This window comes from Populus alba, chromosome 19, assembly GCF_005239225.2.
Source record: "Populus alba chromosome 19, ASM523922v2, whole genome shotgun sequence".
NCBI classification, from domain to species: Eukaryota; Viridiplantae; Streptophyta; class Magnoliopsida; order Malpighiales; family Salicaceae; genus Populus; species Populus alba.
In genome coordinates, this window is record NC_133302.1 from 20210174 (window position 1) to 20279535 (window position 69362).

Sequence of the window (69362 nt, forward strand, 5' to 3'; positions counted from 1 at the left end):
TTGAAGATCAAATAGTTCAATGAATGACATAGTGGCTTCCCAAAAATAAAACTTGTAGAATCTTAAAAAAAAAAAAAAAAATCAATCTCGACCAACCATTAAATCTCTTGTTATTTCCGTTTAAAGCCACTACGTACTCTAGTAAAACATGGCTATGCATCTTCTTAAACCTAGTGCTATCTCAATACTAGTTTATAAAAGTATATGTTAAGTTATCCAAATAGTTTATACATGATCAAAACTTTAAGTTTTCACAAACCTTATTGTATCAATTAGGTAATGATTATCTGAATCGATAACTAAAACCTGAATGAATTAGATTTTGGTATTCAAAATTTACACCCGTCAAGTTTTGACTTGATAATATTTTGGGTTTGAATTCAAATATAGATGATACCAAAACTTAGCCCGTAAATACCTATCACCATCCCTTTACAAAGATTAAATGACAAATGAAATAAGTTTTTTCCACAATATTAAGGAAATAAAAAATTGAAAACTATAAGTCACAAAAATTATTAGAATATTTAGGAAATTAAAAAAAAAATAGTTGGGTATGAATTGGACGGACATACACTCATTTGTATACTACAAAATAAAAGCGAGTTAAGTTATATCCACACTAGGCTGGATCCTAGTTAAAACCCATCTCAATCAGATGAGAGGATTCTTGATATCGTATCTGTTAAGTGGTGATGTTTTCATCCCTAATTTTTATGGGGTTCCTGGGTAACATAATATTAGTCCTTTATCTCTAATTGTTTTCCAAATTTGATCCCCAACCTAGCTATAACTTTCAACGAACTGGCCCAAGAATTATCAATTGGATTTGTCAATAAAAAATTTGCTTAAGAATTTAATTTCTCATCTGAGTCCACACCTAAAGATGACAACAAAGTATATTGGAGGATGAAAGGATCAGATTGATAATTCCTAGATACATTCTGGACTCAATTGCTTAATTATAAAGTTTAGGGACACAACTCAGAAAGGGTAATAACGAATAAGTTAGGGCGCATATGAGAATATTATCCCCTTTCTAAAACATTCCAAGGCATCTCTTCTTTGGAAAAGATTTATTAGAGTTTGTGGAGGAGTACATCCTAATCCTATCCTAATGATATTAATGTTGATCAAAATTTTAATTGCAATCGGTGGCGATTTAGTTTAGTAAAAAGAAAAGATCAATGGAGCTCGGTTTCTCAGCAGACAATACCATGCCTAGGGCACAAATTAGAATAAAACAATTAATAAGTTGCAAAATGATAGGGAAAAAAAGTCATTTCTTGTCTATATTTTATAGCTTCACGAGAGCAAGGTTTAACAAAACATAAAGTGAAAAGAAAATTAGTACATGAAAAACAAAGCAGTATAAGTACATAAATAGTAAGCATAATATATACTACGTTGTTCACATTATAGAACAACCATGAGGGTTTTCATCACTGAAAACTGCTTCTGTCTGGTGGTTAAAGATGGAGGAATGCACAGGATGATGATAATAACCATGATCGTTGCTATCATATCCATGCTTGTAGTAATTGTAAGAAGAGGAAGGCTGAGGAGCATGGTAAGTAAGGGGACCGTTAACTTGGTGTTGGTTGTAGTAATGGTCAGAATAGCTATGATGTTGTGGATTGTAAGGTAATTGCCAGAGCTCAGCCCTTCTTCCTGTCTTACGTACTGTCTTTAGAACCTTTTTTTGGTCAGCCAATCCTGTGACTGTCACCTTTTGCAACCCCATATCTATATCTATGTCATCTACGCCTGTGCGTATGCACATATAATAAATATAAAAGGTTAAGATATAGTCCAAGAAAATATGTCCAAAGAAAACCTTAAAAAGAGAGGAACATAGAAAATAATTCATGACAAAATAAGGAATGATTAAGATGAAAATTTTCGCTTGCATAAAGTTTTTAGTGGAGGTGATTTCTTACCTTTGACTTTTTCCAGAGCATTTTTCACCTTGCTCTCGCATCCAGCACAATCCATATGCACTCTCATTTCTATGATCGACTGAGTAAAATACAACGAAAATTTTCAATACAACTGTGCCATTCTTTCCTTTCAGTTGTAATATGATACGAGAAAATATTAATTAATAGAAGACTCTTACTAATTAACCTACGGCTATATAATTTCATCCACAACTTCTATACACGCTTACCGCCATTGTAACTTTTGCTGCTGAAGCCTGAATTTGATTGTAGAGAAGAATGATTGAGTTGAAGTGTATGATAGTATGAATATGTCTAACAAGGTGCTATATGCTCTCTATAAATAGAACATGTAATTTGATAAAATAATTGGAATGATTGGACTTGTAACTTATTATATAATTTAATATTGGACCGACTTTCTTTTCATATAATTATTTTGCAAATGGGATGATGGATCTTCAAGGAAAGACCAAAGAGAATTGATTAATTTATTAATTTATTATCTAAGAAAATTAAACTCTACCATGTTAAAGAGGACGTCGTCATAGAGAAATTCATGATGCAAGGGCGTGCACATAGTTAATCATTCTCCTCTATGAGCATTGACTTTGCAGCCTGGTATTAATAAATATTGACAAAAATAAATAATTACATAATATAGAAGTGTAAAGCAAGTTTACAATTAATATGCTTAAAAGAGTATGATTAACTCATGTCACTTGACCGTTGGAACCGGTGGTGGAAATTGTAAACTTCACATGATATATAGCGATTCCATCGGATCCTGTTCTTTTCATTCTCTCGTGAAGAAGTAATGTCACTGATTTTATTTTATTTTATTTTAATTCGAATTAGTGTTTGATTGTTATACCAGTTATTACTTAAAAAAATAAAATAAATTATATCCTAATTGAATTTATTTAATTTTGCGAGTACTATATGTAGTGAAAATTTACGAGATTTTTATTTTAATTTTCACTGTTTTTTCTTAAAAAACCATAAGCGCATCCAAGTTGTAGAAAAACATTTTATGAATCGGAAAAAACAAAACCTAATTACAAAAAATATAGAAATTAGTATCACAAGATAATTAGCGAAAAGATCTTCTTATATGTGTCTAAATATACGAAAACCTTACATACAATCTTTGATGTATTTTAGTTTTCACCCAAAAGAAAAAAACATTAATCAAAACTAATTCATAAAAGGAAACGATTTTGGCATCAAGGATCAGAATTATGTGCGGCAGAAGGGCACTTGAACATGTTTTCGACTCTCTTTTTGTCCTGTTCAAGATTGTCTCTACTGTTGATGTACATGATTATTTCCTCCAAGAAATAGGTATATTCTTCGTCAAGAACTTCATCAGCCCCATTTCCGTTTCAAACTTCTCAGGAAGCCAGTCTTTGGCCATCTCTACATAGTTCGGTTCCAAAATCCAATATTACAACCAACAAAACTCATCTCTGGTCTGATTGTCTTTAAGAAGCTGTACTTCGTATGTATGTATTAGGGAGAATCTGCACTTGGGATCACCTTTGTCTTCACATGAGATGCGCATAAGGATTTATACACGTTGATGGATGCTTTCTTTAAATCATATATAAATCCAGGCTATATATTGAAATATAAATTCATCATTTATATAATCATATCAAAATTTGCTATAAAACTCCTTACTCACATATGAAATTCAACTGTTATGAGTCTCTTGTTAACATTTAACAACTTCCATTCAGTATGAGATTTAATTGCATGATCTTATCTTAACAATAACTTGGACAACCCAACACATAACATTGGATCAAATTAGTTTTTTCTTTTTTGGATTCTCAATATACTTAATGAGGAAATGAGATTCGTAAGAAACTAATTTGGTCCAACAGTACGCGTTCAGCTATTCAAGTCATTGTTATCGTGTTACCATACAAGTATACCTCAAGTCGTGGCTTTAAGCCTAACTCTTACACTTTACCATAGAAAGTGGAGAATTCATGGGAGAACACAATCTTCATAACCATTAGGAGCAACAATGGGAGCTCAACGACCAAAATAGTTTTTTATTTTTTTATTTTTTTGTGTATTTAAGGAAATGAGATTTATAAGAAACTGATTTGGTTCAAGGACATGCATTAAGCTATTCACATCATTGTTATTGGGATACATTGCATATACTTAAATTGTCTCGCCATCATGGAGGGTGCATAAGTACTAATTAATATACCAGCGATACCTATTAGAGGACCCATGGACGGTTTAATTCCCATCAAAATTGTTGTCCAACTACTGTTGGTAACTTATAAAACAACTCAATCATAAATTTTTCCTCATTATAGGTTGCTATTTTTTTCCACAAACTCCTTTAATGGCTTTTGATCAACCCACCAAACTTACCATAAAACTGTTTTGCCAGTTATCATATGGTTGACTATCTACATGTATAGCAAGTGAACACAACATTTCACCTTTATTCGTTCTTCGACTATTGAATTGACCTAATTTCTTTCCATTTCTAGAAGCACATTTGCCGCCTCTAAACTAATCAGACCACCAACAAAGAGAAATAATATTAGCCCAAAGATACCATAGCCAATATCCTGAATCTGTTAAAACAACTACTTGGGTCTTTTATTTTCTGGTTAAGCATACTTTCCCAGGTTTTTCAAGGCCAGCCCTTAACACCTGCAGTATCTCCCACTTTGCTTCTCATGTTTCTAGCATTTATAAGCTTTTACAAGATGTCATGCAATATTCCCATCTCACCAATTGTGAAAATAAATTATATATATATATATATATATATATATATATATATGCGCGCGCGCGCGTGTAGATTTGGGCATTTGCCATATTCTTCAATAGTTGGTATGATGTCCATTTCTCCACAAAACAAAAAAAAAACAAAAAAAATCTATAAAAAGGGTCCTAAAAATGTACGAGCACCTTTTATAGCTATTTTTTGCAAAAAATATATTCAATATTGCAATCAAATTCTCATGCCTCTTATTTAAAATATGTAGTTCTTAATTACTCAACTTCTTCCAATATTTGAGTCTGTGAGTTCTATTGGCAAGACAAGTTATATTTTTCAAGTCCGGGAGCTCGGTATCAAGTTTGTTTTTAGTAAAAAAGTACCCCTTAATTTGCTGCAAGGTTTCAAAATCATGTTAGAATTTTTGTGTGGTATATTTGTGAATTGTTACTATCTTGTCATCCATTTTCTCATGAAAGTTTATCTTTATAAGACTTCTCATTGTGATAATACAAGAAGACAATCTATGAAAACGTTCTAGTCATTGCATGAATATAAGTTTAATATCTAATTGGTTTCAGAAGGATCCCTCACTGTTTAATTAACGGGCTTTAATAGGCTGAACCAAGGCCTACATTGTAGAAAATAATGGATCAAGGCTAAGCTCTATTGGCTCATTTGTCTCGACAACGTAGACTTTTCATGAGAATTTAGTGGTTTTACAAGTGTTGTTCAAGTCAATAACCATTGAGACATTGCTAATTCCTCAATCCTAGCGTTAAGCAATGTGTGTGCAAATAAAAGTGTTTATGTAGTGTGTGTACATATATAAGTCCATATCTAATTAAAAAAAAAAAACATGCATAAAAGAATAAGGAAATATAAAAGAATAAAAAAAACAAAACTAGGCAAAAATAAAGTAAACAAAATTAATTAGGAAAGATACATTCATCATAAAATTAAATACATGAAGCTTAGCGGTAATGGTCAAAATCATCCCCAATGAAGTCATTGTTTTTTTGCACCTAACATCGTGATAAAAATTAGAATTGTAAAAATAAATAAGAGGTTACCATCTAATTTAGATAAGATGTTGATTATATTAAAAGAAAGACGCATCACCTAAAGCATTCTATCTAAGATAAGTCATTTTTATAATCTAAATTTCATGACAATATACCTATTAGGACTTTCTAATTATTTTTCTAAACTCATCATTGGTTTTCTTAAGAAGCGAGATCAGGGACTAATCTTAAAGCCTAATATCACTTCTTGAAAACACAAGCATTGAACCTGGGAAGATGGTAAATATTAAACTGGTTTTCTAAGCCCATTTTTTCATTATATCAATGGATATATACTCCAAAGTAGTACACTAAACCAAAACATACTATAGTAATTGACAAAATAAAATGCCAACCAGAACAAAATTAACAGTTGAAATTGTCCCGAGAAAGTTAAATTATTTTACCTTGATCCATAATAAAACCTTATGTTGTTTTCTTTTAGTTTAGAGGATAGTTATGAGGATAAAAATAATGGTATTAATAGTGCAATTAGTTATGCAATAGAAAATAAGGTTAAGGAGTTAAAGCTTGATATTGTTGGAAAAGAAAAATCTGAATTTTATGCAATACAGAATAAGGTGGAGGGATTAGAGCTTAATATTTAAGGCACATTATAATTTGCCAAAGAAAGTATTATCGGGCCAAAGTATTACAGTTTTGAAATTGAAAGGGTTCATGTTAGAGCCTCCCCATTTGACATTGAATTACCCTTCAATTAAAGAATTGAATCTAGAAAACTGTAAGGGGATGCAAAACACTCAAGGTTTATTTTAGTTAATATTAGGTCTTTTAGAGATATTAGATCTTTTTATTTAAATTTAGATTCATTGAATTATTATTAATATTTATTAGGTTTATTCATATTCATTAGGGATATCCTATTAAACTTATGATTCTTTCTAGTATAGAAACTCTTTTATAGAGACTTTTTTTGGAGGGGAGAAAGAATATTTTTAATATAAAAAAATCAACATTCTTGCTATCTTTTGTGTGGTTGAGTGATTCTCATACTAAGTTCTTGATGGCACGTATAAATTCTTCGAAGGATTAATCAACTTCATTGTGATTTTATACTACTCGTTCGTATCTCTTTAGAGACATAAACTGTGAATAATCATTGTATATAACTTTGGTTCTTCAAGATAGGTTCTTATTAGGTTAATTTGCAAACCATTCAAATATGATTTTTGTCAATAATACAACAATATAAGACAAAGTTGGCATTCTAGACTAACTTAATTTATGATTAGCAACAAAATACATATGATGAATTATTATTTTTTTGTTAATAGTCGAAGTTTTATTAAGAAAAAGGCTACAAAGATAATAACCTAACTTATATTAGATGAACAAGCAAAGGAAAGGAAAGCACAAAAATTGTTGCATGAAACAAGGGAGAGCAACAAATGGAGGGAACAAACAAATCATAAGAAACCAACTCCTTCTTACTGAAAATTCTTTATATTAAGCTCTAAAGAGCTAGAATCAAGCCTCAGCCTTAAAGCAATACTTTGGCGCACCATGGAGAAACAGATTTGAAGGTTAGGGCGGCGTCATTAAAAATAACGTCATTTCGGTGAAGCCAAAGATTTCAAATAACGCATGAGAAAAGAAGCTGCCATAAGAGATTCTGTTGCTTGCCTTTAACCATGGAAGACCATTGGTAGCACATATCATCAACAGATTTTGGAAAAACACTGCAAATGCCCCGATTAGAAAGCACTTTCATCCATATATTCCAAGTGAAGTGGCAGTGAATGAAGAGGTGACTTCAAGATTCCAAGCTTTTATTGCAGAAAGCACATCTTGACTCTTAAAGGGTGAGGTAGTCATGCTGAAATAGAAAATCTCTTGTGATTACTTTGTCTTGGACAAGGAGCCAGAGGAAAAGTTGCACTTTTGGTGAGGTTAGTTTTATCCAAATAGAAGATTGGAATGGTTTGATAGCACCGTAGAGCAGCTGGTCCATCATTTTGGAGCAAGATTTTACACTGAAAAAGCCATCGTTGTTGAGAGTCCAGATTTTCTTATCCATCTTGTGGCAGAACATAGGCTTGGATTCCAGTAAGGATGATAAAAGTGATAGTTCTTGTTCAAAATGAAATAGAGGTTTACGCAATTGTAGGGACTAGAGCCAAATTTCATTGCTCCATCTACCCATGTCAGCCGCCAAAGTAGATTTAGAGGAAGACAAAAGATTTAGCCTAGGAAAGGCTGTTTTGAAAGGGTAGTCACCAATCCAATTGTCTAGCCAAAAGGATGTTAAACTGCTATTCCCCACCATGAATTTACAATGATTCATGAAGACATGGTGAATGTCGGTTTAAACAATAGATATATTATGAAATTAAGTCCAAAAAAGAATAACTTTTAAAGTTAGATCATGCACCCTAGAGTGCTGATGATATAAAGGAGGTAAACCAAACAAGGTGGCATCCAAAAGACTTTACTTGGAATGACAATCAAGCTGGACAAATATTATGTAATAACCCTTTATTCAATTATTTATTTATTGTTTTATTTACTTTACATTCATAAATGAACATTTAGTTTGAGAAGTCATTTAATTTTTTTCTTTTTTTTGAAGAATTTTTTATTTCATTAATTTATTTGGACAAATTGTTGTAAGCACCTAGATGAATGCATCTTTTCATTTATTTTCTTTTGTAATTGAATTGGATTTGAAAGTATTTTAAAACCAAGGATATAAAATAAAACAATAAAAATGAGATTTTTTTTATTTAGTCGTTTATAATTTATACTATTGCAGACAAGAGTAGAATAATGGAATACAATTTATTCTTAATTTGAAATTTTTTTTTTACTAAACTTAGGATAATTTATACTATTGCGGACAAGAGTAGAACAATGAAATACAATTTATTCTTAATTTGAATTTTTTTTTTACTAAACTTAGGATGAATCCTAAGATGCCTATGTACTTTTATAAATGATGGATCAAGTCATAATGTAGTTAAAAGTTGTCGACCTGGCAGGTTTAAAAGCAACTAAGATAACTAGTAAAAATGTGGCTTGACTTTTAAAAAAAATTCAAAATGATTTTTAAAAAAAATATTAAGATGATGACATATTGAACCGACCTGAGCTTCTTGGTTTAACCCTTAAGACTCACTATCCAAGTTATGGACTCCTCATGGTATAATGTAATATCCCACATCGGCGGGTGAGAACTTGAGAGAAGGTATTATATGAGCATGCTCACCTTAATTAGTAAGACGCGTTTTGGTGACATGCGTGGCTGCTAAGAACAAATTCGTGAGGCCCGTGAGCCAAAGCAGATAATATCTTGCTAGTGAGGTGTTACATATAATAACTTTGTTATTTATACTATTTTTCACCTCAATGTGACCTAATCTACTTGATGAATCCAAAGACTACAAAATAACTAGTAAAAATATGGATTGACTTTTAAAAAATTTCAATATAATATTATTTTTTTAATATTGAGACGACAACGTTTTGAGCGTTGCAGCTTAACCCACTAAACCAACAACCCGAGTTATGAACTCCACTAAATTTAATAACTTTTTTTAAAACTATTTTTTACTTAATTTTATGATAATAAAATTAAACGCTTATAAAATTGAGCATCAGTTAAATAACGACTCATTTGTTTGAGGATATAATAACCTTATAAAAATCAAACTTAAACAAATTATAAAAAATAATTCAAATGGCATTATTGTTTACATTAAAAAGAAAAAAAAAAAAAAAAAAAAAAAGAAAAAAGAAAAAAGAAAAAAAGAAAAAAAGGACCTGCTTGTATTGTTTACATGAACACTGCAAGCAGGTGATTTCCCCCTTAATTCTTAATGATGTTGTTAGTAACTGTAGCCGGAATAACAATAGTAAAATAAGAAAAGAAAGGTGTCCACAATAATAAAAACAAATTATTTAAAGAAACAGAGGCAATAAACTATATAAAAAAATTAAAAATATCAATGATTCTTTATATTATTTTTTTTACGGTATACATCAATTTCAATATAAATGATTTATTTAAAATCTAATTGAAAATAAATTTAGTTATAATATATAAAATATAGTCCAAAAATTATTTTACCTTTAATACCCAAGAGAAATCTTAACAATAACCACCAAAACCAAAATAATTATATCAAAAAATTTAAAAAAAAAAAGAGGTAAAATATTTTTTCAATATAGATAAAATATATAATGATTTATTTTTATTTTCATGATATTTTGGGTTTCGAAATGGATGACCCCAAATCCAGCCCTAAACCCTATATTTTTTATGATAAAAATAATGAACCTATTTTTGGAAGAATGAAAAAGATGGATTATTTTGTTATTGATTTTTTAGACTAAAAAATTAAAATTTATGCTCGTGAAAATTATCCAGTAATTAAAGATGAAAAAATAAAAAAAATAAGCCCCAAATATCAATACCCCAAATTCCTAAAACCAATTAGAATGTTTGTTTTTTTAGATAGTTTTTGTGGTTGTAATTTAAAAAAATAAGTTTTAAAAAAATACGGTTGGTTGTGGTTAGTTGGATTTAGATACATATTTGGTAAAAATTGTAGTTGAAGTTTATGTGTAGCAAAAAACATATATAAAATGCTTGGTGGAAGTGTGGTTGTCGTGGTTTTTTTTAAAATATTTTTTTTACTTGAAATACATCAAAATAATAATTTTTTTATTTTTAAAAATTATTTTTGATAACACGTATCAAAATAATTTGAAAACACCAAAAATATATTAATTTGAAGCAAAGAAAAAAATAAATAAAAATTAATTTTTTTTCAAAAGCGTTCTTAAAATATAAAAATAAACAAAATTTTATGAAATTTAATTAAAAAAATATATAAAAATTACTATACAAAAATTATATTTCAAACTTAATTTTTATCAAATATCGTACCATGTTTATTTCATCGTAAATGCAAAAACAAGTAAAAAACAAGCGCAGCCTAGTAACCCAAAACACTTCCTTAAAAAAGAAAACAGAAAAAAGGGTTTTATAGCTCTTTACCGCCTCTAGCAGGCTCCACGCCTCCGAAACACAAAACACCACCTCAAATAACAAAACTAGGGTTTTATAGCTCTTTACCGCCTCTATATAATTAACACCTCTGTTTCTCCTTCATTAGCAGGCTCCACGCCTCCAAAAATCCTGTTTTCATCACAAATCCTTTCAAAAACTTTTCTTTTAACAAAATTCTCTATGAATGATTCCTCCTAGGCTTCACTTGTTTCCATTCACTGAAGTAGGAAGCCCCAATGCTCGTGCTAAAAAATCCTGTCATTCAGTGTTGCAGTTTAGCCTCTTGTACCTTTTTCCATGGCTTATCTGTGTCAAATCAACGACTACATCTCTTATTTTTTAAAATCTCTCATGTTTTTCATCTGGTTATGTGTTTTTTTGTTACCTCTCTATACCCCAGCTTGTTTTTTTTTTTTTTTTTTTTAGAACTATGGTGGAAATTAAGCTAGTCAATGAGGCAAGGATTGAGTCTTTTTTGGTGGTGTTCACATGGGGGCTTATGCCCTTTTTGTCAATGGTTTTGCCTCTAAAAAATCCCTCCAAATTCATCAAGTTTTGATCGGTTTATGTTATTGAATTTGTTGGCGATTATTAGATTGGATTTATCTCTCTTCTGAGAGAAATCAATGAAGCAAAGAGATAAATCAAGTTTTGATTGAATTCATCAAGTTTCCTTTTATTGATCAATCTTGGGTTCTGTTTGCTTTGTGATTAAAGTTATGTTTTTTTCCAAAAAAATTTGGCAGTGATGATTAATATACAGCTTTAATGCCAGTTTTGCTACTGAAAATTCTTGATTGATAGAGCTGTGTTATAACTCTGAGCCATTTAATTTATAGATACAAAATAGTTTGAATAGCTTATTGCATTGCATCCATTCATGAATTCCTTGTATATCTATTTTTAATGTTAAGAAATATGTAGGAGGTTTAAGGTTTTTGAGACTTGGCTATGGTAATTTTTGGTTTGAGCAAAATTGTAATGTAAGATTGCCTATGATGATATAATCCAATTTGTTTTAGGTGTAGTGGAGCCATGTCCTTGTTTATCAAGGAGAACCTACTTGGTGGAAGCTACATTACGATGATATTAATGGATATAACTGAGGTAATTTGATTTTGAAATTTATTTAGTGTTATTTGCTGTTAAAAAATGGATTGGACGATGAATAATGTTTGGGGTATCTTTGTATATTATAAAAATCATTTCTCCACTTTTCTAGTGGATATATTTTTGTTTATTTAAGGGAGTAGAATAAGCTTGTTCAGTGTTGGTTTTTATTAATATAAAAATAAAATTGATTATTATTATAATTTTAAAAATTTGAATAGTAGTCTTAGTGTAAGATTGGATCATGGATCGGATTAATTATTAAATCAAGTTGATTTAAATAAAAAAAATCAAAATAATCTTGTTTTGACCTCAAAAAATTGTAAAAGGTTTTTTATTTGTATTTTATCTTAAATCAACTTAGATTTTTTAAGTAGGATTAATTCTTTTATTTTTTTGAATATGGATTGATCTAGCCTTGAGTTAGTTAGTTAGTCTTGTTTGGTGTTAAATCAATCAAAACTATCCAGTACACCGAAACCAGCTTAGCGTTTTTCTATAGCTCATTAATCATGGAATAAATAAATAAATAAATTGAATTTCTTTTATCTCTGTTTGCTCAAATTGAGTCTTAACTACACTCTTTACACCTTGTCAGTGGGATTCGGGTCTGAAAAACTCCGTTGTCATCAGCTTCATCTCCTTCATAACCCACCGGATCGGAGTTAAATTATAGCACTACATTAATTTCTCAAAATGTTTATGTTCTGCTGCTTTATATACCCATTTTCCTCTTCTTTTTTTTATTATGGTTTTTCTTGTGCCTGTCGTAAAATTTTCCTTTGTTACTTTTTTTATTTATTTTTGTTCTCGTAAAAAAATGTTTTGCAGTTCATGAGAATGATTTCGGTGAAACAAAAAGTTGGGAAGGTGAATGAAGTTGCAATGATTTCAGAAATAGAGATTCTCTCTAGAGATTATTAGTTCGAGTTTCATAAATCTTAAAATTACTAGAGATTTATATTGTTGTTAACTTCAGGATTAATAAAATTAATCGAGGTATATATAAGTTGCCCGGCCCGGCCATCCATGTTAATAAAAAAAAAATTCAATTCCTTGAAAAATTATGGCTAATTCCATTCATCTTGAATCAATGGTGAACTTGTTAGCTGTCATTCTATGTTCTCTATATTGAAGGTGTTAGCATTTCCCAAGTGCCAAAATTGAATTTTTCGATACTCGTGAAAACAAGGTGAATATCTGGATAAATAAAACCAACGCTACAGCTGATGCCATCAAGAAGATGACGAGAACATATATAGTTTATAACACGAGCTAAATGAGAATCAATCTTCTTCAATATCAGAGTCTTTTAAAGTCAGCTGTGAAGTGTTTATTTTCAATATTTTAAAACGATGCTTCTAATAACTGTGCGTGCCTGGTACGCAATGAAGAAGAAGAGGGCTACACCAATGAAACAAGTCGTGATTGCAAGCCATAATGATGGAGTTAGCACTGCATAACTTCCAGAAAAGAATGCGATGACCATTGCTGGGATGGCAGATATGGTTAAAGTAGATGTGCCATAAGAGAAGTATAATTTTATATCCTCTTCCATTTGACCTCTTGTTCCAAACCGTCCACAAAGAAAGTGCATGAAGAGAGCAGAAGTTGAGAGAACCATTGCTATTGCATCTGATATAACGAAGACTGCAAAAGCAGCATTTTTAAGAAGAACTGCAGTGCCTTGTTCGTTCTTGTAACCGCCAGGCATGGCGAAAGCAGCTGCAAATGTTACTGTTGCTACGAGTGCCGCTACAAGTACACGAGCCTCCATTCCTCTCTCAGAAATAGATATGTACTCTGTATTCATCATAGCTATGGGCCGTTGAAGCGGTCCACTCTGTGCATCTTTCAATGATTCCAAAATCTCTTTCTGCAACAAATTTCGGCTATGAAATTAAACGAATCTTTCTTAATTTTCCTTTATCATCTGTAGACTCTCAACCTTTGTTTGCTATCATAACCAGCGAGTTTGAAATCAAGTAATTTTGTTTCTTTTAGCTAGCAACAATATATATTGCTTTTGTTGCTACGAGGGCTGTTTGTTTTTTTAGTTTTATATTGTTTTTTAGGTGCAATTTAAATTTAAAAGTGTGTTGCTTGGAAAAAAATCAAATTATTTTTTTTTTAATAATTTTGATGAGCTAATATTAAAAATATATATATATTTTTTAATAAAAAGTATTAAAAAAAACATTTTATATCACAATACTAAAACAACTGACATAAACCAACATCAGTTTAGAGGACAAAGCAAATAGTGTTAATCAATTAAAAATAATTGTTGGAGTTAAAGTTATAATTTTGTTATATTGCCAGAAGGATTCTATTCTATTTTTATTTTATTTTTTTAAAAAAGGGAGACAAACCAAGTGAATTTATGTTTGATTGATGTGAATTACCTTTTTTTCAGGAAAATTTCCTGTCAAGATGTCATCAACGCTGAGGTTTTGCTTGTTAAGGCCACACATCTTGTTGCACGCATTTCTCCAATCTCTCCTCAAATACCTCTGGGCAAAACTGCCGAAAGCAGCTAATAGATGCAATGGTGTGTTTCCATCGTTATCCTTCTCGTATATAAGTTTCTCAAATTTAGGAATCGATCGAGGGAAAGACATATGTCCTCTTAGAGTTATGGCAGCATAGTGAAGGGCATTCCGACCTCTGCTATCCACTAGTTCACAACAAGCTGGACAAGTGTTCATAATCTCTTCCATTGCTGCCATATTGCCTCGAACGACGGCCAAGTGAAGGGTTGTTCTCTTCTCTGAATCAACAATGTAGGCTGCGGACACATCATAGTCTAGTAGTACTTTTACTGTTAGAGAACCTGACAATAAATTAGGGAAAAAGGCAGCGTAGTGAAGTGGTGACCACCCGCCGTCGTCGGTTCTTCTCGTCAAACTCGGGTCTCTTTCCAATATCTTTCTTGCTGTCTCTGCAATTAACCATAAAAAAAATATATGGTACATAGTAGGTAATATATGAATAATATTATGGTTAATGCGTAATCTACGCTACTAATTTAGTGATAAGTTAATATTTAATTTGGCCTTTTTCTCTCTTTAACTGTATTATAAATTCCCTTTCTTGCTTTCTACGTTCTTTGGTTCTTATAGTCGCTATTCAATATTGTTTATGCATCATTTTTTTTTTGTTTCTTATTATTTGGTCATATTTAAAATAATAATATGGAAATGTCAACAACTCCAACTTCATTTAAACTAGATGACCAAAGTTTTTAAGAAAAACTATAAACAACAAGAATAAAGCTCAATATTATGAGCCTTTAAATTATCATTTTAACGTAGAATCCAATAGTATTACTAAATCTAATAATTCATTTGTGTTTTTTTTTTTAATTTTTATTTAAGTAAGGGAAATGATACTCCCACACATACTTGTCATATAGATTCCTTACATGCAAACATGTATAAGAACATTTTGGTCCTAAAATCTTATATATAATCATGCAAATAAGTCCTTAATTAAATAGACTAGGAAATTCATTGTCTTCTTAATATGTATTTTCTTTACCTTGTATCTTCCAATGAATTATATAAGTAATAAATACAATTTAACCTTTAATTTAACAAACATAAAATGCATATTTTTGTTTTTTTCCCCTTTATTAATTAACTTCTATATATATCAAATAAATGTGATAGAATAAACGAAGAATTTGACAAATGAACAATAAATGAAAAGAACAATATCCTAAAGGTTAAAATAAGATTTTTTTAAGAAACATAAAATAAATGAGTACAATAAAATGGCAAACAGATAAGAAATAATTTAAGATAAGAACACACTTCTCACAATTATGGTTTCCGATAATAATTTATGAATTCAAAGATTTACAGTTCAGAATAAAATCTTACCATGATCACCATGCATGGCTGCCGCGTGGAGTGCGGTTCTGCCATGAGAACCACAATATTCCACTGACTTGCAATTACTCAAGATTTCGTCGATCACTTTTTTTCTATTTCCTTCATGTCTTTTAAACCTCCAATTATTAAACCTTACATTGGCAGCAATATAATCATAATTAGATATATGTGATTTTTATTAACAATTTTAAGTCCAATAAAAGAGAATTAAAAACCATTAATTTTTGCTATTTTTTTATTGTTCTTGAAAAAACAATTAGGGAGATAAGTGAACTTATTCATATTGAATTAATATGTCTCGAGTTCAAAGAACATACATAGCATAAAAAAATAACCAGGTAAAATCCTATTATTATAGAAGCATTGCTTTTCTATTATCTTTTATGATGATAATTTAAAAGACAGATTTACGTACTTAAACATTATAAAGCTGAACAAATTAAAATTAATCAACAATTACATTTATATAATCTTAAAACGATAGTATTCTAGATTGATAAATAGAATAGTAAAAAATTGATTAATCTAGTATATATTAAAAGAAAAAAAAAAGATCTTGGTCACATATAGTATCGAATCGGTATCAAACTCTGTTTGAGACTAAAAAAAATGTTCACAAACCTCATATTGGCAGCAATATAAAGTGGAGATTCTCCATGAACATTGGCGGAATATGAAAACTCACGGTCCTCTTCAGTCAATATTTCCACCACTTGGGCTTGGATATTCCGAGCTGCCTCGTGCAACGCTGTATCTTGCTCTTCAGTGGTCATCCTCAACATCTTCTTTGCTTCTGATACGCCGCTCTCTGGATCAGTAGGTCGAGCTTTTGGCACGGTCAATGAGGGCCTTTTACCACATTTGGAATGACCATATCTTGCTGCCAAATGGAGTGGGATTTCACCTTTCTTATTGGCCTGCAATAATAGTGGTGGACACATTTCAAGAATTTTATCAACAAAATCAGTGGATTCCGGCTCCCTACTTTGGTTTCCTAAGTAAACATGAAGAATTGTGTTTTTTTGTGGAGTCAATAGCTCAATGAGAGAAGTTGGAAGACGATCCTTAAATGGGTTGATGTTGCCTGCTTCTGCAGCTTCATACAATTTTGGTTCCATGTAAGTGATGCTATTCATTTGTTGATCAAAGAATTCATCTTTGTATGACTGTTTTGTTTGTTTGAAAAATGGTTGTTGATAGAACTATTTTGGGCTAGTTCCATTTACTAGCTAGGCTTGTAAGCCTATTTAAACTAATTCATCAATATGAATAAATAAATAAATAAAGCAGAGGAAGCTGTCTGAGTTCTGTGAGAGATTAGAATAAAAATGATTCTAGAAGTTTCACAAACAATTTAAATTTCTCTGCTCCACTTGCATCTTTTCTGTCTTCACTCGTTTTTTTCTTATGGTTAGAGCTGGACCATAATCTTCTTTTCTTCTTAGATGTGTGAAGCATGTTTTTTTAAATTTCAAATTTTTTTTAAAGTTTGAAATTAAATTATCTTTAATATTTTTAAAATCATTTTAACATGCTGATATATTATTTTAATTATTTTAAAAAAAAATTATTTTTCAAACTTTCTTGTATTTGTTTGCTATTTAAAAAGTTATTCAATGAAAAATACTTTTCCGGTCAAAGAAAAAAATTAACTTAATTTCAAGAAAGGTTTCCTTTTAAAAACCATTCGTACTGCAATACCAAACATAAAAATGAATTCATCTAAATAACTTAATAATCTTTTTTTATTTTAAAATCAAGTTATTTTATTGATTTTGTTAAGTTTTTTTCATCTACGATAACAAATTATGCATATCAATCGCATGTAACTGCTTTATAAAAACATATTATTTATATATATATAAAAAAAAAAAGCAGTACAATTGAATGAAAAAAATACAATTAATTTAAAATTTTAAATAATCTGAGAATTAAATAGCAAAAAGATAATGGATATCTACGATATTTTACCCTAAATATTTTGCAGAAAACGATCCTAGAATCCTTTAATGATGTTGGCAGGGGACCATTTGGCCGGGCGCTTTGTTTTGAGAAGAGAGGAGGAAAAACAAAGAGGAAGAGGATGCTTTAAGTAAAGCAAGAGAGTCTCATCTAGTAGTTGCGGCATTGATAGCAACAGTAACATTTGCAGCACTATTCACCCTACCTGACAGTTACAAGAGTGACGGAGGCATTGCAATTCTAGCTAAAAAAAGTTGTTTTTATAGTATTTGTCATATTAGATGCAATGTCAATGATGCTCTCTATTTCTGTTGTCTCTAATTATCCATTTTTTGACGGCGTTGATTCAAGATTTGGAAATGAATAAGGGTGAAGAAATGAATTTGAAAACCACTCTAAGATTATTTGTGGTTGCAACGTTGTTGACCATGATTGGTGTTGCTACCCAATTTTTGACCTTTGTTTTGATAATTTTTTCAAAAAATAAATAAATAATAAGGGTTTACATGTGGCGATAAGATAGAGCATCAGGGCTAATATTAAGGGAGCAATATGTCAATGAGATAATTACCGAATCATATATAATTACTGCAATATAAAATACCATAAATATATGATTTGATTCGTGCTGGTTATGCAAAAAAAATAACTGCAATATAAAATACCATATATATGGGATTTGTTGGTGCTAGTTATAGAAGACAATCTCTGCAATAAGTATTGCAATATTTCCTTAAATAACACGTGTATAGATTTTCTATATAAATAAATATCCAGTCATAATAAAAAGGGGCGAGAAAAATAGACAAGGGAGCAATTTTACACAATTAAACCACAAGAAAAAAACCTAAAGCCACACAAAAAAAACCTAGAAACCTAAACCCTCACCCGGGCCGCCGCCCTCGTCTTTGAAAATGAAAACAAAGGAACCAGAGAGCTCTAGAAGCGGCGACTTTGGCTCCTGCCATCTTCCCCTGTTTGAAAGCCGCCGACCCCCCCTCCCCTTTGGCTTGGAGTTTTTTTTTTCTTCTTGGTCCCAGAACCAGTAAAAAGCTTGGCTCTCCATCTCCCTCACGACTCTCCCTCACGACTCTCCCTCCTTACCTAGCCGCTCACCCTCATTCCCTACAAAAGAAAGCACCCGCCGCCCTTCCCCTCTCCTGGGACCAAAACCATAGAGAACCTCAAGGCTCTCTTCCCCATCGTCGTTTCTCTTTCCACAGTCGTCCCCATTTTTCTTCCCCGCAGACCCGCTCACCTCTCCTCCCCTCATTTCCTCTCATCTTCAAGTCCAAGACAATAAACCGGCCCCGATTTCCCTTTTCTTCTTCCTCCACAGACCAGCCAAGACAGACCCACGGCGTCCCTCCCTGAGCCGGGTCATTTCCCTCCAACCGAAAAAGAGCAGCCCGCAGGCCCTCATCTTCGCCACGACACGAACCGGCCACCGACAGCTGCACAGACCAGACGGAAACCCAAAGCCTAGCAGCCGGCGGTTCCATTGGTCTTGCCGCCAGTGACGGTGGCGCGTGGTGAGGACGCGCCGCCAGTTTTTCTGTGACCCAGAAGCCTTCAGGCGCTGTCCCTGATTTTATTTTATTTTTTGTAATTTTCAGATATCTATGTGTATATTTAGATACTGTTGTGTTTTGATGTTTTTTTTTTTTTATCCTTTTAGTTATTTTTGTAAACTTGGTAATTATGGGTGAGCAAAACATACCACGTAGGATGTATTGAATTATAAAATTAAAAAGATAAAAAAAAAAAATGAATTTAATGTTTTAATTTGGATATGATCAAATATCTTAAGGACAAATAAAATCATGTTGTATTTCTCATGAAAATATAAGAACATGTTTCTACATGTTTTTTTATTTATTTAATAATTGATTTATTAAAGCCTTAAGAATTGAGCTAATATGTGGTTTTTTTTACTTTAATTGTAATTAAATATAATGTTTGTGTTTTTGACAAAGAAAAATATAAAAAATGTTTTTGTGTGTTGCATACGATCAATACCCTAACATATTCTGAATTATTTTTTTTTATATAAAAAAAAAACAAATATTTGAAGTTTCGAAAAATGTGTTTTCGCATGGATTTCTTAAACACAAACAAAAATTATTTTCTTGTATTTCTGGATTTTACAACATGTTTGTAAAACTCCAAAGAGTATTGGCTAATATTCCAAAAAATAAAAAATCTTATTTTGGGGGGAATTTATTTATTATTCACCGTTAATGTTTGTATAAAGAAATCTCAAAGGGATGAATATCCAAAATATTATTGGGAATAACTTGTTATTATTCACTGTTAATATTTGGATAAAGAAACCCTAATTAGTAAATATCTAAAATAATTTTCTAGGAATAATAAGTCATCAAACATCCCAAAGAGATGAATATCCAAAATATTATTGGGAATAACCAGTTAGGGTTTCTAGTGACCAAAATACTAGGTGGCGACTCCAAAGAAACAAATTAAGCAAAAACAATTGAAAAATCGCCATTGGACTTGACGTGCGACAATTGGCATGGAGACAATGATTATCGCATTCATCACATGCACATATGCAGTTCTAGTACCTTCATTGGGGCTTGTTATCAACACTAGTTGTCTCATTGGTTTGATCTTCTTCTTCCTTGTGTATTTAGTCTTAGGCTCATTTACAAGGATATAGACACAACTACTAGTTGGGATAGATAAATTTATTTTCCAAGTACAATTTGCTTGGATGGTTTGTTTATTAATCAAGTTTGTACTTGTAAAGTATTTGTTTTTGTGTTTAAAAAGTATTATTGAATTTTTTTTTAAAAAAATTAATTTAATTTTTTATAATTTTAATTTGTTTTAATATATTAATATTAAAAATAAATTCTTAAAAATAATAAAAAAATTATCATAATACATTTTTAAATAAAAAAAATATTTTAAAAAACACTTTACCACAATCTCAAAATATTGTAAGAAAACTACTATGAAAAGTGGGATATGCCAAGTTTCATTCTTATAGTGTGATTGAGATTATGATAGCGGTCAAAGTTTCAAGTGATTTATTTAAAAATATATCAAAATAATTTTTTTTTATTTTTTAAAATTATTTTTAACATGAACACATCAAAACGATCTAAAAATATTAAAAAAATTAATTTAAATAATTTGTTTTTTTTAAAAAAAACACGATTCAGACCACGTCTCCAACAACATCCTTCATTGGCTGTTTTGTGCCCGCTAGTTAGCTTGTTTCATGCAAGTTGACAAATTATATTTTTCATCAAAATAAATCTTTGATATTTTAATTTTATATTTTAAATCCTATAAAATTAAATTAAAAAGTCAATTGATCTAAATTGGGTTACAACAACGGGTAAGAATTTCACCTTAGCCTTTGATATATATTATACAGTAGTGGTGAAATTATATAATATTAAAATCAGTTTCTATCAAATGTGTTAATATAGGGTGTTGACAAAGCATTTTTATTTAAAACAGAAGCTATCAAGATTTGATTTTTAGTTTAAATATTTTTTAAAAAAGTTAAACGATCATCTCCTTAACTAATTTAATTTCGAATTAAAATCCGATTAAACTCTAAATCAATCTGCTTTACTCAATCAAGTGTGGAAACCATGATTTATACTACCACTTAAAAGTATAGACCTCCCTCAAACAAACTGAGACAGGATTGCATCAGAATTAAACTTGGGCTCAATGGACAATACTGCATAGGGACGGGACGGGACAGAAAGTATTTCGTGAGCATTTAAATATATTTTTTTAAATACATTAATATAATGTTTTTTATAAAAATATAAAAAATATTTAAAAAAAAAAAACTCAAATTCTACCCGAAAGTCTTCGTTTCTGCGGATGACACGTTAAACTTGAGCTCTGTGGACAAAAATGCAGAGGGAACGGGACAGCAGTGAAAGGAAAAAGAAAAGGACCAGACCTGTGTTCTTTGTCTTTGCTGTCATTTTCGTCCAAGTGCATTCATACTTTCCACCGTGTGAACATGTGACAAAGGCTACGAGACAAGATAAAATTGAATGATCTATAAATTCAGAGGCAATTCAGCCAACTATATTCTTAAATTCAAAGTGGCAGAAAAATGTGCACCAAAAATTGATACTCATTATTTATGACAACGATGCATACCAACCGTTCCTTTAATTTTTGTTTTCCGCACAAAACAGTCCCTTTAGTTCTTGCATTGGATCCAAGTCGTCTAAAATTTAAATTTGGCTGGCAACCTTCGAGTATTGCATATGCTCGAGGTCAAGTCTAAAAAAGATGTTTTTATAATATTTGTCATTCAGATGCCACGTTATTTACCATGATTGGCATGGAGACAATGATTATCGCGTTCATCACGGGCATATACGCAGTTTCTAGAATCTTTCTTGGGGCTTGCTATCAGCATTTATCTTATTGGTTTGAGCTTCTTTTTAGTATTTATGATCATTTACAAGGATTTACATATTAGATTTACTAGTGAAACAATCAATTTTAAATTTTCTATCAAATAAAACTCCAATGTACTTTTTTTAAAATTCTTATTGTTTTTGAAAAACAATTGTGATGTCATATGTTAGAAATCATGTTTTTTGGTTCCCAAATCAGTTTGTCAATTTTTTATATTTTATTTTGTAATTGATGCGCATCACAAGTAAAGTAGTAAAAAACTCTGACATTATTTTTATTTATTTATTTTAAATAAAAATAAATAAATTATTTTAATATATTTTTAAATAAAAATATATTTTTTTAAAAACATTATTACTACAATCTCAAAAAATTGTAAGATAACTACTATGAAAAGGAGGATATGCCAAGTTTCATTTTTCTTTGGCGCATGAGCCAAAAAAGGCTAAAACAATTGGGTTTTTTGTCATACGTTTCTGAGGGTTTTATGATGTTTTTACTGTTAAACGCAGGAATAAAGTCGATTGCATGTGGTCCTTGTACCAAAGTTTTATATTTGTTTCTTATGAACACATTACCTAATTCATTTCTTATGTTTGAGTTACAATGGTTCTCAGAGTTGAACCGGGAATATATGTATTTGCCACATATCCGCCTCAACCTAGCCCAAGGCTCACAGTCTAACGAGTTACAAGCCAGTTGCGATAGACATAATTCCCATGTAATTGTGTCTTTGGGCTGTTTTTTTTTTTTTTTTTTTCTGTATCATAATTCCCATGTTATGTTCTGGACTCTCGTGTCCGTGATGGACTTTATCGCAATCGTACTGCATATTAAACATGGATATTCTAATTAAAAATTTTATTTTTATTTATCACGTTCGTATAAAAAATGCGTCTGTTGAGACTTCAGTACTATACTGTAGTTCAGGACCTCTTCTGTCATCTAAAAACTCTCTGTGCCTACGACCATTTACTGCAACCGCCAATTGGACTCAATAATGGTGACGCAAATTGGATAGAGGAAAGAAGAAACAACACAGGTGGGTAAACAAGAAATTGATTCCAAAGTTCAAATCAATTTGGAATTGTTTTGAAAACATTTAATATTACATATAGGTCACATATTGGTCGAGAAAAAAAAGAGAAAATTATTATTTAGTATGTAATAATCAATTTTATACAGTAACAAAAAGTATTTGATTGCAAACAAACTATTTGTGGAAACAAAAACAAAGGCCCAAAAGTTGAAGTTGATGTATGATATTTGTTAAATAGCTAAAAATAATGAATATCTATGATATTTTACCCTAAATATTTTGCAGAAAAAGATCTTAGAATCCTTTGAAAATGTTGGCAGTGCACCGCTTGGCAGTCTAGTTTTGAGAATAATGAATGTTAAGAGAAAGAAAGAGTTAAAGGATGCTTTGAGTAAAGCAAGAGAGTCGCAACTAGTTGTTGCGGCACTGATAGCAACGGTAACATTTGCAGCAACATTTCACCCTACTTGGTGGTTATAAAAGCGATCGAGGCACTGCAATTTTAGCTAAAAAAGCTGCTTTATAATATTTGTCATATTAGATACAATTTCATTGATGCTCTCTATTTTAACTGTCTTTATTCACTTTTTGATTTCGCTGATTAAAGGTTTGGAAATGGTCAAGGATAAAGAAATAGTTGAACTTTTGAGATATTATTTGGGGTTGCCATGTTGTTGACCATGATTGGCATATGGACAATGATTATCGCATTCATCATAGGCACATATGCAGTTCTAGAACCTTTCTTCGGGCTTGCTATCAACACTTGTCTCATTGGTCTGAGCTTCTTTTTCTTTGTATATTTAGTGTTTATGTTCATTCGCAAGATTCTAAAAGATTAGATATACAATCACATAAAATTCAGATATACAATCAATTGAAACAATCAATATTATGCAATTTCACCTTTTCCAAAGTTGAGAATAATAAAAGACTTAATCAACATTTTCTACTTATATATGTATGAAAATAATAAAAGGCTTAATTAACATTTTCTATTTATATATGTAGGGCAATAAACAATAGTTAATGTAGAGATTATAACATAAAATTAAGTCTATCAACCTTTCTTAATTATATACATTCAATATTATGCAATTTTCTTTGCCTAAATTATATATTTTCAACTTGGCCCCTAAACTCGTGAGACTTTTTAATTAAGTACTCAATTGACCTCATTTGTAGGAATCCATTCAATTTTACCCTTGGTTGAGTCAATTAATTTATAAAACTTCAAAACTGGTCCCTAAAACTTTTAGCTCTTGCAATTTCACCCTTAGTCTTCTTTAATTGGACCCTTCAATTTTGTACTTTTTACAAAGTGGTCATTGGTCTTGAAATTCTTCAATTTGACCCTTAATTAACTTTTAATCTTCAAATTTCTTTCTATTGAACCTTTGATCGCACAAATCTAGCCTTTTCAAGTTTCAATTAAGTCTATAATCTTTTAATCTTTGTGAATTGATCCGAATTAGGTCTTCAAACTTATTTTTTCTTCAATTAAGGTAATTAAACCCATTAAAAGTTTGATTAAGTCCTTGAACTTAATTAATTCTTCTAATTTTAGCCAAATTGACTTTCTAACTTAATTTTGCTCTTGATTAAGTTATCAAAAGTTTGATTAAGTCTGTGATCTTAATTATTTTGCAAATTTGACCCAATCTTCAATTATCTTTCATTAATTTGATCTTAAATTCTCATTTTTTTTTCTTCAATTAGACCCTTCATTGTGGCAATTAGGCTCCCAACCTTAGTTACTTGGTTCAATTTGGTCCTTCAACCTTCAATGAACTCCCCCTTGTCTATTTTTCTTTTCATTTTTTTGGATAATTTTAGGGAACTTAAAATTGGGTTATTAAAAAGTCTAGTTTCCAATCAACATAATGTTGGAGGATGAGATTGAAAAAAAAAATTCAATTAAAAAAAGAATTAAAAACCCGAGTTAATCTAACTAACTCATAAAACTTGTGACCTAGGTCATGAGATCATAATAATCCTATTGAAAGCAAACCAAATAAAATTATGAAGCTCAATTCTCAATCAACTCAATATTGAAGGATGAAGTTTAGAAGAAAAAAAATTTAGAAAATGACAAAAAAATAACTTGATTCAACATGGCTAACCTCTAAAACTCGTAACACGGATCAAGATACCTCTATAGAAAGAAAATAAAAATAAATTATGAAGTTTAATACCCAGTAAACCCAATATTGAAGGATGAAATTAAAAAGAAAAAAACTAAGTTTGAAATTAAAAAAAAAAGAACTCTAAAAAAAATTGAGGGCTGAAATGTAAAAGACCTTGGCGTTTCACTATTTATTGCTACAGTGAAATTCAAAGTTCTTTTAGGATATGTTAATATTGAAAGATGAAGTTAAAAAAAAATAATAATTATAAATTATAAAAAAAATAATCTGAATCAACATGGCTAGTCTGCAAAAACTCTCGACATGGATAATAAAACCAGAATAACTTCATAGAAAACAAATTAAAATAAATTATGATTATGAAATCTTATACCCAATAAACTCAATGATAGAGAATAAAATTTTAAAAAAAAATCCTCAAAAAATTTGACCAAAATGCAAAAGTCCTTGTTTTAAGACCAAAATATAAAAGACTTTGGCATTTCACTGAAAATGCCAAGTTCTTTTAATAAATGTTAATGTCATGGAAAATACCAATTTTTTATAGATCTATAAAAAATTCTTAAATTGTATCAATATTGTCTTGGAAATTCTTATTCAGATGCTACACGCCAATAATTTCAATCAAACCCAAAATCTAAGCATTAAATAATTACGGTATCAGTGACACCTACATTAATTTGAAGATTCTCGATTTTTTTAGCTGAAGGATTTCCTAAAATATTCTTTTAGAAGAAAGATGTCTTACCATAGTTATCACAGTATAGCCATGTACAGTAAAATTAGCTGCATGGCATTTTAAGGGTGTTTGGGATGATCAGGATATTTGAGATTTTTTGAGAAAAGGCATTTGAGACGTGTCAAATATTTTTATGTTTAATACTTTAGTCAATAAACATAATCTTATAAACTTAAATTTATTTCTTAATTCGTTTCAATTTATTAGTTTTAAACATGAAATATAAATATATTATTTTTAAATTAAATACTTTAAATTTTAAGGATAAAATGATAAACTTATTTGCATTCCTCGTGATTCGTGAATTCTCAATGATACACAAAACATAATAAATACATGTCACTGAGAATTCTCATTTTTAACCATATATATATATATATAAAACATCACATTTTCGGCATTCATATTGCAATAAAGACATCGAGGTTTCTTCGTGCCCAACATCCCCTTCATGTGAGTGGATCCAATAGCTTTCTCACATGACAGAGTTGAACAAAAAATGAAACATTGTAATCTAAATTGCCAAAGTGAGAAAAAGAGGGATCAAACTGACAATAACTCTGGAAAAGTTGTGCAATGTTTGGCTGCTGGACGGTGAGAAGTTTTTGTTTATAAATTGCCTTCAATTCTGGCTCTAGCTACTCTCGATACAAGAAAACATCAGGAAAGAGCTTCCACCTTTGAGAAATGTCAAAGAAAAGACTTCGAAAACCCAACTATGTCAAAGAAATTTATTAAAAGTTTGCTATTACTTTTTATTCAATTTATTCAATGAAATAAGCAGTTAAAAATCATTTCATTGTAAAAAATAAATACATTACATGAATGAGAAAAAATAATTTTGACGAAAGAATATATTTCTTCTGTGTATTTTTATTCATTATCTTATATAGGAATGACTATTTTTATTATCGCATACTTAAATAAAAATTAGGTTCTGAAAAACTCCAACTATGCTGCTAGTGTATATTAAAGGGTAATTTGAAATATCAAGGAAATGTTTACTTCAAATAATTAATAATAACTCCATAGAGTTGGCCAAGCACAGAAGAGCTAGGATTTGACAGTGTGTTCTAGTCCATGATTTCAGGTTCGACTCTTGCCAGGTGTAAATAATTCCATGGGGTTAACTTGAGCAAAACCCATGAATTAACTGTGGTGCATTTGCAGGAAACTCCTTCCTGAGGGCTTGTCCCTTCCGGATTAGTCAAGCCTTGAACCGAATATCTTTTGCTAACAATAAAAATAAATAGAAAAAAAATTTAATCTCATTCAGAATCTCGAATTATTATTAAGATTTTGACCGAAATGTTTTAGTTCTATTCCGGCTAAATAGTTTTTTTTTTTTTAAATCTATAATTTTTTTATATAATTCCGAAAAAAAACATATGAAAATACTCCAAAACTAAAATATGCTGTTACAATCGAAAAAACAAAAACACTAACGTGAACAGAATTGACAATCATGCTATAGATAGATCTCGCCAACTAACTAACATACCTTTTGTATAATTTAAGAGATTAAAATTGACAACCACTTAATAGGAACAATTAAAGAAATTCTCAACTTGCTTAAAAAATGACTAAAATTACATGTTGTTTTACGAGATTAAGAAAAAAATGGCTCCAGTTAGATTCCACAAGAAAAAGAGATTAAAAATAACTCCAAATTAAATTATTAAATTAAAGGATTCTTAAAAATCCTTGAGAATGACTCGAAATTAAATTATATTCTATAAATGAGAATAAAAAATGACTAGGCAGATCTAGTCCACGCCAGCTTATTATAATTTAAGACTTTGAAAATGACTCCACAATTCACATTTACTCCTAAAAATCAATGCCCTTAAAACACGGTACTTGTTCAAGATTTCTTAATAAATTATAAAACAAGTTTATTATAATTTAAGACTTGATTTTCTAAACAAAATAAAAAAATAAACACCACAAACAAAAATACTTTTCTAAATTAAATAAAAATAAGAATAACTAAAAAATAAATAATTTCCCCTAACAATCCTCATGTACCAACCTCTTAGAGAGAACTTTTCCTCGAATTCTTCCAAGGAAATAAAGGATACACATTGAAAACGTCAAAAGTATTCAAATCCTGTGCGAACCCCTTGTTGAAAGAAGAGTTATTTAAATGTTTGTCTCTAGCTACTGGAGACATGAAAAGTTGTGTGAGTGCCTTTGCGCTTCATTCACTCAGGTAAAATATGCCAAGAATCAGTCCCACTCTCCACTACCAAATCATTCTTTATTGATGATGTTTGGACAGTACTGCGAAAGAAGATCAAGTTCTAGATTCTATATTATATTTCTATCGCAAAACCCTATATCGAATCGATGTATGAACAAGTGAATTCGCATTAGAATCGTATGCAACTTTTCAAACGTGCGTGCAAGACAGTTGGTCACGACATATTGGCATTTGGAGATGGCATCGTGGGGGCGTGGTGGGCAGCTGGTAGGAGACGTGACCTGAACGGTTTTGCTGCAGTTTCTGCAGAATCGGTGGAATGAAGAAGGTGGATGCACAGTTTGCTTTGAAACGGCGCCGTTTTCAACTGAAATGGCTATTTTCAATTTGCCCCTGGATCAATTGCAATGAAACCCCTGCATTTTCCGCCATTTACAGAACAGTCCTTGATTTCAATGTAATCAATTCAATTCTTAATTGGCTTTTCAACTTTAAAATCTTTCAAAATTACCCCTGAAAAAATCAATTAACCCCCTATGGTATCACCATCTATTTACTTTGGTCATTGGACTTTAATTGCTTGCGATTCAGCCCAAATCAGCCCCAAAGTTTGATACTTCTTCAATCAAACCCTTACTTTCTTTAATTAACTAAGTCCTCAAACTTATCAATTCTTTCACTTCTTTGATTAAATTGATTTTTAAATTTATAATTGCATCCTTATTAGTACTCAAACTTTTAATTCGTATTGTCTTGACTATATTCTTAAATTATTTTTCATTTATTTATTTTTCATTTTTAATTTTTTTTTTAAATTTAAAAATTAGATCATGACAGTTTGATAACCAACTTATGACTATTATTTTTGTTCATGATCAGATTTCAATTAGAACCAACATTACCTTATCAAGACATTATCTTTTTTAACGAGATATATACACACACACACACCTAGTAGAGAAGGGTTGCAGAGAAGGGACCAATTCTTACACAGCCAAACAGAGGCTAAACCCAGAGATTTTGCACACAACATACCTTTACTTTTCTTTTTCTATATATTATTTTTTTCTTCTCTATAAATACTAAAATATTGAAAAGTTTCTCATTTCAGGATAAATTTATTTTTTAATGAGAGAGATATATAGTGATATCCTGAATGCTGTCAAATTTTCGCAGCGACTCATTACTCGTATAAATGATGTGTAAATCGACTACACTTGCCCAATAAGACAAAACCATCTGTATATGCATGCTTCGTTTCAAAGGTAATCAATAACCGTTGAAATTCCATTTTGGTGAGTAAAAACTAGATGAGACTTGACCAGACAATATGAGAGGCCATTATTAGTTGTTCTGTGAGGTTCTAACTAGAGTCTAAATAAGGGATTTATAAGAAACTCTGAAACCGTGTGGTTTTGGCTTTTTTTTATATATACTATAATTGGGTATTGTTTATTATATACATTCATAAAACACTGTATATTTATTGTTTTTAATAATAATTTATTTTGATCTTTAAAGTTTTTTTTTGTATGATTTAATTAAAGGCTAATTACTTATGATTTCTTAATCAAGAGTGAAATTGAAAAGAATGAGGACTGAAATGAAAAAGACACCAAATATAAGTAGCGTACAAGAGACTTCAAACAAAATACACTTTGGTCCTTAATTTTTAAAATTAATATCATTCATATAATTTAGGTTTCTTGAAATTTTAAAAAATCATTTATAATACACAATCTCATTTGTATTATTTTTCAAGCGAGAACTGTTGTTGGATTCTAATTAATTGAGAAAGTCACTGTTTATTTTTTTTTTTTACCATCAAAATAGGTTTTATTGATGTCCACAAGTTCCTAGATATTAGAGGGGCTTCATTGTGGTTGTTTAGAGCCTCAATGTTGCATAAAAAACTAGATTTAAGCTGAGAAAATTGAAATTAACCTGATTTGGTTTCAGATTTTTAGGTTGGTTTTTTTATATTTAAAGTTGATAGAATGATTTTTGGGTGTTATAAGAGTGTTGGTGAGGTGTTTTGGAGGTTGTAGAGGCTTGAAAATCAAGTTTTTGTTTTTTTACCAAAATAGGCACTGGCCTGATTGGATAATTGCATGCTATTTTATTAGAATAAATAACGAATCCAGACAGATTCCTCACCAGCTAATTAAAAATGACTTCAAAAAATCAATGCAGATATCTTTATAAATAGGAATTATTAATTAAAGAATTCTTAACTTGCTTGAAAATGACTCCAAATTATTAAACTCTATGCTATGTATGAGAATTAAAAATGACTCTGGACAGAGTCCACGCCAGCTAATTAAGAAACGTTTATTATAATTTAAGACATTAAACAATTCACATCTACTCCTAAAAATCGATGCAGATCCATCATAGACAAGCCTTATTAATTAAAGATTTCTTAAATTGCTTGGAAATGACTTCAAAGAAACCAGTGAAAGGAAAAAGAAAAGGACCAGACTTGTGCTCTTCGTCTCTCGCTCTTATTTTTGTCTGAGTGCATTCATACTTTCCACCGTGTGAACATGTTGACAAAGGCTACGTACGAGATAAGATAAAAAATCAAAACAGTCCAGAAATTATTTGCTAAAGGCAGGGAAAAAAATTCAAAAGCAGCAGCCAGCCAAGCAAATGCCAAATCACTGGTAAAGTTAACCGATCAGAAATATTTGTGGGACCAGGAAATCTTTGCACGGTCTAATTCTGGGACCATACCATGTAGCATTCAAAAGTCATTTTGTTTTTAATTGTTGTAAAAAATTTTAAAATATAGCACAAATAATTATTGTCTTTGCCTTCAAAATGCGAGAATACTTGTCTAAAACGAATACTTTTAGAAAGATTACAGGCATATTGCTTCCATACCATTGGCTTAACACTACCAGCATAGGGAATAAAATTGTGAAAAAAAAAGGGGTTTTCCATGGCTGGTTTATGGTATGGTTGGGCTTGGCAGGTTCATGAGCCTTTTTGCAAAATAAAATCCTTATTTAAATAGAAAATTCTTTGATACTAGAATTAGTAAGTATAGGAGGAGTACAGAGTGTGTGAAAATAAATATATAAACAAAGAGTTTATGTGTGAAGAATGGAAAAAGACTATTTTAGTATCTCTTGTATAAGTTGGCTCTAGCTTTGTGTGGCTTAGAAATGATATCTAGCTAAAGCTTTCAATGGCTAAGAGTAGCTTTGGCTTTTTTTTATATGGAGACTTGGTGTACTCTCTGAACTTATCTCATGGAAAAAAAAAATATTTTTATAAAAAAATTAAATCATTAGGTGACCTTGTTTGTTATTAGTGGAGATGTTGGTGTCAATATTTTCTTACAAATTCGAGTCATCGCTTGTTTGTTGTTCCATGCGCCCCAATGATAGAAATGTTGGCTACATTATCGAAGAAAAATTGTGTCTGCACTACATAGAAAAGGTATTGCACGCATAGAAAATAGTATGTGAATGGATAAACCAAAGGGATCTTAGTGTAGAGATTTTTAATGGAGTCATAAGGATTTTAATAAAGACATGAAGCTTTGTTCATGGAGTTATGTTTGGAGACATTGTATCTTAAAACAGAGATCTTTTTGTTAGAGATATTGGAGATAAGGTAAAAGTTACTGTTTTTATTCAAAAGTTTAAAAGATAGTGAAAGATACCATTTTTTAGAGTTACCTAATCTCAACTAATGTGTTTTGGAGATTTTTTTTTTCTATTTGTTTAAATTTCATCACATTCTTAATAAATTATTTAAGATATCCCTTGAAGATCAACCTTTTTATCTTTCTTTTCAGGGCATGATATACTTCAATGTCATCACTATAGTCATGGTGAAAATGACAAAACTTGTTATGGTTTTTTTATGTTAATACCACTCTTCATGAAATATATGGATATCGTACAAAATTTCTTTCCTACGTGGGATCTAACACCTTTATATGCATAGTGGTTGTCGTGGGACGGCATCGTCTGGCGACAGCGGAGGCTCTTTATCGTGCCTCCTGTGTGAGGTGTGTTATGTGTTGGGAAGGGTTTTTTTTATTTAATCATAAAATTATGATTAATGTTTAGGAGTCGCCACCTAGTATTATGGTTACTAGGAACCTATGGTCTGTGGGAGTTTGAGTAAGGTACTGGTTCTATAATGGGAAAATGCATCAGCCCAGTGCACCCTATCTAAGATAAGCTGCATTGTTGTTTGATTGTTTTTTTTTTTTTGATGTTTCTAAGGCTCAAGGTAGATCTCTCTTCATGAGAGAGTCTCTACCTTATCGGGTTAAATCATAACCGTTCTAAAGTCTGAATTTTAGCATTGTATTTATTTACACCTTGTATCTGTAATACATGAGGGTATACTTTATCATGTAATTTTACACCCCACAGGTATTAAAGTCTACATCTGGATCCTAAAAAAAAAAATTAGAAAAAGATTTTTGACATGTTGGCCAAATCCTAATGGATAATCATAAACTGGTTATGATATCCATTTCTGATTTTTTTTAAAACATGAAAAAGATGCAATTTTTGTTTTTTTTTTTTATGAAAAAATATGCTTGGAAAAATTTTAGGATTTGGCCGTATACAATAAAATAAATTTTTTATTTTTGAAAATATTTTGATCTTTTTTTTGAAAATATTTCGGAGAAAACCAGGTATTTTAATATCGGATTTGTATTTTACAATGTAAATATATAACCCGATATTATGCAAAATGGGTAGAAAAATATTTGAGAAAAATCAAAATTTGTTTTTTAAAATATATTTTTTAATGTTTTTGGATTTTTTTTAAATTGGGGGCCGGGCCGGATCCAGCTCATCCATTTGGGCTGGGCCAAAACTGGCCTGGCCCAAAGGCAAGTTAATTATTCTACCGCTGCATGCAGCAGCCTTGACGAAGAAGAAAGAGGCAACGCTAGGAGGAGAACCACCTAAGGTGGTGATGGGCCATGGTCGTGCTGGTGATGTCTGGCCCGTGGCTCAAGAGGCTTTCGGCTGAGGTGACGATGGCCGGTGGTAGAGGAAGCAGAGAAGAACAAGAAAACGGGAGGAGCTGCAAAGAGAGACATTCACGGTGGTTATTCTGCAACTGATAAGAATCTGGGTTCTTGGGGAGGCTGGGACGCCGCCTGTTGGTGGAGCTGATGATGGGAAGACCAGTGATGACAGTAGTGGGGTCGTTGAGAGCACGATGGAGAGAGAGAGAGATGTTGCAAAAAACACTGGGTAAGAGGCTGGTTTTTTCTGATTTTTGGACCCGATTTTCTCCTCCCTCAGGCCATCAACTCCGCCTCTATTTATAGGCGGTGGAAGAGGGAAATCTCGTCTACAGAAGAAAAAAATTTCAGCCCTTGATTCGATTTGAAAGGATCCCAACCGTTGGCTCAAAGTAGGCATCCTGAGTTGTCAATTTTGCAGAAATACTGCATGAGTTGGCATATTTAGGCCGGCGCCGGCGCCGCTGGTTTTCATTCAAGCTGAACTATTCACATGGCGATGTAGAGGAACTGCAAATTTCGTGCACGTTTGGTTAATTTTGGTGGATGGTAGGTGCATTAAATGCACCTGCAAAGAGGTACCCCGACAGTTTTTTTCGGGTTTAAGAAGAAAATTATGAATAGTGACCAGACGACGCGTCGTCTAGTTTTTTTTTTTAACTCAAAACGGTGCCGTTTTGGGTTCGAATTAGGGATTTAAACTGATTTTCAATTGAGTCCTCCATCTTTCAATTTCTTTCAATTGAACCCCTAATTGACCCTAAACTTCTAATTTAATGCAATTAAGCCCCTGATGAACTTCAAGTGGAACCTCAAAGTTACGTACCTTTTACAATATGGTCCTTAGTCTCGGAATTTGTCAATTTAACCCCTAGTTGACCATTAAACTTTCAATTTCTTCAATTTCACCCCCAATTTTTGTCAATTTCACCCCTACAATTTAGCGCCTTTTATAGAAACAGCCTCTTAAATTGGAAGAAATTCAAGTTTTGGGGTCAAAATATAATTTTTTGAGTTAATTTGGTCAAATTAGGGGCTTAATTGCATAAATATTAAAGTTTGTGGCCAATTAGGGATTTAATTGAAGAAATTAGAAGTTTATTTCAATTGAATTTTATTCAATACCAAGGACCAAAGTGAAAGGGGCGGCCAACTTCAGGGCCGCTGTTTGATTTTTGGCAGGGATGCAATTGCATTGATTTTTAAATCAAAATTGCAATTTAGGACTTGATTGAACAAATTACAAATTGAAGACTGATTTGGACTTTGACATAAGTTTTTGCCGCCTTTTCCTTTTAAATAAAATGGCGCTGTTTCATGCACTGTTCATTCAAAAAAAAAAAAAGAGCCCAAAACGATGCCGTTTTGAACGGCACTGTAGCCTTTCTTCTTCCCCTGGACGCGCAGAAAATAGGGGAAGAAGAAAGTTTTGTTCCCCTATTTTCACCGACTTCTCTTCCTCTAAAAAGCATCAAAAAGATGCTGACCAAGGACGCCTACTTGCCTAACACTTTCCACTTGTTGGAGGGGCGGCAGGACAATGGCCGACCTGTTCTCTTTCTCCCCTGTTTTTTGCCTATAAAAGCAGGGGAATGGAGAGCTCAAAAAAGAGAAAAGGGGGAAGAACGAAGGAAAAAATGAAGAGAGAAAAGAGAAAAGAGGAGGAGAAAAGGAAAGAAAAAAAAACAAAGGAGGGAGAGGAGGAAGAAGGAGAAGCACTGCCGACCACCAACACTGCCACTGCGACAACATCACCTTTACCACTAGCAATACCACCTCGACGCCACCCTAGGTAACCTCTTGTTACCCCGTCTATTTCCCTCTTGCTCAGCCCCTGCCTGTATTTGCATGTAGAACATCAATAATTCACGTTTTGCAGCAAATGATGGAGGGGCTGGTTACTGTGCTTATACACAGTAACCACCCCATTTGGTTTTGGGTCGGGTTTGTCCAATTCCATTGATCTGGGTCGAGTCCGACCCATTTTTTTTAAAAAAATTTAAAATTAAAAAAATAATTGATTAATATATATATATATATATATATATATATATATATATATATTTCAAATTTGTGATTTCCTTGTGTGTACTGTTTTACGTTGTTTTGTTTAATCTCAGTATGTTTTTTGTCATTTCAAAAAAATACAAATCTGGTATTAAAATACTCGGTTTTCATCAAAACTTCCAAAATAAAAAAAAATTGAAAAAAAGAAAAAAAATATTTTGGTGCATATGGCCAAGTGTCTAAAAGCTAAAAAAATCATATTGTGTTTTTCATACACCAAAAAACAATATTTTAGCATGCATTTTGGCTTTAATAACCAATTTATTAAAGTCAAGAGAACATTCTCCAAAATTTAAAAAACAACAAAAATTTTATTTTGTTTTGTTTTGTTTTGTTTTAGTATCAGGGATTACAAATTTATACGTAAAACGGATTCCTGATATTAAAAAGGTATTTTTTGTTGACAACAAAGAACATTTAGGTTTTACCCCCATTAAGATAAGAACCTCCTTACAGAGAAGGGTTTTTCTTAAATCTTAGATAGATAAGACCAACAATTAGAAACCACATCAAGATCTTAGATTTTATCAGACAATAAAACAATGCAGCTTACCTTAGGTAGGGCGTATTTGGGGTGCTAATACCTTCCCTTTACGCAACTAGTCTTCATACCCCATCTCTGAGACCAGTTAGGGTTTCTAGTGACTAGAATACTAGGTTGCAACTCCCATTCAAATTTTTAACTGATAAGAGACAAGAATTCTTTATCTCCCCATATTTGTCAGATACACCATACATATAGATATTAGCTATTTCCTTGAAGGTGGATGGTCATCGCGACGCCACACACGTGCGACAAAGCTATTATTGTATAGCTAGAATAATATTATTAAGCACCTATACTTGATGGGTGAGTTTCTGAAGACCTAAAGTTCTTGTGCTAAGAAGATCGATTACTCTCTCTCTTGTCCTAAAGTTTTGTCAACCATGAAAAGTGCTTTTGGTGAGGATTGAAAGAGAATGAACCGGCTTTTTTTCTTTTCCCATAAACAATGCCATTAGTGAGGTTATGAAAAAACTTTAGATAGAATTGGATTTATCATGGTTGTGTCCTGATTGATAAAGTGGCTAAGGGAGGCAATTATGACTGCCAATTATATACTTAACAAAGTACCCTATAAAAAGCCAGAAAAGACACCATAAAATTATAAAAATGTAGAAATCCTTACTATAAATACTTCAAAGTGTATCAGTATATTGCAAAAATGGCAGTACCTGATCTTAAAAAGATCAAGATAGGACCTAAAAACATGGATTGTATTTTTATTAGATATACTTACAATAGTAATGCATATAAATTTCTTATACACAAGTCAAGTTTTAAGAGTATTAATCCTAATACTATTATAGAATCAAGAAATGCTACATTCTTTGAGGTTGTGTTTCTATTTAAGGAAGTATAAGAAATCACTCACTTGAGAGAATGATTGAGACTAGCTCATGTAGTTATCATCAATTAGAAGTTGATGAAGTTGAGCCTAGATAAGTAAAAAGGAAAAAAACCAAAATGTTTGGTTCTGATTTTCTAACATATTTGTTAAAAAATGAACCTCCAAGCTATTTCAAAGCAATGTCATGTCCTGAAGCTTCTTATTAGAAGGAGATAGTTAATGGTGAGATTGAATTCATTATGAATATTCATATATGAAAACTAGTGGATCTTCCACGAGGAAGTAAACCATTAGGCCATCAATGGATCTTCAAACAAAAAAAATAAAAACTGATGAAATTATTGAAAAATATAAAGCAAGAGTTGTTGTTAAATGATTTAAATATCAAGAATGTGAGAACTATATTGATATATATTCTTTAGTATCAAGAATAACTTTCATATAAACGTTAATAGTCATTACAACTATTAATAAGCTTGAAATACATTAAATGAGTGTAAATATAACTTTTTCAAATGGTGGCCTTGACGAAGATGTTCATATAAAATAACCCGAGGGTTTATTTTAAATGGACAAGGGAAAAAGTGTGTAAACTTGTCAAATCATTGTATGGTTTTTAAAAAGCACCTAAATAATGACATAAAAAAACATGGTTAGTTATCAAATGAGTTCAAAATCAACAAAGTTAATAAATGCATTTATATGAAAAAAAAATAGATAAAGTTTTCTATCATTGTACATCTTTTTTTAAGACAAAATATTGATTTTGTGCAGTAATGATCACACTATCAAGTCTACTAAAAAAAATATTAATTAATAAATTTAACATAAAAAACCTGGTGTTGTAGATGTCATAATAAAAATAAAAATTATAAAGACATCTAATGGATTGATATTGTTTCAATCTTATTATGTAGAGAAAATTCTCAATAAATTTTCTAAAGATGACCATAGCCTAATCAAAGCACCAATGTACTTAATTTGTGCATCCATCTAAAAGTAAATGTAAAAGAATAGACCAATTATAATATTTTTGCATAATTAAGAGCTTGATATATTTTATAAACTACACAAGACTTGATATTGCAGACTCAATTAACAATTTTTGTAGGTTTACCAACAATTCAAATATGTATAATTGGAAAGCAATAAAAAAGGTATTCAAATTTTTGAGATACACCTTGGATTATGAGTTACTATATTAGTTACTCAACAATACTATAAGGGTATAATAATGCAAATTGATTATTTGATAATAAGGATTTAAAATTTACTAGAGGATATATCTTCATACTCAGTAAAACATTTGTGTCATGGAAATCCTCTAAATAAATATGTATCACAATATCCATAATAAAATTAAAGTTTATTGTTTTTAATAAAATTAAAGAAGAAGCCAAGTGACTTTGGAATTTGTTAGAGAATATCTTATATTAGCAAAAAACAGTGCTAGTTATTCAAGTCCATTGCAAACTCAGTCTTTAATTAGAAAGAAAAAGTATAATGGTAATTCTAGACATTCATATTATAGATATACTATCGTTAACTACTTGTTGTCAGATAGAATAATTTCCATCGACTATGTAAAGTTTGTCGAACTCGACATCATGGATACGTTTAAAAATTAAATATTCTTGAAAGAATAGATTACACAAAAGGAAAGATATTATCACCTCTTAAGCGTCTTACCTAAGGTAGAATGCATTGTTGTTTTTGTCTTGAATTGCTAAGAGTTTGTTGGTTTATGCTATGATGTTCTGCTTGTAATATTCCTGACTCTAGCGCCAATGAATATTTAACTACAAATATTTTCAACTCTAGTGTTGGTAAATATTATATAGTAAAAACAATGGATGGTATTCATGACTCTAGTGTAAGTGAATAAACTTGTAAAATAAATTTAAATCAATGCATACATATTCTTTTTATTTTTTTAAAAGAAAAAAAAATTATCGTATACCAGATGTGCATTTCATAGTAAAAATCCCTAGATCATTTATATAGTGAAATACCTAAAACATTCGAGGGACCTATAAATAAATTTAAAAAGGTCCATGAATTTTCTAATATGAAGAATGACCTGTTTGACTAGATATCAAAATAAAAGAGAATGAAAATAAAGTGGTAAGGCATAAAGGTGTGTTTTGCCAAACACTCCCTTAGCCTAAAATAGATTGGGCTGAGGCCCAAGCCCCACATGGCCTCAACTGTTTTTTTTTTTTTTTTTTTTGGGGTCTGACCCAGCCTGTATGGGCTGGGCTGGACCTAGTGGCCTAGCCCGATCACGGGTCCACACTAGTAACCCGATCGGTTACTATTGCAAGCATGCGTGAAGTTGTAGGACAAGCTAGAGGTTTAACGCCTATCATTTTAGTGATGTCAAGAAGATTTAAAATATGTTTAAATTATATGAGATGAAGTCCTTCATTGTTTCTTTGTGCTTCAATATCAAGAAGAGAATTGAACCCAAAATATTAAGTTTTTTTGGTTTTATAGTAGATAATTAAAGCTAATAATGAAGAGAAATTATTATGGTAATTGTTGTAATGCATTTTTGCATAGTTATCAAACCTGGCCCGGGGGTTGACCAGGCCAAGGGGCCAAGTCCCGGGTTTCATAGGTCAATTCAGAAAAATAAAAAAAAAATATTTAAAGTTTTAATATTTCATATGAAAAAATTGATAAAAAATTCATGTGAATATAGGCTATACATTCTGTAAATAATGAAGTTTAAAAGAATATTTTAAAAAGTTTTTATCCCACATTAAAAAAAACATAACTTTTTTCTTGTGAGCATAAAATTTATATACTAAAGAGCATAAAATCTCACATTAAAAAAAATAACTTCTTTCTTGTGAACATAGTGTTTATATATTAAAGGGCTTTAAATTCAATATTAAAAAGATATTATGTTATCCTTTTAAGTTAATGTATTTAAACCAAAAAAGTTTTTTTTATTTCACATTGAAAAAATATAACTTTTTTTCTTGTAAACATAGAGTATATATACGAAAAGGCTTTGAATCCCACATTGAAAAAATAACTTTTTTCTTAGGAAAATAGAGTAAATTTACTAAAGGGTTTCAAATCCCACATTGAAAAAACATAATTTTTTTCTTGTGAACATAGAGTATATATACAAAAAGGTTTCAAATGTCACCTTGGGAAAACATCTTTTTCTTGGGAAAATAGAGTATATATACTAAACGGTTTCAAATCCCACATTGAAAAAATAAATATTTTTCTAATATTTATTTAGTGAACTTTAAAAAGTGTTAATAAGCAACTAAAAAAATATGAAAAAAGAGGGGTATACGAGAAAAACCACATTTGAAAAAAAAACATCGAGTCTCTTTCGGGTTTGCTGGGTCATGGGTCAACCGTGTTTTAAAGGCCTAATTATAGCCCATTACACCAAAAACTAAAGAAACAATGCAAATTAAAGGCCAACTTAAATGATTATTGGGCTATTAATTCTAAGGACATAATTAAATTTTCAATAGGCCAATTTGATTTAATCATGTGCTAAATTGAAGGTTTAATCATGTTTAGGAATTAATTTGGGTCCAATAAAGGATTTAATTAGGTACAAGGAGGACTTAATTATACTTTTAAAAGGTCAGATTAAATTTATTAGGCGTTTAATTGGTGAAGAATTAGGTCTAGAAGTCCAATTTGGGCTTAATTGAGAAGGCAGAAATTTTAAGGCACCAAATTTAATTTTTACCATGTCAAATAATTGAAATTAAAAGCAAAATCGCAAGAAAAGTAAAGTTTTTGAGTCAAATTGAAAACTTTCGTAGTCAATGATCATTTTGTAAAAGGCGTCAACTCAAGTAGCCTTGAATTGTCTAATTTGACAATTTATAGTGCCTACTTTGAACCAACAATTAGGAACTTTTCTAGCCAAATCAAGGCCCAAAAGCTTTTTCCAATGAAGATAAGATTACTCTCTTCCATCCCCTATAAATAGATTTCAATTTCATGGTCTGAGCATGAAGAAATTAGTGTACAAAGTTGGCAAAAAACCATCTTTTCCAGATTTTTTTCTTCTCCTATGTCGGCCATACTTTCCCCCTCTTTTTCTCCACCTCCGGCGATGGCACCACCTCTAGCCACCATGCACAATCTCCCCTGTAACACTAGCAATGACTCCAGCCTCTATCCTCCTCTAGTTAAGTGAGTTTTCTCCCCTAAAAAACTCCCCTTCTGGCCACTGTATTTTACAAATGAGTCTAGCCTGAAAAAAAGAAAAAAAAAGAAATCCTAGGTCTTCTGGACCGAGGCGGCCCAGTTAGTTTGGTCAGCTCAGCCCAGGTATATATATAATAACAAAAACAATTTAGAAAATTCAAAAATCCTTTCAAAATGACTCCCAAATATCAATGCAAATCACTGTACAACTAGGAATTATTAATTAAAGAATTCTTAACTTGCTTGAAATAAACCCAAATAAACTCAATGCTAGGGGTGAGAAAAAAAAACCAAAAAATCGATTAAACCGAGAAAACAAAAAAAATAACCAAAAAAACCGAACCATAAAAAAACCCGATTAAACCGATTAAAATTTTGAAAAAACCGGTCCATTCGGTTTGGTTTTGGTTTTATAAGCAAAGAACTGAAAAATATGAATCGAACCAAACCCAAACAAAAAAAAAAACTGGAAAACAATTTAGCCAAACCGGAAAAAACCGAGCCAAAACTGAGAAAACTGAGCCAAAACCAAGCCAAACTGGTTTAAACCGGTTTTTATCCTAAAAAACCGAACCGAATCGAAACCGGTCGGCTTGTGTAAACCCCAAGAAAAATTAATAAATAAAAGTGAAGAAATTCATGCAAATGGTTAAATAAAAAACAGGAATTCAGAAATTTTTGAATATGAATTTCCAAGTGAAATAATTTGAGATATTATAATGAACCCGGTACTGTTGAAGGTTGGATTTAATTGAAGAGAAAAAAATACACTTAAAGGAAAAAGGGAGCCTAAATGCAAATAAGAGAAAATATAGAGTATAAATACTCTCTTCTCACCAAAACAAAATCTGTAGGAACCATAAGGAGAGAAGATAGGGAGTTTTATACCCATTCTTGAGAAATCAAGAGAGAAACATTGACATTTCGAGAACCCATCCAAGATTTAGAGCTTATAGATGGGATAAACACTTGAGAGCAAAGGATTACTAAGAAATTAAACAAGAAGAAAAGAAAGGAGGGAGTTGAAAATCTTCAACTGGTTGAAGATCAAGATCTTAATTTGTACCGGGTAAGGTATTCTAAACATGATCTTAAAAAAAAATTAATTTTTTAAATTTCGATAAAAAAATTAATGCCTTGATATTGAATCATAGGTTAGGGTTCTTAAACATAAATTGGGGAAAAAATAATTATTGTTGAGATTAAGTTAATTTATGTGTATGGTATGTAGTTTATGAAACTATTGTGTGAAGGGGAGGGAGAGACAACTAGAGTTGTCTCCTGACTTTCGGTGATATTTTGGATAGGAGGATAAGGGAATTAGGATTGGATTCCTCGTGGAAATTGTAGATTTGAATGTTAGCTAAGCAAGGAAACTGGTCTTGCTCAATTTGGAGATGTAGAACTCTTGTTATGGGTTACCAACCGAAACTGAGTGGTGATTGATTATGTAGGGCAGTAGAACTGATTAGTTGATGAGCAATTTTGACTATCTTGGAGGCAGAACTAGGTTCTCCTTCCTTCAGAGAACTGTTAGCCTCGTGTCTTAGCTTTCTAACGAGATCAATCTCACTTAAAATGGAGTGTTACAAATGTCAGACAGTAACGGTTCAAAGTTAGACAATAAAAGTTGGAAATTGGACAGTAACAGTTCAAAGTCAGACAGTAACTGTTCAAATTTAGACAGTAACAATTGAAAGTTAGATAGTTGTCGATACACGACGTCGGGCGACGGCTCCGCTCTTTTTGTTTATTTAACAAAAAGATTTGTTTATTTGTTGGGGGAAATAGATTTTATTGGAGTCGCCATCTAGTAATTTGAGGGAACTAGAAATCCCAAATTAAACATTGGTCCCAGAGATTCAGGTATTGGGTTAGTTATGATTAAGGGAAGGTAGACACCACCCTTAAAACATCCTTTCAAAAGAAAGGTTACCCTTACTCGTGTGTTTTTATATTTAATTCAAATGCTATTATATTTTGAGCTTATTTGTAATTTTTTTTTTGTTTATAAAATAGTTAACGTCGGTCCCTAAAATTAGGAGACACGTTAAAAATGACATCAGTCCCTAAAAAAAGGAGACTCGTCTAAAATATTGACGTTTAACCCTAAAAAAGGAGATTTACATCCGAGTTACCAAAAAAACAAAATTATAGACATAATCCATATTTGTTTGGTATTTAAACTTTTTTATTTGACATCGGTCCTTTTCTATAAAAAGAGACGTGTCGACAAACAATATTTGTTTATAAAAACAAATATTTTGATATCGTTGAGATATGGGAATAACTATATTTGAAAATTGAGCTTTGGACCCACGAATGATGACATAATAGGATGGGTGTTGGACCCGCGTTGTTATTTTTTTTTTTTAATTTTTTTGTTTTACAACATGCAAGAAAATTTATATACAAAATAAAAAAAATGTTAACAATCTAAAAAAAATTACATGAGTGACACAGTATAGGTAAAAGACTGAAATACCCTCGGATTTCTTGAAAAATTACGAAAATGCCACTGGCGGCGCTTGTGGCTCACGTGCGGCTAGTGTTGGCACTGGCGAAATTTTCCGGAGAGCTTTCTGGGAAACGAACGGTCGATTCTGGTAGATCTGAGGTCGAGGATTCTGATGGTGGTGGACTTGACGGTTGTTGATGGCTGACGAGGGAGAATCGTTGACTTGAAGCTTCGGTGGCCGGCGAGGATCGCGGCCTTTTTTCGGCCAGATGAGGCGGCGAAAACGGTTAAAACCGCCGGGGTTTTGATTTAAACCAGTGGATCAACCTTTCTGTGGTGGTTCGAAGGCTTGAGATGGCCGGAAAGTGGAGATCGGATGAGAAGAGAGAGAAGCTCTGAGTCACGCTATGGTGTGAACGCGTGCACGGTACACCTGTACCACTAAACTCTATATGCCGTTGGATCTCGGATGAAATGATCGGATGGCTGTGATTCGCTTGATCTGCAAGTTGATCGGACGTCCCGGATTGTCTGGGTTTGGATCCTGTGTAGCGTGGTGCACCGAAAGCTCGGTACACCGGATGACGTGGCGCAGCAGGATCCAATCTCAGATTATTTCAACGGCTGAGATTTGTTGGGATATGTTTGGTATTTTCCAAATTGTTTTTTTTTTTTTAAATCAATATCTTATTCTCGGAGAAAAAGCAAAACAAAAATGAATAGTGGCCTTTAAATCAATTCCTTCACTTCTTTTCTCCCCCTGTCCTCCCTTCCCCTATCGAATTGTCACAGGCTATTTATAGCCATAGCCAGTACAAGGGACAAACCGCCTACAACGCCTACAATGCCTACCATAATATCGGCAAAATTAGGCTGCTTACAATAGTTGACAAAAAGAATATGTTGCCTACAATCGTTGAAGAGCACCGCCTAAATTACAAATTTTATATTATTAATTTTTGTTGTATTATATATAATAATAAATAATTATTTAGGTAAAAAAAAAAATCAAATTAGTATTAGAAAAAGCCCGACTCAACCACTAAAAATCAATTTTAATTACCGAAAATTATGTCGAAACATTAAAAAAAACTGTTAGTGGGTATCAACCCGGTGAACCGGGTTTTGACCACAAAATAACAGTTTTGACCCAAAATGACCTGAAACTCATTTTTCATCCCGGTCGACATGGTTAGACCCGTATTGACCCGGTGAACTCGGTCTTGGCCGAAAATGACGGTTTTGACCCGAAACAGCCCGAAAACTCATATTTTACCCTGGTCGACATGGTTTGACCCGTATTGACCCGGTGAACTCGGTTTTGATGGAAAGATGCGGTTGACTCGAGAAAAAATATTTTTTTGAATTTTAAACTTTTTTATTTTTTTGGATTTTTATAAATAATAAAAGAAATAAAATAACATACGAGAAAAACTTGGTGAATCCAAAATTGGGTTACAACAACAGTAATGGTTCAAAGTCAGACAATAACAGTTGGAAATTGGACAACAACAGTTGGAAATTGGACAGTAACAGTTCAAAATTAGACAGTAACAGTTGGAAATTCAACACTAACAATAGACTTTCACGTGAATACTATAAATAAGAATATAAAAGAATTGAGTCATACGAATGCTTACACATTGAGATACTAACTCTGAAAATATACATGATATATGTATGTATGTTATTATGAGGAAATGAACATGCATAGAAAGTAACATATGAGTAATGGATGAATATGAATTCTCTATAATATCGGCTTGAAGGAATCATAACCAAAAAACTTCCTTGTGATTCAGGAGAAGCAACCAGGATTGGATCTTCTGTTAGGGTAGGTCGCGAGACAGGCGAAGCAGGTGCATGATTTTCCTCCTATTTGCACTTATATAATTTAAAATTCATCTGGTGAATGTAATTACAATAAATGTCGTATTCAATGTAAATAAAATCTAGCGTAAATATAAAATTAGCTTCGGCTAATGGCATCTGTGGTAGGAATGCCGGGAGATGATTTACAAGATTAGCTTCGGCTAATGGCATCCGTGATAGGATTGCCAGGATATGAACTACAAGATTTGCTTCGGCTAATGACATCCGTGATAGGATCGCCGAGAAATGGATTACAAGATTAGACCTTACAAGGTCACCCAGTTCATGCAAGTAAATAAGATTATTCAATTAAGAATATACAAATGAGTGTTAATTGGGTTTAAAAGATTTACAAGAAAAATATAAGTTTTCTATTAGAATTCTTATGGTTCGATAGAAAGTTAGTACTTCATTCGTATTTATTACATGAGCATACATATATTCTTTATCAACATAATGGTATATTTATTTATGTAACAGGTCCATCAAACATCTAGGAAGATCATTAGTTTAGGACTCTACTTTGTGAAGTTTATGTAAATATTTAACTTAAACAAAAGGGAATTAACGTGTTTATGTAGTATACTTTTGTGTAAACCTTGATGTATTTATAAAAATTCAGTTTAGCATTTATTATTTTAGTTATCTTGTAACCAACCCTTTTGAAATATTTAGAAACACTTATTATGTTGTAAATACTTTCTTTGCATGTTAGTATTCTTTTTCTTTTAAATTTTATGATATGATGTTTGGACTATGTTCATATTGATCTTACTCGTTAGGATATATATATTGTGTGGAATTATGAGGTTTGATATAAGGTCCGGAATTATGGGACTTTGTGATGATGGGTTGATTGAGTAAATTGATAGTAGTCGATAACTTGGGATGTCCTAAATGCAAAAAAAAAAACTCTGCTGAATTTTTGAAAAAAAAAAATCACCCTCAAATAAAGAGGATATGTTGTGATCTTTTAACATTGATTGAGTCGTACAGTTGAACTGTTACAATTTGACTGGTTTTGGTTTTTTTTTTTTTTAAATTCGGTTTGGTTATTTTTTTTATAAAAACCGAACCGAACAAAAAATGATTACCTCTATACTATGCTATGCTAAGTATGAGAATTAAATGACTCGAGACTCAGAGTCCACGCCAGCTAATGAAGAGACGTTTACTATAATTTAATTCAAAAAAAATGACTCCACATCGACTCTAAAAATCAATGCAGATCCTTCATGGACAAGACTTATTAAAGATTTCTTAAATTGTTTGAAAATGACTTCAAACTCTATGCTATCCTAATAAGAGATTGGTAGCCAAAATCATTATATTTTTAGTTTCTAATTATATCTATTAATGAAGTTATTGTATCGTAAAACAATACTAAAATGTTAAAAGTGATTTAATTTGTACCCAAAGAATTTTATAGACATGATTTATTGAGCGACTTAATCATAAAATTTGTATATCCATCAACTCAATTTTAAGTCTATAAATATATTTTTTTTCATGACTTCTACTTTTGAAAAATAAAGTCATAAATACTTCTACGTAATTGTATATTCTCATCTTTTTTTTTTTAAAAGAAGAAGAATATAAAGCATAACCATTTTTACAATTTGTTACTTTGAAAATTTTAATAAAATAGAAGAAATACATTAAATAAAGTCATTTTAATCCTATGATAAATAATAGAATGAGAATAAAAAAAAATTGAGAATAATAAAAAAAGTGGAGTTAGAATTATTTTTAAAAGCTCACCTACTAGCTTAGATTCTTGGTAAAATTGTTCCTTGAGGCATGGAAACCTCTTCGGTTGAGTTAGTATTTGATTATCAACACACTTAATTATTTTTATATTAGTGAATTAATATGAAAAAAAAATAAAAACTTAAACTTTTAAATTAGAATCACTTTTCAATATTTATCAATTGGTTCATTCTCTAGTTTTGAATCTTGCCAACTTCATCTTTTTTTAATTAGAAACTAGATAAATAGCATGTGTTGTACCACCGATCAAGTTAAATTTGTGAGATATTCATGCAATGTCAATATTTTTAAAGGAGTAAGAAAAATTTAGAAATTTAATTACCAAAAAAAATTGACCGTGCAGTTAAAGCAATGACTCGAAAAGCAAAAATAAAATTCCATAAATTGAGTATATCATTCTTATTCTCACATAAATGAATAAATTATGAATGAATAAAAAATTAATCTCAAAGAACTTTTGGTTAACATGCTTAAAGAAATTTAAGACCCTTTTAAAACTCTATCTTACTTAGAAAAAAAAAAAAAAACAAGCTTTTCTAATTGTTTATATAGTAGGAATATAAAAAGTTAAAATTAAATCCAAAACAAAAACCCAAGCTTCTACAGGAAGAGGACCTACTCTAAATGGTCTTTGAGGTTAAGCCAAGTGTGTGCACACAAGACTTACCTCGTGCACAAGCCTCAAGCTTTGAACCTTGTTTAGGCCTTAGTTGAGGCACATGTTTGAGTTTGCCATAAACTAATATTTGTGCTACAAATTTTTTTTTTCCAACCTATTATATGCTTGGATTTAGATTTATAATTCTTTGACCTATAAAGATTTTTTTTTTTCTTTCCTATTCTTTTGTCAAGTCCATGAATTAAAGATTTTGATTAGTTTATTTTGTAATAGTTTCTTAAAACTTAATAATTTTTTGAACTCAAAAAACTTCAATTTAAGCCAAAAATATTAGGTTTTTTGATAATTAAAGCTAATAATAAAGAGAAATTATTATGATAATTATTAAAATTAACTCGATATAAGTTTTGGTTTCAAAATCCTATGTAAAAATGGACTAAAGAATAATGTTTTTTGTTGGTTTTTTGTGGACAGTGTGTAGAAAGAATTTGTAAAACTTTTGACACTTTTCCTCACCTCAATGTTTAGCATAATTTACCCAAAAATACATGTTTGATGAGTTAAGTAACCATATCCGAGCTTCTTCTTCTCTTTTTTGCAAATCTTGCTTTTTTTAATTGATATTTTCTTTGAATGTTTTTTTTTAAATAATTTTTAAATTTATAATTCAATTAATATCCCTCCTTGTGAATAAATAACGAACCCAGACAGATTCCTCTCTAGCTAATTAAGAAACATTTACTACAATTTAAGAGATTAAAAATGACTCCCAAAAAAATCAATGCTTAATAACATGAATGCATGAATATTTAAATTATATATATTTTTAATATATAAAAAATATTAAAAAAGATAATATAAATAAATTTTTTAATAAAAAAATATCTGATCCGCAATAATTGCCGAGTAAAATAGCTAGTTTATAATCTAAAGGATGGACAGCACCAAAAAGTATAGAAAATTCAGACCCAATTTGCAACTTGGTTGAAAAAGATTAAATTGCATGCTATTTTATTATAATTTTCGCACCTGACATCGCGGCGGCCTTAAAAATAATTCTCTTGAATTATTAAAAAAGAACAGATTTCTAGTATCTTGTTCTTTTAGGGGAAATGGTCTTGTCTAAGGAGTCGCCACCTAGTATTATGGTCACTAGGAATCCTAACTGGTCAATAGAGATTCTATGGCTCGGGATTGGTTACGTAAAAGGGAAGATATTATCACCCCTTAAACGTTCTGCCTAAGGCAGACTGCATTGCTGGTTTTGTCTTAAATTGCTAAATATTTATTAGTTTATGCTATGATTATTTGTTTATAATATTCTTGACTCTGGCGCCAGTGAATATTCGAGCTCGAATAATTTCAACTCTGGCGCTGGTAAAAAATCGTAGCTACAAAAAAAATTAGATCAATATTTTTATTCCCTACTCCAACGCCAGTGAATGAATAAATAAAAATAAATTTATTTTTACGCATGCACATATATTTTTTTATTTTTCTAGCTCAATAAAATAAAATACAACGAATAAAAATAATATAAATTTAAACCGGTATTTTTATTCCTGACTCTGGCGTCAGTGAATAAACCAATAAATTTACATTATTTTTATTCATGCATACATATTTTTTTTATTTTTTCTACTTTTTTTTATTTTTCTGTTTTTTCTATTTTTTTATTTTTTTATTTTTTTTGGGCTGGGTCCAGCTCAGCCCATGTGGCTGGGCTGGACCCAGCAGGCCTAGCCGGGTCACAGGCTTGACTCGACTGGCAATTTTTTAGTTTTTCTACAAGAGCATGTAATTAAAATAAACGAAAGGGAAGAGCAACTTACCTGGCGCCTTGAAGATGAGGATGACGGTGATGGAGCGCTGGTCGGGCGACGTTCTCTCCCTTCTAACGCTGACGTTGCACTGGGAGATGAGGATGACGGTGATGGAGGGCTGACCGGGCGACGTTCTATCCCTTCTTTCTCTTTATCTCTTGCTTTCTTCTGCTCTCAGAATTCTCTCCCTCTCTCTCTCTCTATCTGTTTTTCTTTCTCTGTCTAGTCGCCTTTCCCTGGTTTTTCTTCGGGTTCTCTCTGCTCTCTGTATGTCCTTGGTTCCGTGATTCCCCTACTGTGGCCAGAGAATGGCCTTTCCTTACGCGTTCGTGCCTCACGATCGTGAGGCACGAACGCCTCTATTTCTGTGAGATGAAACAGGGGCAGAAAACTTGCTCCCCTCTGTACAGTTTTTGTTCTTGCGTCTTGTTGTGTTCCCGGTGTTACTTCCTCTCTGGAAGCAGAGAAACGGAGACGTGGTGGAGGACTGGTGGGCTAGCTGCTTTCTTCCTCCGCTGCTCGTGGTCTCTCTTCGTGGCCTCCTCTGTTTCTTTGAGAAGAAACAGAGGAACGAAAGTTTTTTTTTATTCTTCCCCCGGTTCTGTGTTTCTCGAGGGGCTTTTCGGTTATGCCTGCCTTTTTCTTCCTCGGTCCTCCCTGGTTTTTCCGCGTCCTTTTCCCCCCAGGGTATCTTTTTTCGCCCCTGATTTCTTCGTTGTTCCTCTGTTTTATAGAGTCTGATCGGTGGTAACGGACGGCATGTAGAGGGACGGCAGCATTAAAACGTCCATAACTAAGGTGAGCGGATGATTACTGCCCATAACTGCTGGAAACGGCCCCGGGTTAAAGACGAGGAAGATGAACAGTGCTCTTTCAAACGACGCTCTTTTGGTGTATGAGATGGCCATTTGCATTTTGGCCCATGAAGTTCCGAAACTTTTATAATTAAGTCTCTAGTTTAAACTGTAATTGCCCCTGAATTCCGGTGCCTTTTACAAGTTAGTCCTTGGACTTTAATCTGCTGCAATTGTGCCCCCAATTAACCCCAAACTTTGTTATTTGTTCAATTAAGTCCCTGATTTCATTAATTTAATTAAATCCAAGTCCAATTAAGTCTAAAACTTATCAATTCTCCAATTAAGCCCCCTAATTTGATTAATTAAATTAATTACAAGCTCAATTAAATCTCAAAACGTATCAATTCTCCAATTAAACCCTTAATTGGATGAATTAAATTAATTTCAAGCTCAATTAAGTCTCAAAACTTATCAATTCTTCAATTAAACCCTTGACTTGATTAATTAAATTAATTCCAAGCTTAATTAGATTAATTCCAAAGTTTAATTAAACCCGAAAACTTCCAATCTTATTGCCCATAGCCCAAATTTTAATTCATTCTTCATTTATTTCATTTTACTTGTTTTTTTCATCATTATTTTTTTAATCCTTTTCAGTAAATAAAATAATAATAATAATTAAAAATAAAATGGTTAAAAATTGGGTTATGACAATAATAAATAGCGAATCCAGACAAATTCCTTGCCGACTAATTATGAAAGCTTTGCTGCAATTTAAGAGATTAAAAATGACTCCAAAAAATCAATGCAGATCCCTCTATAAATAGGAATTCTTAATTAAAGAATTCTTAACTTGTTTGAAATCAACCATTTCAACCCAATAGCTTAAGTTATTAAGTGAGGTCTTAAGATATGTTTTATATTATTTTCTAACACACACCTTTAAGTTAAAGCCTTTTGGATTTGAAACTTGCACAGACCCATACTATCTTATGCTTAATTTTTATCACATAAATGGGGTTGCTGAGATTCGAACTCGTAACTGTTTAGTCATTAAAACTCTGATATCATGTTAAAAAACAATCTCAACCTAAAATCTTAAATTGTTACGTAAGGTCCAAATATATGATTTATATTATTCTCTAACACACCCCTCAAGTGAAAGTCCTTTGAGCTTAAAACTTGCACAGACTCACATTACCTTGTGCTTGATTTTTATCAAATAAATAGAAGTGATGAGATTCGAACTCGTGACCACTTGGTCATCAAAACTCTTATATCATATCAAAGAATCATCTCACCCCAAAGTTTAAGTTGTTAGGTGATATTTCAATATATTATTTATATTATTTTCAAACACTAAGTATGAGAATTAAAATATGACTGTAGACTTAGAGTCCACGCTAGCTAGTTAAGAAATGTTTATTATAATTCAAGTCAATAAAAATGACTCCACATCAACTCTAAAAATCAATTTTGAGAAATTATTATGAACCCTGAGGGGTAGTTCAACTAGTCAGGTCTTGAATTTGCTCCCAAATATTCACGAGTTAGAGTCCTCTCAAGGCCACTGGTGGCTTACATGGTTGTTAACTTCACGACCTGTGAGATTAATCGAAGTGCATACAAGCTAACCCGGACACCTATGTTAATAAAAACAAATTAAGAAATTATTATGGTAATTATTAAAATTAAATCTATATAAATTTTTGTTTCAAAATCCTTAGTAAAAATGGACTGAAGAATAATGTTTTTTACTAATTTTTTCTGGACAGTGTTCAAAAAAATTTAAATTTTTTAATACTCTTTCTCACCTTAATTTTCAGCAAAATTTACTCGGTTTTAAGCTTTGTGTTATTTTTTTAGTTTTTTTTTCTACACAAAAGCTTAGATTCAATGAGAGATATTTGAATACAATTCGTGAGTTTGTTTGATTTTATTTAGGAATGTATTTAAACAATATAATTTTTTATTGAAATCCTAAGAAACTTATCAAAATCAACTTTTTTGCATTTAGTGGAAAGTAATAAAATTTTAAATACAAAAGATTGATCATTCACAACAATAAATTTTTAGATAAATATTTTTTTTAAATATTTTCTACAAGTAAATATCCTATACATGTTTTTATTTAAATACATGCTTAATATGAAAGTTGTATATTGTCTTTTATTGCAATCTTACAATGATATTATTTTGCATGTATATACATTATACTTCTATATTCTCACTATTTAGTCTATTAACGTTGAACAACATTTTTTTTCACGGGTACATTTCTATAAATTTTTGTTTGGTAATTTTCACGAGTCATTAATAACTTTGCTCTGTTTGCGATTATTTTCATCAATAACATGGATCCAAGATTGTTGGAGGCAGCACGGAGAGGAGATGTCATTGAACTACAGGAGCTGCCCGGAGTAAACGATTACCTTCTAGAAAGAAGTTGTCTCAATGACTCCTCCGAGACAATCCTACATATTTCCTGCTTAGCCGGACGAACAGAATTTGTGAAGGAGCTACTGAAGAAGACAGCAGATTTAGCTACAAGGCTCAACCCAGATGGGTTTAGCCCAATACACATAGCTTCTGCAAATGGGTTTGTGGAGATAGTGAGAGAGCTATTGATGGTTAACAGCGAGCTTGGCAGGCTTAAAAGCAGTGATGGTAGAACTTCTCTCCATTGTTAGGAATAGATATAACATATAATTGATTCATAAATGTCATGCTTTTCTTTGATAATCTATGGTAGGATACATAGTTATTTATAGGATATTTAGATTTAGAGTCGAGGACAGGTTCATAGCTAACCTTGCATAAAAAAATAGTAAAAAAAAAACACCTAAAACTTCTTGCAACGAAAGATAAGATGTTGTACAAGAGAGACCGAGGAGAGATCTAGAGAACTCTTCTTACATGACATGAGAAGTGGCTAAAGAGCCATATAAGAAGAAGACAGCAGCCGGACTAAAATACAGTGAGCCAAATATTAAAAGAATTGTTTGGTTAGAGAAATATGGTGGCAACCATGAAAGGAGAAAAATGGCTAGGAACAACCATGTTCATATAGACCATTTTTAAGGAAAGAAAGATTGAAAAGATGGCAATGAGGTGCCATTAGCAAGTCATGACAAGATGGTTTTCAATCAAAATTCAAATTTATGTGAGAGTTTCAAAGTTAAGGAGTGTTGGAAATAATTTTGAAGTTTTTATTTAAAGTAATTTTTAGTTCTTTTAGGTGTGTTCTAGATATATGCATGTAACTATCCAAGATGTATTTATCTTTTAAGTCTTTTGAATTATCCTAGATTATTATAGATAAGTATTGTAAATCTAAGTATAAATCTATATGGACATACTATTTAAAGGAGTAATTAATGTAATACGAATAAGATTTGTATTTCATCATGCTTCCCATGTTCCCATTACTTTTCTCCTTCAAATATGTGGAGTTTTTGGGATGTCTGACCCGTATTTCATATTCATACCAGCTATGTCATGTCGTGTTGATCCAGATGCTTTCGGAGCATCAGAGTTCTGGATTAGTATTATGTTTAATTTTTAAGTAATCTTTGTTTACACAACGGAAAAAGAAGTTTTTACGTAATCTCTTTTCTTTTCTTATGTTACAGACCCTGAAATCACTTCTTGGCGGTCAAGGTATTGACATAGGTACAATCAATGTGAATGTCGTCTACAAGATTGGATTAACTGCTAGGGACATGTTAGATGTCTCACAAAAAATGCAGGCTGACGCTGGTGATTTCATGCTCAGGGAATTGCTTCACGGTGCTGGAGCATTAAGAGCAAGGGAACTTGGAACTGTTGTTGATGTTCAAGTTACTCGTATCTCTAGCACCGTATCAGAATCATTGAGTCAAAATTCAGAGCATTTCTTACTTAAGGTGGTTAAACATTTAAATCCAGTGAAGCACTACAAGAAACTAGCTAAGGAAGTTCAACAGGCTCCCCCAGCAACACAAAACGTATTGTTGGTTGTGGCAGTACTTATTGCAGGTATGGCATACCAAGCCATCTTAAACCCTCCTGCTGGCGTTCGCACCGAAGAACTTGAAGATGGGACGTTTTACTATTATGCTTGGATGGCTTCAGGAAATGGGCGTGAGTTTATTTTCTTCATGGCTTCCAACACTATAGGCTTTGTTGCGTCGATTGTGGTGATCAATTTAATTATTCAGGAGTATCCACTCAAGTCATTACTGGGGCTAGCTTTGCGTTGTATGGTGGCAAATTATATTTCTGGGGTTCTTCTTATTGGTCCGACTAGCGTGTCTATCACCCGTAGCGCGTTATTGGGAATAGTAATTGTAGTATCGGTCGACTTAATTCGCTTCAGCTTCTGGTTACTCAGAAGATGGTCCAAAAAAATAAGAGAACAGATGCTTCATTAGACCGTGGAGCCAGTGCCGGACTTGAGGTGAAAAATGATGCAGCTGAATAACTCTGCTGCCACAGAGTAAGTTTTGTGTTACTCGAATCCTAAACATCCTTGTATGGACTCAAAATCTGCAAGCCCGTTATAAGTATTTGGCAGTTTGTGAACTGATAAAATTTTACTTCCTCGACACAAAATCCGAATGTGGTTGATTGAGCATCTTTCAAATTTTTGAAGAAGAAAGGCACAAAAATTGTATGCTTCATCATGATCTCTCGGTAGGTAGTCCATTACTGACGAAACATAGAGACAACCATGCTATATAGGGAATAACAAACACCTTACGCAACTTGATAAACATGGTATGGGAATTTAAGATGCCATTTGAATTGAATTCTATGGAAAATCTAGATTTTAGAATTCAAGGATCGGTAGTAATGTTCACCAAGAAAAATGAAAATAAAAATCAATACAAAGTAGACATCATCCAGTTGTATCAAATATCAATTTATAAGCAAGAGGTTAACAGAGATACATTGAATGCTTAGAGAACCGGCAATGACAAGAGAAATCTATAAGAATAAGAATTCGGCATGAGGAGAAGCTCTGTGGCACTTAAAACAGGTTTTCAAACATGTTGAACATCAACTCTCCTTTTTCCCCTTCAAAATCCTCTCTTTTGTTGACATCATCAGCTCCATTTCCTTCTCAAACTTCTTAGTAAGCCAGTCTCCATCCATCTCTAAATATTTTGATTACAAATTGAAGTTGCAACCAATAATATTGTGTACTTTGATAGTCTTCAGCTCATGCGACAGACTCCGAAAAGATGCTTTCTGTGATTCCATGTGTGAAGCCAGCTAATCATTGTTGGCAAAGTGGAAAATGAATGTGCACTTGATAATTGGTGCCCTTTTGCCACTTGCCCACTTGCCTTACTCTTGTCTTTTGCAAGGCAAAGGCAAGGATGCAATATGCACCACAAGAAAGAAATAAGAGAGAGCAAGAGGAGAGTGAGAGTGAGAGTGAGAGTGAGAGTGAGAGAGTGAAAGTAATCCCACAAAATTATGAGGTATTTGTGAGAGAGTAAGTGAGGTGTTTTCTCCTAATAATAGAGAGATTTCAGTTGTTCTCCTATTATTAGAGAGAGGTTGTAATTCTCACATTACTTAGTAAAATCCTTCTATACTTGACCGTGAGCGTAGCCTAATTGGGTGAACCACGTAAATTCTTGTGTGTCTCATTTCTCATTTTATCCTATCATTTACCTTTTATCTTGTCGGGTTTGCATGCCAGTATCCTAACACCATGTAATCTCCTTTCTTGAAGAGGAAGCAAACTGTGAAAGCAACAAGTACTTATTACATAAATACTGGAGATTTATGTAGGAAGGAACAACATTTAGATTATGTTTCTCAAGAACATTGGAGATTTATGTAGGAGCATGCATGAAAGTTTTTAGTGGACCGATTTCTTACCTTTGACTTTTTCCAGAGCATTTTTCACCTTGCTCTCGTATCTAGCACAATCCATATGCATTCTCATTTCTATGATCTGAGTAAAATACAATGAAAATTTTCAATACAATTGTGCCATTCTTTCCTTTCAGTTGTAATATGATAGGAGAAAATATTAATAAATAGAAGACTCTTATTAATTAACCTACGGTTATATAATTTCATCCACTACATCTAGACACGCTTACCGCCATTGTAACTTTTGTTGCTGAAGCCTGAATTTGACTGTAAAGAAGAACGATTGAATTGAAGTGTATGATAGTATGAATATGTCTAACACGGTGCTATATATTTATGCTCTCTAGAAATAGAACATGTAATTTGATAAAATAATGGAAATGATTGTACTTGTAACTTATTATATAATTTAATATTGGACCGACTTTCTTTTCATATAATTACTTTGCAAATGGGATGTTGGATCTTGAAGGAAAGACCAACGATAATTAATTAATTATCTAAGAAAATTTGACTCTACCATGTTAAAGAGGACGTCGTCATAGACAAATTCATAATGCAAGGGCGTGCACATAGTTAATCATTCTCCTCTACGAGCATTGACTTTGCAGCCTGGTATTAATAAATATTGACAAAAATAAATAATTACATAATATAGAAGTGCAAAGCAAGTTTACGATTAATATGCTTAAAAGAGTATGATTAACCCATGTCACTTGACCGTTGGTGGAAATTGTAAACTTCACATGATATATAGCGATTCCATTGGATCCTGTTCTTTTCATTCTCTCATGAAGAAGTAATGTCACTGATTTTATTTTATTTTAATTCGAATTAGTGTTTGATTGTTATAGCAATTATTAGTTAAAAAAAAACAATATAAATTATATCTGAAAATTTCCTCTAATTAAATTTATTTAATTTTGTGAGTACTAACAAGATATATATTTAGTGAAAATTTACAAGTTAATATATTTTTTATTTTAATTTTCAATGTTTTTCTTAAAAAACCATAAGCGCATCCAAGTTGTAGAAAAGCATTTATGAATCGGAAAAACAAAACCTAATTACAAAAAATAAAGAAATTAGCATCACACGATAATTAGCAAAAAGATCTTCTTATATGTGTCTAAATATACGAAAACCTTACAGACAATCTTTCTTGTATTTCAGTTTTCACCCAAAATAAAAAAAATTAATCAAAACTAATTCTTAAAAGGAAACGATTTTGGCATCAGGATCAGAATTATGTGCGGCAGAAGGGCACTTGAACATGTTTTCGAAGATATAAATATTTACTCTCTTTTTCTTCCGTTCAAGATTCTCTCTACTGTTGATGTACATATGATTATTTCCTCCAAGAAATAGGTATATTCTTCATCAAGAACTTCATCAGCCCCATTTCCGTCTCAAACTTCTCAGGAAGCCAGTCCTTGGACATCTCTACATAGTTCGGTTCCAAAATCCAATATTACAACCAACAGAACTCATCTGTGGTCTGATTGTCTTTAAGAAGCTGTACCTCGTATATATGTATTGGGGAGAATCTGCACTTGAGATCACCTTAGTCTTCACATGAGATGCACGTAAGGATTTATACACGTTGATGGATGCTTTCTTTAAATCATAAATCCAGGCTATTGAGATATAAATTCATCATTGTATTTGATCATATCAAAATTTGCTACAAAACTCCTTACTCACATATGAAATTCAACTGTTATGAGTCTCTTGTTAACATTTAACAACTTCCATTCAGCATGAGATTTAATTGCATGATCTTATCTTAACAATAACTTGGACAACCCAACACATAACATTGGATCAAATAATTAGTTTTTTTCTTTTTTGGATTCTAAATACTTAATAAGGAAATGAGATTCGTAAAAAACTAATTTGGTCCAACAGTACGCGTTAAGCTATTCAAGTCATTGTTATCGTGTTACCAGTATACCTCAAGTCGTGGCTTTAAGCCTAACTCTTACACTTTACCATACAAAGCGGAGAATTCATGGGAGTACACAATCTTCATAACTATCGTAGGTGTGCGGTGTCCCGACAAAAGCATCCACCCTCAAAATTATTATTTTCTATTGATCTGGCAAATGTGTAGGAAGACAAAGAATTCTTATCTTTTATGAGTGGAAAAATAAAATAGAAGTCGTCACCTAGTATTTTGGTCATTAGAAATCCTAACTGGTCTAAGAGATTGTATATGGAGACTGGTAACATAAATAAAAGATATTAGCATCTCAAATATATCCTATCTAAGAAAGGCTGGATTGTTTTGAGACGGTGGACATGGTCATAATGGTGCGCGAGAGTGCTGCCAATTACTCTCCTAACACAAATTGGTATCACAATAATCCATCTTCAAGATCAAAAGTACCTTCCCACCATGATAACTTTGCTAGGAAGCCTCCATATAAAAATTATGCTATCGAGTCTCCACGAGACTTTCCTCCTCGTCCACCCAATTCCTTCTGGGATAAGTGTGATAACAAAGAGTCGATGAACAACGCCGCATCTCAACCTTCACAACAGCTGCCGCCACTGCCACCAACATTACAAATTCAACCATCTGTAACCCCTGATCATCAGGGAGAAAAACCAGACATATTCTCAACCTTCCGGGATACGCGTAATAACAAAGAGTCGATGAACAACAATGCATCTCAACCTTCAAAACAGCCGCCATCTCAACATTCACAACAGCCGCCATCTCAACCTTCACAACAGCTGCTGCCACTGTCACCAACATCACAAATTCAACCATCTGTAACCCCAGACATATTATCATCTTCACAAACTCAACCTTCTAAAAACAATGGAACGAAAACGTCAACTCATATTTCAGACCCTTCAGCATCTTCGAGTAGTACTGCGGGTTTTCTAATTAGTTTTGGTACCATTACTTCACTTGTTGAAACGACAAAGCCATCATCACTGACGCGGCCGCTAACAGCAGCAACAGCGAAAACTTCTTCACCAGCAACATTGTCTACAACACCTACCAGTCGGCCATCCCAATTGCCTGGTGATACAGCAAATGGTACGATCCCATGTATAAAATCTGAGTTGGTGAAATATCTGAAGTTATCCCCTCTTCATTTACAGCGACTTCAGTTTATACATCATTATCTCTGAACAAAAAATAATTAAATCAAAGCTCGAATTTTAATAACTCTTGGTTTGATGTATGTTAAAAAAAAAAAAAGGAGGAGTTATACATAGATTTATATAAAGTACTACAAAAAGTATACATCTTTTTTTAAAATTTATTTTTATGCGATCATCTCTGTACGTAGTCAGCAAATAGGTTCTTTAATTATTCCTCTTCCTGTTAGTGTTGTTGTTTCTTGAGGTTTTGACTTCTAGGATGCCTTTACTTTATTTATTTTTTTGTATTTTGTGTTTCTATTTTTTAAAATAGAAAATAAAAGTTATCGTTTGGTTTTACATTAAAATTAAAAAAAAAAAAAAAGTGAACCAAACAAGAAACTTGGTTTTTAGGTTAATTTTGGTATAAGGGTAAGAGAGGTTCCCTACTTTCAATTTTCATACCTCATGTTTGGTACAAATTTAGAAAGAGAGAATCATTTTAACGAGGTTATCATTTAACCCTCATTTCGTGGAGGAAAGGTAAGGGGATAAAGAAATTTTGAAGGGGAAAAATTATTTGCTCTGGTATATGTCCCTCCCTTTTTATTCCATTTCTCATTTAAAACCATAAAATATATTTTTAAAATTTTATATAAGTGATTTTAAGTTATTTTTATAATTATATTTAATTTAGATTTTGACTTGATTTATATTAGCATTTACTATTATCCATAAAATAATTTTTCTTAGTTGATTTTAATTTAAATTTAATCGTGTTTACTTTCACATGTTTCGTTTTAATCCAATCAAACTGTTCCGGTCAATAACACATACGTATGAAGCAAATTTAGGTCTATCCTTATCACATACAATACAATTGAAATTAGCAAGTTAATCGATTTTCAATTAAAAATTTCTTCAAATATGATAATTCACTTTTAATTCTTATTCTCTTAACATTTTTTTTTTTCAAATTTTTCTCTTATAGTGGAGCACTTGGAAATAGCTTTTAGTCCTCTTCAGTTTTTTTTAGAAAAATTGAGAAATATAAAATGCCCATTTACAAACAAAAACATTTATAAATCCTAGCAATTTTTGCTAACAAGAATTTGTGTTTTAAACCAAGACCTGATGCATTAGGTTTTGATGGGCGTTGTGTCTGTATTAACTTTCTGCCATTAATCAAACTATTTAATTAATTATATGAAGTGTACTAACTCATCGACGTACTGCAATTACAGGTGATCATGAGTGGAAAAAATGCCGTTCCTGCCTGTCATAACCCAATTTTTGACCATTTTTATTTTAATTATTATTATTATTTTATTTACTAAAAAAACGATAAAAAATGATGATAAAAAAATAATAATAATGATGAAAAAAAACAAGTAAAATGAAATAAATAAAGAATGAATTAAAATTTGGGCTAAGGGCAACATGATTGGAAGTTTTAGGGTTTAATTAAACTTTGGAATTAATCTAATTAAGTTTGGAATTAATTTTTTTTAATCCAATTAAGGGTTTAATTGAAGAATTGATAAATTTTTAGACTTAATTAAGCTTGGAATTAATTTAATTCATCTAATCAAGGGTTTAATTGGAAAATTAATAAGTTTTGAGACTTAATTAAGCTTGAAATTAATTTAATTCAATCCAATCAAGGATTTAATTGGAGAATTGATAAGTTTTGAGACTTAATTAAGCTTGGAATTAATTTAATTCATCCAATCAAGGATTTAATTGGAGAATTGATAAGTTTTGAGACTTAATTAAGCTTGGAATTAATTTAATTAATCCAATTAAGGGTTTAATTGGAGAATTGATAAGTTTTGATACTTAATTGGACTTGGATTTAATTAAATTAATGAAATCAGGGACTTAATTGAAGAAATATTAACGATTGGGGTCCAAATTGCGAAATTAAAATCCAAGGATTACATTGAAAAAGGCGCGCAAATGCAGGGGCTAATTACCGTTTAAACCAGGGGCTTAATTACAAAAGTTTTGAAACTTTGAGGGTCAAAGTAAAAATGGCCACTGCTGTCTCCAAAACGGCGTCGTTTTGAAGACGCTGTTCATCTTCTTCTTTAAACCAGCAACCGTTTTCCACAGTAAAGGAGGCCGAACGTTGCAGCAGTAATGGTCGTCCGTTGGCCTCAGTTATGAGCGTTTAATGGTGGCCGTTCTTCAGCCTACGACCCGTTACCAACCCACCAAGTCCTATATAAACCGAGCTGCACCAAAGAGCAAGGGGTGGATGAGGGAGTTAGAGAGAGAGAGGGACGAACGAAAACTAGAAGAGAGAAACACACATATACCAGCTGAGTTTACAAGCCTTTTTAGAATCCCACACCAGAATCAAACCTTTTTTTCGCCAATACCAGCATAAAACAGCGAACATAGAAACGAACCGAGAGAGAGAGAGACGTTGTTCTAAAAAACAGAGCATATAAAAGACGAAGAAAACTAAGCTGAAACAGAGACGCAGGAAGGGAATATAACAGGGACGACGAGCAGAAGGAATAAAAGGGAATTCGGACCAGAAATATTGCCTTCAGCAACCTCGCGCAAACCATCCGTAAACGCACCAGGTACGTCTTCTGCTCTGTTTCTCCCGCTTTTCTTTACTTCAATCTTGCTGTTTGTTTCTTTTAATTTGATAGCAGGAGCCATGCACGCGTGATTTAGATCACGCGTGCCTTGTATGGCCCAGCCGGGTCACTGGCTTGGGCCAGTGACCGGGTTGGGCCGGCTGGGTCTAGCCCAGCCCATGTGGGCTGAGCTGGGCCCAACCCCCAAAAAAAAATAAAAAATAGGAAAATATAGGAAAAAATAGAAAAAATAAAAAATAGGAGAAATAAAAAATAAAAAATATTTGTATGCATGAATAAAAATAATATAAACTTACTGGTTTATTCACCAACGCCAGAGTCGGGAATAAAATACTGGTTTGAGTTTATCTTATTTTTACTCGTTATCTTTTATTTAGCAAAAAAAAATATATGTGCATGTATAAAAAAAATAAATTTTTTTTTTTTTGCTTATTTATTCACCGACGCCAGAGTCGGGAATAAAATAAAAACACTGATTTTATTTTATTTTATTTTTGTCCTTTTCTATTTAATTATATAAACAAAAAAATAAAAAATATATGTGAATGCGTAAATTCAGTTTATTCATTTGTTTTAGAGCCAGAGTTTAAAAATATTAATCTAAATTTATTTTATTAAACTACGTAATAATTACCAACGCCAGAGTTGGAATTATCCGTAATTAAAAATTCACTGGCGCCAGAGTCAGGAATATTATGAATAAATCGTCAAAACATAAACCAATAAAATTTAGCAATTGAAGACAAAAACAACAATGCAGTTTGCCTTAGGTAGAACGTTTAAGGGGTGATAATATCTTCCCTTTTACGTAACCAGTCCCGAACCGTAGAATCTCTGTTGACCAGTTAGGGTTCCTAGTGACCGTAATACTAGGTGACGACTCCTTAAACAAGACATTTTCCTAAAAAGACCGGATGCCATAAATCTGTTCTTTTTCCATAATTCAAGAGAATTATTATTTTTAGGGTCGCCGCGATGTCGGGTGCGACAGAATGGCGACTCCACTGGGGATCGAAGGACTAAGCTTTGTTTTTTTTGTTTTCTTTTATTGCTAAAATTTTTTTGTTTGTTTTTGTTAGCACTTGTCAAGTTATTTATTTATTTATTGTTTATTATGTGTTTTTGTGTTTTTGTGTATTTTATTTTATTTTATTTTTAATTTTGATTTTTGATTTTTGATTTTTATTTATTTTGTTTTTTACTGTTTTAACACACATAATTATTCACGTTTATCATGCATATATGTTGATATGAATATCATGTGCGCTCATTTTTTTATATATATACGTGTGTGGTACCAATTTTAAGATAAGTGGAGAAGTAACGGCACCCCAATGGCTTTAGCCTGGGTAAGGCTCGCGAAACTATCCAACTCTCGCATGATTTGTTTGCTCGACAGTGGTTGATATGCCAAACTGATTTTACTCAGGGCCTCTATCTTCACGCTGCTTGTAAATCTCATATCAACCTTTCGAGGACGATCACTGAGCATGCGAAAGACCTTTGAGACTAGATAGCAAAACTACCCAGATGCATTTAATGACTAGAACCTATTCTTTAGGTTGGTCCCTATATAATTTCATTGATATGAGCATAACATTTAAGCATTTTCATCACAGGACTTTCGGGTGACATAATGACCGTTATTCGTGAGGTAACCACTGTTGAGTATGGACTCGAATCTGAATCTTTGCAAATGACCGAGGGAGACTGCCCTAGACCAAATGCCGGTGGGACACCGCCACTCAAAGATGTCAGGTGCATAATAAATGACACTAGCAGATTGTTTTCACTCACGAAGTATCAGATAGATGAAGCAGAATTTGCTATGAAGTATGGGAGGATTTTGCACCTTTTGAAAGTGCCAGTTTTACCATCAGCTATAAAAGCCATGATACATTTTTGGGATCCTGATTACCGACGCTTCACTTTCCGAAATGTTGACATGACACCTACCATCGAAGAGTATAGTGTGTTGACTGAATTCCCCGAAGATGCCTACAAAGTGTACTTCCGCCAGAGAATCGACGACACCCATGGATGAGCTTGCAAATTGCTAGGGATCCCTCAACTAATACCGTATAGAGAAAAAGATAACTCTGGGGGTCTTAGATGGAAACGGCTAGAGGAGTTGCTGATTGCTAAAAAAGCTAACCCGGATGCTAAATTAGAGAAACATAGAATATTGGCTTTGGGAATATTTGGTTTGGTTCTATGTCCCTCTACTACGGGAATTATCAGTTTGGAAGCTGCCAATTTGTTTGTGGAATATGAAAAAACAAAGATCAACCCGTGTGCCGCGATTTTGGCGGAAACCTTGCTATCTCTTAGTCATTGCAAGAAAACGGGTAAAGGCTCCATGAGGTGTTGTGTCTCTTTACTATTCATCTGGTTGCTAAGTCATATAGAAACGGAGACACCAATATTCAATAATTTCTGGTGGTTCGACCAAAAGCCACTCGAGTTGTTCGTATCAAAAGAATGGGAGAGCTTTTCGGAAGATGATTGGAGGGTAAAATTGCAAAGGCTTTCATTAAGCATTTTTAATTGGAAAGCTCCTTGGATGAGGAATATGACAAGCTTGATGAGTTGTGGAGAAAAGCCTTGGGTACCATTAATTGGAGTAACGGGATACATCAGTTACGCACCTGCTTTAGTTGCAAGGCAGCTTGGGGGCCATACAAAGTGTTTTCCAAGGACAATTGACATAGCTCAATTTAACCGGGGTCTATAAAGGGGCCGCCATGGAAATGATAGAAAGCATTAAGCAGGATTGGAACTTTTGTTGTTGATAAAGAAAGGAGAATGGATCAAGAAATCCTCAGTTAGTGAAAAGTATCTCGAATGGCGTGACAGAAGAGTCTCTGACATTGTAGAAATTTCAGAATCCGTGGGCACCCGAAGAAAGAGGGTGAGTTGCGAAGAAGAACTAAGAGAGCAAGTAAAATGATTGCAAGCCGAGCTTAAAACAAAGGAGGATTTGAGATTATCATTAGAGCATCAGTTGGCCAAAGAAAAAGCTATGAGGAAATTGGCTAAGGAAGAAAGGGACTCGTTGGGCCGAGATCAGATGAAAGCAATGAACGACTTAGAATCCATAAAAGTCATCAATGAGGAGAAGACGCTTCAGGTGGAGAAGGCCCAGTATTGGGAGGAATTGGCCGTCAAAAATCAAGCTGTGTCAAGCAAGCGTTTAACAGATCTGAAAGAACTCAAGAGCCAGTTAAAAGATGTTGAATTGGAATTGGCTAAATCCAAGAAGATAGTCAAAGCCACGCAGAATTTGAGAACCGAACTCAATAGTAGTAAAATTGAAGCGAAGGCATTGAAGACTAAATTAGCAAAGGGAGAAGCAAAGATCGAACAATTGCTAGAAAGTCAGAAAATGTTGGAGAGTCATGTTCAAATACTAGATACGACTAATAATTCTCTATCCAGAAACAACTTGATCCATACTGAAAGAATAAGGGAGTTTCAAGAGCAAATTGATCGAGCTGCGGCCGAGGCTCATTGGCTAAGAGTAGAGGCTCGTCAAGTTGGAGGGGACATCGCGAGGTATCGAGGGAGCATGAACAACACCGATATGTTTCTAAAAGCTATATCTAATAGAGGCAGTGCCTTTCCCCCTGTAATAGATTAAGATGAATCATTTGTTGTAATGAAAGTTTTATGGGTTAAATAAAAAAAGGCGAAGACCTTTATTTACTTTTATTCAAATAAGTGTATAAGGCAGAAAGCTCAGATGGTAAAAGGTTAAACAGATCTCCTCTCGGCATTGCAATAAGTATCGGATGTAGATCTAACCAAGCATCCGAAGAATAACAGTTGTTATGTCACCCTCCCATGAAAATATCCCTGTCCAATATGTTGCATTCACATTCATGCATTTTTAACATACACTTATGAATTGTCATAATACTGCAACACAGGTGAAATATAGGTCCCCCATTAAAACACACTCATAATACACGGTTGCGGAAAAAATGGAAAATAAAGAAAGAACTCAATTGGATGCCCAACATCAAAAAGGAGTTGAACAGTCTGAAGGAAGATGTCGCTAGGCTTACTAGCCTACTCGAACAAGCTCTGAGATCTAAGTCGGGAGAAGGGACATCCTCTCAACCAACATTTACACTCAGCTACCACCGACGCCCTCCGGTGTTCTTCAACCTACCAAACATGGGGGCAAGTGGATCTTCGCTTGAGCTCAATATGCTACGCATTTCCAGCTCAGCCTATATACCCAATGAGGATTCCTCATGCTGATGAATTAACCTTAGAGGGGTCTCATAAGGACAAAATGATAGGAGCTGAAGGTTTAGAGAAGTGGGCTGCTCTAGAAGAGAGGGTAAGGGCAGTTGAAGGAAATCATTTGTATGACCCGGTGAAAGCTGTCGAAATGTGTTTGGTACCCTAACATAGTCATTCCTAAGAAGTTTAGGGTGCCAGAATTCATCAAAAATACACCGGAACTCAATGTCCAATAACCCACCTTTAAGTCGTATTGCAATAAGATGGCCGAGGTGGTGCAAGATGAGAAATTGTTGATCCATTTCTTCCATGATAGCTTGAGTGATGTCGCGCTCACGTTGGTACATGCGTTTGGACAACACCAAGATAAGGGGATGGGAAAGATCTAGTTTGATGCCTTTATTAAGCAATATAAGTTCAACATAGACATAGCCCTGATAGATCAAGCTTGCATTCATTGGAGAAAGCTTATAAGGAAATCTGTAAGGGAATATGCACAAAGGTGGCGTGAAACGGCAGCACAAGTTATCCGCCACTGTTGGAGAAAGAAATGATCGGTTTATTTTCCAACACCTTCAAAGCTCCATACTTTGAATACTTGGTTGGAAGTTCTGCACAAAGCTTCTCTGATTTGGTTGTTATAGCTGAACGATTTGAACAAGCCATTCGAACGGGTAGGATCACAGACCCTAGTGAAAAAAGGGGTTTTGTTGGACGCAAGAAGGAGGCTGACGTCCACAATGTCGAGGGTGAAGGTAAGGGAAGAAAGCACAATTTCAGGCCAACCATGACCATTCCCCCTACATCTAACATAAATTTCACCTCACCCTATCTAAATAACCCCACAAATAACCCAAGCAACAATACCTACCGCCCAAGAAGAAATTTCTCAGAGGAACAAGTACAACTTCCACCATTGCCTCTAACTCTCGCCGAAATGCATAAAAGGCTTCTGAGCATCGGCCAAATAGCACTTGTTCCTTTACCCCCTTTACAACCACCATTTCCCGCTTGGTATAAACCTGATCAAAAATGTGAATACCATGCTGGAGCCCTTGGTCATAACATTGATGGATGTATTGCATTCAAAAGGAAAATACTCCAACTTATAAAAGTGGGGTGGATTTCCTTTGATGATTCCCCGAATGTGAAATCCAACCCTTTACCAAAACCACGCTTTCAGGAAGTGGGGGGAGTCAATAGCTTGGAGGTGGGAAAAGAGGGTAAAACAATACGGAAAGTCACAAATGGATAGTTTGGTATAAAGATGTTAAAACAAGCTGGGTACCTCAAAATACCAGTCAAATGTGCAAGTTGTTGAAGGCATGAGTGAATACTGCAAATATCATCAGCAATGTGGGCACAATATAGACTCTTGCGAGGAGTTTAATTATGAGGTGGAAAAGTATGATGACGCTAGGGGTGTTGAGATTAATGAAACATGAAGAAGATGATTTGGTAGGAACATTGACAAAGGTTATGACAATAAGGAGGAAGTTTGTCGATACAACCAACTGAAGGGGGTCCACCTAAAATGATCCTAACTAAGCCTCCGAATACTGCTAGCGGAAATTATAATGCTTTGCCCTACAATTTATGGTTATTCCTTTTGTAGGCCAAGTCCTACTCCAGTTTTCAATGCCGAGGTAGGAGGACTCACCAGAAGTGGAAATGCTTTACTCCTGAAGAGTTAGAAAACCATAAAAAGGATTAAAGGGAAGAATGTGGTAGAGACGGAGGGAGTTTAATAAGCCAGTAAGTGATGAAAGAAGCTAATGAGTTTTTTTTGAAATTGATGAGGCATAGTGAATATAGCATGGTGGAACAGCTTAAAAAAAGACGCCAGCTAGGATTTCCTTGTTATCACTGATATTAACGTTCAGAACTCCATCGGAATGCCCTTCAAAAGGTTCTCAACGAGGCATAATGTTCCTCAAGAACATCACATACGATTCTATAGAGCATTTGGTGGGCAGAATTCAGCCACCAACTATCTTTACTTCACCGATGATGAGCTTGATCCTGAGGGGGCCGGCCATAATAAGCCATTATACATCACCGTAAAGTGCAAGGATTGTGTTATTGCGAAGGTGCTCATAAGATAATGGCTCCTGCCTTAAATGTGTTGCCAAGGCATGTGCTTGATAAAATGCCAGTTGATGTCTCTCATATGAAGCCAAGTAACCTTGACAGCTAGAGCATATGATGGTTCGCCAAGGCTTGATTATGGGAAATATTGATGTTGAGCTTGTAATCGGCCCCCAACCATTCCAAGTAAAACTTTACAAGTGATGGATATTCATCCCACATACAGCATGTTGTTAGGAAAGACCTTGGGATCCACGCAGCACGAGCCGTTGCATCCTCATTACACCAACGGGTTTAAGTTTATCATCAATGGAAACTTGGTGACAGTAAAGGGCTGAAGAGGCTTTAGCTATGGTGAGAAACGTGTCGATTCCTTATATAGAGGCTGAAGAGAGTAAAAGACGGAAACCTACACGCATTGAGGTAGTAAATGCTGAATGGGTACCTGAGAATTCAGTGTGAAGGAAACCAGAGGTTTCTGAGGCTGCAAGGATGGCTGCTAAGTATTTTCTGAAGCATGGATTGCCATTCCAAGATGACCCTATCACAGGATCAATGTAATAAAGATGAAATGCGCAGATCAGAGGTTTGGTTTAGGTTTTAAACCTAGAAAGGAAGATTTCAAGAGAGGCGGCTGAGTTTAAAAGAGAAGGAGGTTAGCTCGAATCGAAGGAAGGGAGCCTAATGAAGGTCGAATCCAGATCCCTCCAAATTCACGAAACATTCCCTCGACCTGCACAAGTGATCAATGCTGGGGTGAAATTGAGAGGATGAGTAAAGAATTTAGCGGTGCTACCATCCACTATCTAGAAGAGATCAACAAACAAGAACCCCAAGGGGGTTTTGAAGACGAAGAGAGCCCTTATGAAGAACTACCCAACTGACTGTGAGTGCTCTGGAGGATGGTTCACCGAGTTTGTGAGAAGATTAACTGAAGGGGAGAGTTGAACATTGGGAAATTCAAGAAGTCCCAGTTATCTTTAAAAAGTAAACATTTGTTTGCTTGCTTGCTTTTTATTATTACTGCATTTTGTTTGAATAAATTTGCGTTGGCCAGAAATCGTGGCTCAAGATATTGGCAACAAGATTTTGTTTTGAGCCCTTCTATCATTTCAAGTTTTAATGAG

At 32.6% G+C, this 69362-nt stretch overlaps 3 protein-coding genes and 4 non-coding genes across 7 annotated transcripts; 5 read left to right on the forward strand and 2 right to left on the reverse strand.

Annotated features, from left to right (window-relative positions):
* Positions 1 to 1268: 1268 nt before the first annotated feature.
* LOC118038478 (heavy metal-associated isoprenylated plant protein 28) lies at positions 1269 to 2234 on the reverse strand. The gene is made up of 3 exons (XM_035044849.2): positions 2171 to 2234; positions 1941 to 2019; positions 1269 to 1767 (listed from the first exon to the last, which is right to left on the reverse strand). The coding sequence occupies exons 1-3, from the start codon at positions 2174 to 2176 to the stop codon at positions 1412 to 1414; spliced, it is 441 nt and encodes a 146-aa protein (XP_034900740.1). The 5' UTR covers positions 2177 to 2234; the 3' UTR covers positions 1269 to 1411.
* An 8737-nt stretch (positions 2235 to 10971) lies between these two features.
* Positions 10972 to 11122, forward strand: LOC118038534 (small nucleolar RNA snoR134). The gene has a single exon (XR_004685780.1). It is a non-coding gene; the product is annotated as a small nucleolar RNA snoR134 (small nucleolar RNA).
* Positions 11123 to 11528: 406 nt separating this feature from the next.
* On the forward strand, positions 11529 to 11621 carry LOC118038531 (small nucleolar RNA Z223). The gene has a single exon (XR_004685777.1). It is a non-coding gene; the product is annotated as a small nucleolar RNA Z223 (small nucleolar RNA).
* Positions 11622 to 11782: 161 nt separating this feature from the next.
* On the forward strand, positions 11783 to 11900 carry LOC118038532 (small nucleolar RNA Z278). Its single transcript, XR_004685778.1, has one exon. It is a non-coding gene; the product is annotated as a small nucleolar RNA Z278 (small nucleolar RNA).
* Positions 11901 to 12490: 590 nt separating this feature from the next.
* LOC118038533 (small nucleolar RNA snoR97) lies at positions 12491 to 12587 on the forward strand. The gene has a single exon (XR_004685779.1). It is a non-coding gene; the product is annotated as a small nucleolar RNA snoR97 (small nucleolar RNA).
* A 556-nt stretch (positions 12588 to 13143) lies between these two features.
* Positions 13144 to 16948, reverse strand: LOC118038476 (protein ACCELERATED CELL DEATH 6). Its single transcript, XM_035044847.2, has 4 exons — positions 16419 to 16948; positions 15786 to 15928; positions 14307 to 14842; positions 13144 to 13777 (listed from the first exon to the last, which is right to left on the reverse strand). Exons 1-4 carry the CDS (start codon positions 16931 to 16933, stop codon positions 13241 to 13243), a joined length of 1731 nt encoding a protein of 576 aa, XP_034900738.1. The 5' UTR covers positions 16934 to 16948; the 3' UTR covers positions 13144 to 13240.
* Positions 16949 to 52665: 35717 nt separating this feature from the next.
* On the forward strand, positions 52666 to 55797 carry LOC118038507 (uncharacterized). Its single transcript, XM_035044884.1, has 3 exons — positions 52666 to 52923; positions 53944 to 54633; positions 55663 to 55797. Exons 1-3 carry the CDS (start codon positions 52666 to 52668, stop codon positions 55795 to 55797), a joined length of 1083 nt encoding a protein of 360 aa, XP_034900775.1.
* The last annotated feature ends 13565 nt before the right edge of the window (positions 55798 to 69362 follow it).

Excerpts from the sequence above, each read along its gene's own strand:
- LOC118038478 (XM_035044849.2), bottom strand. Across the intron at positions 1,768-1,940 it reads TGCTCTGGAAAAAGTCAAAG|GCGTAGATGACATAGATATA; the intron begins GTAAGAAATCAC and ends GCATACGCACAG.
- LOC118038476 (XM_035044847.2), bottom strand. The coding sequence starts at position 16,933 with ATGAATAGCATCACTTACATGGAACCAAAATTGTATGAAGCTGCAGAA. Across the intron at positions 15,929-16,418 it reads TATATTGCTGCCAATATGAG|GTTTAATAATTGGAGGTTTA; the intron begins GTTTGTGAACAT and ends TGCCAATGTAAG. Across the intron at positions 13,778-14,306 it reads GAAATTTTCCTGAAAAAAAG|AAAGAGATTTTGGAATCATT; the intron begins GTAATTCACATC and ends AATTTGTTGCAG.
- LOC118038507 (XM_035044884.1), top strand. The coding sequence starts at position 52,666 with ATGGATCCAAGATTGTTGGAGGCAGCACGGAGAGGAGATGTCATTGAA. Across the intron at positions 52,924-53,943 it reads CAAATGGGTTTGTGGAGATA|ACCCTGAAATCACTTCTTGG; the intron begins GTGAGAGAGCTA and ends CTTATGTTACAG. Across the intron at positions 54,634-55,662 it reads GTAGCGCGTTATTGGGAATA|GCAAAGGCAAGGATGCAATA; the intron begins GTAATTGTAGTA and ends GTCTTTTGCAAG.